The sequence below is a fragment of the Vipera berus genome (genome assembly GCF_964194415.1).
Source record: "Vipera berus genome assembly, chromosome: 8".
Taxonomy (NCBI): Eukaryota; Metazoa; Chordata; class Lepidosauria; order Squamata; family Viperidae; genus Vipera; species Vipera berus.
The window spans coordinates 19,455,670-19,527,758 of NC_138211.1; positions in this window are offsets into that span (position 1 = coordinate 19,455,670).

Genomic DNA, 72,089 nt, shown 5'->3' on the forward strand with positions numbered 1-72,089 from the left:
ACCTGAGGGCCCGGGGGGGGGGGGTTCCTTTCCTTCGGTGATGTTTGAACTAAGCACCCCCATGAGGCTGCTTTGCAAAACACAGACCTGCCCTGCCTCTAAGAGGGAGAAGAAGTGACAATGTTGCTTAGTTCTGCTTCACTTACCTTCTTCTGCACTCAGCAGCTTCCTCCAATATTTGAAACATCCAGCACAGACATCTTACATGCCTAGAAGCCTCGCTTGGCTTTTGCAAGTGGAGAAGAAAATGGTAAGGAGCAGGGATGAAGAAGAAAGTGGTGGGGGGGAGGGGGCAGGAAGCAAAATTCTTTTCTAGAATCTTAGAATTTTAGGCCATCAGATCTAGCCTCATGCTCTGTGTGTGTGTGTTTGTGTGTGCACGCCCACATGTGTGCCTTTGAGTTAGCTTTGATTTCTGACCATTGTTTGGGCAAGTCCCTGCAGTGTTCTTGGCAAGATTATGCAAATGGTCTTCTTTTTCCTATGGCCGAGAGAGAGGAACTTGCCCGAGGTCACCCAGCTCAGAATGGGACAATTTGCCACAGCCAACTCAGTGTGGCCAACTCGCCATGGCCAAGTTGCCACAGCCAACTCATTGCAGTCAACTTGTTGCAGCCAATTCACCATGGCCAACTTGCCATGGCCAACTTGCCATGCGACAACTTGCTGCGGGACAAGAGGGACACTCATATCAAAGAAATGTTGGAATAGAATCATTAAAGAAAGGATGCCAAAGGAGGGACAAAAGGAAATGTGAATGGCAAAAATTAAAATATTCTTAAAATTATTTTAAATAATTAAATTGAATTGCTGAATTGTCCCACAGAGAGATGGCCCATGGCAAGTTGTCCTGTGGTGAATTGGCTGTGGTGAGTTGGCCATGGCAAGTTGGCTGCAGCAAGTTGTTGTAAACTCCACCCAGCTAGCATCATACTTAAGGGAGCGCTAGAAACCCCAATTTCTAGCCTGATGCATTATCATAAGACCAAATTGGTTCCCTGCTCTATGAAAAAATCCAAATTAAAGCATCCTAGATGACTAACCTCAACTTCCAACCTCCAATTTAACTCATCCAGTGAAATTGCTTTCATTGCTGAACCAATGAAGGGTTGGTAGAAGGTAAAAGGGTTTATTTTTCTAACATTCAATTAGAATCTACTCAAACTTAAAGCTAATATTTTTTGTCCTATATTCTGGAACAAAGAAATCAGGTTTTGACTATCTACAGTAGATCCAGGAGCTAATTTTCCATCCGTTGCTTCTTGTCCTGCCTTCAGGTGCTTTTGAGAATAGCTTGACTCCCTCTTCTTTGGGGCAGCCCCTGAGATATTGGAAGACTGCTATCACGTCACCCCTCGTCCTCCTCTTCATTAAACTGGACATACCCAATTCCAGCAATCGTTTCTTATATGTTTTACCCTCCAGTCCTCTAATCATCTTTGTTGCTCTTCTCTGCTCTTTTTATTACTTCTTTATTCCTTTATCCATATACAGTAAGTTAAACTTACACGTGTTCTCAGCAAATCTGGAACTGTATTTTTGATCTGAAAAAACAAATCCAGCCAGAAATTCGACACATTGGTCAACAGTGTCTGAAAGCAAAAATAAAAATGGAGCAGTTTATTCGGGACCTCCAAATGGGACTTTTATGCAACGTTGTTTTTTTTTAAGGTCCATCTTCTAAGTTTTCAGGCATACAAAGACCTACTTCTGCCTTTATTAAAAATACAGGCGCACATTTGCACGAACAGACATCTGCCACACAAAACAGTCAGCATACTTGACTGTACTGAGAATAAACTGCATTCCCTAATGTTTCATCATGTGGAAGGAACAAAGAGATAATCTGCTTTGATTCACTTCCTGATCAAGAGCTCACCAGAAGTATTTGAGTCCCAAAGTGCCCAGAATTCCTGATGATTCGTGTTTCCAAATGCATTTGAAAATGGGGACAGGGGATAGGAGGGGGGGAGGGGAAGGAAAGGTATGTTTTAGAATTTGAAGGGAGCAAACCTTTAGACTAGTTAGAAACTGAGCTTGTGACCAGAGAGAGAGAGAAGGAGAGAGGGGAGGAGGGAGGGTGGGAAGAAGGGAGGAAGGAAGGAAAGGAAGGGAGGAAGGAAGGAAGGAAGGAAGGAAGGAAGGAAGGAAGGAAGGAAGGAAGGAAGGAAGGAAGAGCAAGGTGCTTTACAGTCCTCTAAGTGCTTTACTCAGCCAGCATATTGCCCCAGAAGGCTGGAAGGCTGAGTCAACTTTGAGCCGGTCAGGATTGAACTGCTGGCAGTCGGCAAAGTTAGCCTCCACTACTGCATTCTAACCACTGTGTCACCAGTTCTAGAATCTGGGAGGGAGGGAAGGAAGGAAGGAAGGAAGGAAGGAAGGAAGGAAGGAAGGAAGGAAGGAAGGAAGGAAGGAAGACTCCTGTTTATTCCGCTTCGATTTTTAAACTTAACTTTATTAAGAGTAGTTCTCATTGCCACAAAGGAAAAAATGAAAGGCATATTAAAGTACCCATCATGCCAGTGGCTTATTTCCACCATCTGGAACTAACAGTGTTCTCACACTAGCACCAGTTACACTACAGTGCTTTGATTATGAGCCAGATGAGCATCTGCTCTGACTCACTTTCCCCACAGCCTGCTTCACACAACCACCTCCAAGTTGGTAGCAGCTGTGCAGAGGAGAGTGTCACAAGATGTATCAGAGGGGAACCGACTTTGCAAACAATTGTGCTGAAGTATTTAAGAAGCAGAAGCAGCTTTCATGGCCAACACTGACCCACACTCTTACTTTCTCTTCCTTTCTTTAAGTCTTCCTCAGTTCCCCCCCCTCCACCCCCACCCCCACCCCACCCTGTGCAATCGCAAAAAATTCACCTTGGGATAAAGAGGAGATTGCAAGCAGTGAAAAGCTGCTTTGCTCTTTCTTTTATTTTCTCCTTATTTTCTTTTTTTATTGAAAAGTTTTATAAAAGTTACAATATTATCCCATCCCCAACCCACCCCTAAACCCCCCTCCCCCTCTCCCACTTCCCAAAGCTGATTGGGGCCAGCTGGCAGGCATGTGTGAATTGGGGTAAACCTAACCCATTCTGCTCTTTTCTTACGGTAAGGACTTTCATCCTGCAGACTAATATTAAAAGAGCCAGAAATATATTCATTGGATTATGAGGCATTCGGCCACTTCATACTTTTTCAGCAATGTATATCATCGATCTTCTGCCTTTATTGGAGCGTTTCTCAACTTTTGCAACTTTAAGAAGGGTGGACTTCAACTGCCAGAATTGAATTCCCCATGGCTGGCTGGGGAATCCTGGGAGTTGAAGTTCACCCCTGTTAAAGTTGCCAAGGCTGAGAAGCACTGCTCTATTGTGTAGTGCTTTTTCTAGAATGATCATATATGTCACACCCACGGAAAGGGAGGGACAATGAAACCTTTGTTGTAAAAGGTAAAGGTTCCCCCGCACATGCGTGCTAGTCGTTTCCGACTCTAGGGGCTGGTGCTCATTTCCGTTTCAAAGCCGAAGAGCCAGCGCTTGTCTGAGGACGTCTCCATGGTCATACACTGTTACCCTCCCACTGTAGTGGTCCCTATTTTTCTACTTGCATTTTTACGTGCTTATGAACTGCTAGGTTGGCAGAAGCTGGGACGAGTAATGGGAGCTCACTCTGTTACGCGGCACTTGGGATTCGACCCGCCAAACTGCTGACCTTCTGATCGACAAGCTCAGCGTCCTCACCCACTGAGCCACTGCGTCCCTGACTTTGTTGTAAAACCATGGCACAAACTCTGCCCCTTCTATACAGTTAGTCCTCGACTTAGGACTGCAATGGAACCTGCCCATTAATTGGGACTGTCATGAAGCGGGTCATCAATGACTGACCTGATTTTACAATCTTTTTTTGTTTGTGTGTGTGTGTGTGCTGATCTTTAAATGAATCACCATGATTGTTAAGTCAATCCACAGTCATTAAGTAAGTGTTTGCTATGGGGCATTGTTGCCAGAAACCAGAAGATTGGTTTTCAGCAAAAAAACCATTGTACATTGCACTCATGTGACCACAAGATGCTGCAATAGTCATAAATAGAGGCATGACTGGGGACTGTTGGAAGTTCAGAACTGGATCATGTCCCTTTTGGTGGATCCATCATAACTTCAATCTGTTATAAGTTGAGAACTACCTCTACTTGCATGTGATGTCCCAATGCCAGGACACAAAGGCAAAGTGTGTCTAATGATGTCATGAAGCACATTCCATATATTTTTTTCCATTGTAAGGAAAAGGTCGTCATCAAGGATTCCCTTAACAACCTGACTCTACTTGTTCTGTAATTAGCCAGTAATTTAGTTTTTAGGGAGTTAATCTCTACCAGTTATTTTCCACTAATAGTTTGGGGGAAAAGGAAGAGGAGGGGAAAATACAGGCTTATGTAATGTGTAATTATACATATAGAAGCAACTACTGTAATATAAATAGAAATTTGAAATCTGGAGAAGGCAATAACTATTCATTTCCCTGATCATTTGGGCTCTCTGCCTTTTGACAGCTGAATGGTATTTTCAAAGTTCAGCTCCCCTTTCTGAAGTGTCTTGATTTTTAGACCAAATTGAGACTGTTTAAACAGAGAATGAATTAAAATTGGAAGTTCATCCATCCATCCATCCATCCATCCATCCATCCATCCATCCATCCATGCATACATACATACATACATACATACATACATACATACATACATACATACATTTACTTAACTCATTCATTCAATCTATATGCCTGCCCATTTCTAACACATGATTCAGGGGAAAAACCAAAAAAAAAGCATCGTAGCCAAACAATAAATAACAAATACAGAAGGTGAGATAAAATAAACCACACCACACAAGCAAGATACAGGCTCAGCAGGCTCCAGGCTCAGCAACAAAACCAGTTTTTCAGGCCTTAACAGCCCTGCAGCATCGGGCCAAGTCTAATCTCTAGGGGAGCCACGGTCAAGAGGATGGCTGTCATAACTGAAAAGGTTCTTCTCTAGAATGACACTGCCTAATGGACAGGACCTGGAGCATGCCTCATAGACACAATCAGGTAGATACAATCAGAAAGACAGTCCCACAGGTAACCTGACCCTATGCCATCTTAAAAGCCTTTTTTTTGCTTTTTTTTCTCTTTTTATTTTCAATCCTGCCATTTCTACATGCTGTTCTATCTTTCCCAGTAATGTAGAAATCATCTCCAAAGGTTCTTCTAAAATAAATACCAAATCATCAGCAAAGGCTTGTAATTTATGTTTTGCATTTTATTTCAAGTCCTTTAATTTCTGTATCTTGTCTAATATTTCTATTTAAAACTTCCAGAGTGAAAATAAATAACAATGGAGATAATGGACATCCTTGTGCCTTTTCTTGTCTCAAAGTTCTCAGTATAGTCTCCATTCACGATCACTTTCTCTGTTTGTTTATTGAATATTGTTTTTATCATATTTATAAAGTTCTGTTCAAAAGTCCATTATTTGTAATTGCTGAATCATAAATTGCCAGGAAACATTATCAAATGCCTTTTGGGCATCTAGAAATGTTAGTGCCAGTTGTTTCCCTGGATGTAGTTCATAATATTCTAATACGTCCATTATCACTCTTTTTTTTGTTATTAAAGAGTTTTACAGATACATTTTAAACATAAAACCCATCCAATTTCCCCTCCCTCCCCCTCCCCCCCAACTTCCCAGAGCATAATACAGGGTATTGACCCTAACAATCATAAACTATAATATGCTAACTAACTATAATAACACTTTAAATCCTATCGCACTTTAACTCTCCTTAAAAATAACTAAATAATAATAAATCTTATAAATCTAATACTTATTCAAATGCTAAATGAAACTTTTTAGTCCCATATTTATTCTGAATATAATCAATCCATCTTCTCCATTCCAAGATATAGCTTTGTTGCGAATGGTCTTTCAAATATGCTGAAATTTTTGCCATTTCTGCCAGGTTCGAAACTTTTAAAGTCCATTCTTCTATAGTAGGCAAATCCTCCTTCTTCCAATATTGCGCTACCAAAAGTCTTGCTGCAGTTATTAAATTCAACATCAATTTAGTTTCTATAGCAGTACAGTCTATAGTAATACCCAGCAAGAATAATTGTGGAGAAAACTTTATCTTTTTCTTAAATATCTTCTGCATATTCCACCAAATTTTAATCCAAAAAGCTTTAACGTTTTTACAAGTCCACCATATATGATAATACATTGCATCATCACAACCACACCTCCAGCATTTAGGCTGATAATTTGGATACATACATGCCAATTTCTTAGGATCTAAATGCCATCTATAAAACATCTATAAAGCACCGGACCTTCACTCCTTCCGACGCGGTCTGAAGACCCATTTATTTGAACAAGCTGGCCTGGCCTGATGGGGGATGCTAGGGTTTTTAATGGGTTTTTATATTGTTATTGTTTTATTCGGGCGATTATTTAATTCTTTTTTAATTTTTGTATTTTCTATTTATATGTGCCCTGTTCACCGCCCTGAGTCCCTCGGGAGAAGGGCGGTATACAAATTTAATAAATAATAATAATAATAATCTTATAAAAATTCTCTCTTAAATTTTGTGCCTGTGTAAATTTTACATTTCTGACCCAGATTGTTTCCCAAGTATCCATCATTATTGATTCTTGAATATTCTGGGCCCATTTTATCATACAATCTTTAACAAGTTCCGTTTCTGAATCTATTTCTATCAATGCATTATATATCCTTCTTATATGTGCAGGACTTTGATCTCTAATTTGTTTAACCAAATTTTCATCTCCTATTGTTGTTGTTGTTGTTAGTTGCGAAGTCGTGTCCGACCCATCGCGACCCTATGGACAACGTTCCTCCAGGCTTTCCTGTCCTCTACCATCATCTCCTATGGAAATACCAATTTTCTGATCCTGTTTCCATCTAGCTTGTAACTGCCCATACTGAAACCAAGTTTGTACTATCTTTTCTTCTTTTAAAATGTTAAATGGCTTTAATTGCCATACATTTCTTTCCAATCTAAGAATTTCTTTATATGTAATCACATCATGCTTAAATCCCACATTTATATTTTCTATCGCATGTTTAGGTATTGCCCAAATTGGAATTTTAAAATTCAACTTATAACGATATTTTTTCCAAACTCGCAACAGGGCATATCTTAATATATGTATCTTAAAAACATTATCCACTTTTTTCTCATACAATAAATAAGCATGCCAACCATATAACAAATCATATCCTTCAATATTCAATAATCTCCCTTGTGTTAAGTTAAACCAATTACTAATTGATGATAATGCTGCAGCCTCGTAGTATAATTTAAAATTGGGCATTTTAAGACCACCTCTTTCACGCACATCTTGCATTATCTTAAGTTTAACTCTCGGTCTCTTCCCTGCCCAAATAAATTTATTAATACCTCTCTGCTATTCCTCCACGTCCATTAAGTTGTTTTTAATTTGTCTCTTTGGTAAAAAAAACCCCACATTTTGGTCTGAATGTATAAATTCAATCAAGTATCTTTTCAGTCTCTCTGCCTTTATTGAAGTAAAAATTTTATAATCCACATTCAGTAACGATATCGGTCTATAATTTTTTATCTGTGTCAAATCTGAATCTTCTTTTGGTATTAAAGTTATATTTGCTTCTATCCATGTGTTTGGGAGTTTAGTCTCCAGAAAAGGTTCATTGCAAATATCTTTCAATGGTTCACTTAGTGTATCTTGTAGGGTTTTACATAACTCTGCTGGTAGTCCATCTGGCCCCACCGGGCAGAACGAAATTGGGCTAAGAAGCCGGAGCCCTGGCTTCTTCCACCTGTCTCCTCGAACGCCAAACCGGAAGTCCCCCCCAAAAGCCATATTTTTTTAAGGTGGCTAGCTTTACAGGAGAAATGTTTTACCCATTTGTCCTGCTTTGATCCATACGCACACAGAATCCATTTTCCCTACACTCCTTTCACTCTATTTAAAAAATTCCTCCAAGATTTTTGCTTTATATTGATTTTTGCTATTATATATATTATATATATTAAGTGGTCCTCTTGCAGTCAACAGCTGACACTTCCGCAGTTATTAAATCTGACCTTTTTAGGGACAATCAATTATGACAGCGATATTTGCTTCTTGAATACATCATTTATCCCTATGATAATGAATTTTCTGGGCTCACAAAATTTAAGCATTTGACATAAACCGATGCCCTGGAACACACAAGCTTCTTTTCACTAATTTATGCTAATGCATATTTTATTTGCAACCCCCAGCATGAATATATATCATCAGATGAAGATGGATATAGATCAAATTTCAGAATTCTTCTGGCCTCGGTTACATCTGCTGGATGTTGGACAGCAAGTGCTCTAAATGGTGAAATAATTTACATCTCCGTTTGTTGATTTCTCAGAATGGAAGCCAACATCAAGGCACTGAGATATGTTAACTGAATATTTTCCAGTAATTATCTTGTTTGCACAAAGCCTGACTTAATGCATTATAGATGCATACTTAGCCAGGCCTCCCGTACTTCCAACATGCGTCTGTTCAACACATACACATTAAATATGAGAGTTGAATGTAAATCCATACTAGTATAGTTCTAATATGTTCAGTTTATGGAAAAGAAAAGTTCAGACAAATTGGGCTTACTGATACGTGTACAGAATACCTACATCTTGCAGGGAAATCCTGTTTTTGCATTAGGAAAACTAGAGGCTCCAAATCTGGCATTTCAACTTGGGAAAAAGTCTTTAATCTCCATCTTAGTGTCGCTATAATGCCTGACTGAAACTTTTGTCATTCCCAGAGTTACGCTATGCTGGATGATATTATTCCAGGAAGACTCCAGGCCCAGTAAAGCAATCTAAGACTAAGTTAATGCAATTTAATATTAAGATGCAAATAATATTAACTACATTGAAACATTCCCTTTTCTTCCATTCAGCCATCTGATCTCGGAGCCTGCCTAGACAAGTCCCTGCGGTTTTCTTTGCAAGGTTTTTCAGAAGTGGTTTGCCATTGCCTCCTTCCGAGGGCTGAGAGAAGTGACTGGCACAAGGTCACCCATCTGGCCAATCTGGCCTTGTGTCTAAGGCAGGACTAGAACTCACATCTCTTAGTTTCTAGCCTGATGCCTTAACCACTACACCAGTCTTGCTCTTTGAAACATAAAGGTTTCGAGGTTGTAATTGTTTCAATTTTTGCCCGATCTGCTAGCTTTGACCCATTCCATCTACTTTTTAGAGCAGGGGTCCCCAACCTGTGGGCCGCAGCCCACTACCGGACCATGGCCTCTTGGCCACCGAGCCACATGAATGGCTGGCCAGTGCATGCAGACTCCCTTATGCTAGCACTGCCCTGAGTGTCACATGGGCGCTAGCCCTGCCCCAAGCGATGTGTGGGCAGTAGCCCCACTGAGTGTCATGTGGGCACTTGTGCCACACCCAGTTTTGCATGGGTGCTAGCCCCTACCCCAGTATCACACACTCGTGCTCTCCCTTTTGTGTCACACGCACATGCGCAACCCCATGCCTCCCTCTTCCTTTCCCTCCAGGCCGCCAATCTAGCAAAGTTGGGGACTTCTGTTTTAGAGGACAGCATTAATTATAACAATCAAAGACAGGGCAATCCTGGCCTGAAAATGTGGGTCGTGCCTTAGTCCTAAGTGGGCTAAGTCAGGGGTCCCCTGACTTCTTTATGCTGCAGCATGCCAACAACCAGTCTGCACAATCAAGCATAGCCCTATCTGTGGAATGCAGGTAGCACACAAAACCACACTCCGATCTGTGGAAAACCCTTTCTCCATGGAACCAGTTCCTGGCATCCAAAAGGCCGGGGACCTCTGGGCTAAGTGACCTATCACTTGTCTCATTACCAAGTAAATTGGTTGCTCAGGTTTTCCCTTCTTCAGGATCCCGTCATCCACCGAAGAGCAAAGATTGTGTGAATGACCTGGGCCTGAAGACTAAAACATTCCATTCCATTCCATTCCATTCCATTCCATTCCATTCCATTCCATTCCATTCCATTCCATTCTATTCTATTCTATTCTATTCTATTCTATTCTATTCTATTCTATTCTATTCTATTCTATTCTATTCTATTCTATTCTATAATATCTTTTCCTATTCTATTCTACAATATCTATTCCTATTCTATTCTACAATATCTTTTCCTATTCTATTCTATTCTGTTCTGTTCTGTTCTGTTCTGTTCTGTTCTGTTCTGTTCTGTTCTGTTCTGTTCTGTTCTGTTCCTATTCTATTCTATTCTGTTCTGTTCTATCTTTGTTTATATTCTTCAACCTCTCTGGATTCTCATACATTCCTGAAATCCCATCCAGAGCTTTTGAGTTACGTAAGTAGTCCTCGACTTAGAACCAAAATTGGGACCAGAATTCCCATGGCTAAACTTGGCGGTCTACAAGTCATAAAAGAGCCAAGGTTCCCCATCCCTTCCTTGGAGCAATCTGCAGAAACCATTCCCCCAATTTCTCTACCCTGGCTGGAGAGTCATGAAAGCTTGTTGGTACCCAAATTAGCTAAGGAGGCATTTTTAATTTTTTTTTGTTTTGTAGTCTTTTCAGTGTTTAATTGTTTCAATATTTTTTTAAGATGCTTTTTCCTGCTGAAACGTACGTGTGAATTCATTTAGGCTGCATCATCCCTCAAACCAAACGTTTCCCCGATGATGCATCATAACCCTTTTTCAAACAATTGAAAGCAGGGACCCCAGTGGAACATTTGTAAGGAAGCAATTCCAACTGTCGCTAGATAGCAGGGCTAATAATACCACAGTGTCCATAAATGTAACAATAACAAGTGTGAGACAATAGGCATCTCCGCTTGGCTCCAAAGAAATGAGGCAAAGCTTTGGCTGCAGGATGTTGCCAGAACCCAGGGTCCCTCTGAAAAGGTCCACAATGAGCTTTTCTACTGAGCTTTCCTCTAGTCTTTCTATGACCTCCTCAACCCGACCATCTCTGGATCAACAGAAGTCTGTCAGAGGAAATTGTTTGCCTTCCATGATAATAGTCTTTCAATATTTGAGGAGCTGTCACAGAGAAAAGTGGCTCAACTTATTCTCCAAAGCACCTGTGGGAAGCTCAAGAGGTAATGGGTGTAAGGAACATCATTGAAGAAAGATCCAGCCTAATTTTCCTGACAGTTAGAACAAATTAAGCAGTGGAAAGGCTGATCTCGGGAAGTTGTGAATGCTCCATCACTGGATGCTTTTCCCTTCCAACTCTATTATTGTGTTATAAACCCAACCTCTCCAGTCTGGGGTACTTAGATAGATAGATAACCTTTATTGTCATTTTTTTTACTGTGGGCACATTGCTTGCTCAAAAAATTGCTTGCTCTCAAAAGTGTACACATACATAACACACATTTAAACATGCTATACAGTATACAACATATGTATAAACCTACACCTTTACATATAAATAATATTTATTTTATTTATTTATTTATTTGTTTTTATAAACCGCCCTTCTCCCGAGGGACTCGGGGCGGTGTACAGAGTAAGGTTGGTATACAGATTGAACAATAAAAAACAATAGTAAAGACAAACTGGGACCCCAATTAAAGTTATCACGCCAGGCCGGACTGCTGGAACAGGAAGGTTTTTAAGTCGCGCCGGAAGGTGCGGAGGTCGGGGGCCATCCGGATTTCGGTTGGCAAGCAGTTCCAGAGGGCTGGCGCACCCACTGAGAATGCCCTCCCCCTGGGGGCCACCAGCCGACATTCCTTGAGCGGTGGCACCCTGAGGAGGCCCTCTCTGTGGGAGCGCACAGGACGGTGGGGTGCTGACGTTGGCAGAAGGTGCTCCCGTAGGTAGTCCGGACCCAGTATATAATTATTAATCATCTTGAATACATAACGGAAAGAGGAAGCTTTAGAGTTCACAAGATTAATACTGTCTGGCACAAAACTGTGTCTGAATCTGGATGTTCTGCTTTGGATGCCGTGAAGCCCCCTCCTCCCAGAAGGTAACAAGGCAGGGGTGTCAAACTCTCAACGTCACGTGACGTTTCGCGATGTATGATGACTTTTTCCCCATTGCCGGCAATGGGGTGGGCGCAGTTTTGCTATGATGCATCCGGCCTGGAGGCCGGCAGTTTGACACCCCTGTAACAAGGAAAACAGGTCGTGAAGAGGATGTGTGGTGTCCCAGACAACCTTGCGGACTCTCCTCAAGCAGCGCTTATATGCTATGCCCTGGATGGAAGGGAGGGAACTGCCAATGATCTTTTCAGCCATCCTCACCACTTGTCGTGCCCTTTAGCAGATGGGCTGGAGGAAATGATATAAAAATAGAATAATAGATCAACAATAAAAACTTCTACCTTTCTACACTCATATTTATTGATGCAAGGAAACACCAGTTGGTAGTTCCAAAAGATCTACCAGATCTAAGCTGAAAGCATCCAGACAACTGGTAGATGGTAGAAAAGAGACACAATACATCAGGAATGTCAAACTGCCTGCCCATGGGCCGGAGGTGTCACGCTGAAACTGCACCCACCTCATTGCCAGCAATGAGGAAAAAGTCATGATACGTCATGACACATCACGTGACGTTGCGAGTTTGACACCCCTGCAATACATTATTTCTCCTGCATCAAGTGATCGTCTGGATTTTTGATGCTACACCTGTTAGCCCTACCCTGAAAATTGGCCTGTGGAGAGGAGAACCTCCAGGAAGATTACACGGTTAACAAACTCAAATGCCTTGGAGAAAGTGCCACAGCATTGACAAGCATGTCACACTCCCAAGATTTTGCTAATAACTCCAAGCAGCTAATTGGCTTGATTCAATTGCCTAATTGCCCACTGACTTTGAGCCAGGACTTTTGAAAGAGTTACAAAAACTGACCTGATTGCACAGGGTTTGAAATTAGTAATTATCTCGCATGAATCTATCAAAATATTGTGCTTGGTGCTCATTTACTCTAAATGTATCTGCCTTCTGCTTTGGCATGGCTGCATCTGCTCTTGTTGTTGTTTTGTCCATCTTTGTTCAGTTCGTTGTTCTCAGGTATTGCAAAAACATTCCTAAAGGATAATCCTTGACTTACAACAATTCGTTTAGTGACTCTTTGAAATGACGACGACACTGAAAAAAGTGACTTATGAGCATTTTTCACACAACCATTACAGCATCCCCATGGTTACATGATCAAAATTCAGACGCTTCGCAGCTGACTCATATTTACGATGGTTGCTATGTCCCGGGGTCAAGTGATCCCCTTTTGTGACCTTCTGACAAGCAAAGTCAATGGGGAAACCAGATTCATTTAGCTGCTGTCTTACTGATTTTAATTCACTTAACAACTGTGGCCAGAAATGTCATAAAATTGAGCAAAGCTCACTTAACAAATGTCTCACTTAGTAACAGTTGTGGTCACAAGCTGAGGACTGACTGCATTCGTTTGCAGATCTTCTCCACTTCAACTCAGATGCATGTCTCCTGGACAATGTGTACATGAATTGAAAAATGACTGGTTCAATAAAGCCTCTTCCCTATTGTATGCTGGCACTTATCAAAGACAGCATGCGTTTTGGCTACTTGTGGCATGGCACACATGATTCATGATAGGGAAGCTCTTCAAACCTACATACTGTATGTGTCCCATTCAGAGAAACTTGTATTTGTGAATTGAGACTTCCAGGAAAAGCTCAGAAGAAGCCTCCATGCAAACATCTCCACCCTGCTGTTCAATGCGCGGACCGTTGGAAAGATTACATAAAATGGAAAACTGTTTTTCCTTCCTAAATAAAGAACATCTAATCTGAATAATCGCTGTGGACGTTTTCTATGGAAAAATGAAGATTTGGGTAAAGAGCTACGCTTTCAGATTGTAAGTTGGAGAACGTTACAGCAGTCAGGCAAGCCTGCCCAGCTCCAGGTATAGAGATGTAATAAAATCGTTCTCAACTTTCTGCCCTACATTAATGGCAGTGAAGAGCTGCCCTGGTGAATGGCACATGAAAATTTCCTAAAATTGTTCAGAGCAACCCCAGGAAAAAAGATAGCCAGCTCAGCAGGACCTGGTCAATGCCGGTGGGGGAGGAAATGGCTGCACCAAAAATCACCTAAAGCTGCAGAGTGGAAAAAGTAATAGGTCTTCTCCAACCATTGAGTGTTAGCACAGCAAAGAGGATGAGAATACCAATAAAAGAAAAGAAGGGAATATCTAAATTGGGAAGACTGCCTGGTTTGAGATTTGAGTTCAGCAAATACTGCCGCAGAAGCCTGGACTGAAAAATGAGACATTGGGGTATCATAATACAATGATACTTAATGGCAGGGCTTTTTTTCTCATAGAACGCTCAGAACGGAGTTCCAGCACCTTTTTTGGATGGAACCTTGTAGGGTAGGCAAGGCAGGTTGTATAACGTGTGAGTTCCGGCACCTTTTTCTTTTACAAAAAAAAGCACTGCTTAATGGTATAGAAAATGTGTGTGTTGTAGGGGTGGGGGAATGTAGTTTTAGAAATACGGTAATTATTGAAGTTCAGTTTCAACCGTTTATCATCCTCTCTTCCCTTTCCCAGCCAGAGTGAAACAACCAATTTAAATGGCTGAGTTGTTCTTAAATTAATAAGTGGCATTGTGGAAGTGTTTACACAGAGAAGCATGCAAACATCTGCCTCTGTGTTCATGTGCATCTATTTTCTAGTGTGGACGTTAACCCCATTATGTTGTATGCTATAAATTCATCTCTGTCGATAGCTTTACCTAACGAAGAATGCATTTAATGTATTGAAAGGAATTACTTTTAACTTTTATTGGACACGTGAAACCAAAGATGCTGGCTAGCCCACAACCCCCCACTGATTAGCCCTGGAGAACCCCAGTATCAGGGGAACAATATCTCAAAAGAAGAAGAATTTCCAAGGTCACCAGTTCCAAGTCACTCAAGGCTTTGAGCTGAAAAGAGAGCTGCTTGGCCACCCAAGTTTCCTTTTTGTCTTGTTTTGTTGTAAAAAGGGGGGAACCCAGTGTACGAAAAATGTGACATGGTTGTCCTCGGGAATTGAAAGACAGTAAAAAGAGAGAATAGCAAAAAAAGAAGGGAGGGAGGGAGAAAGAGAGAAAGAGGGAGGGAGGGAGGAAGGCTCAGATCAAACAAAATGTAGAAAAAAATTGCCTTCCTTTACCAAATCATAAACAAGGAATCAACACTTCCTATCAGGAGGTTTACTGAAATCTCCTTTGTATAATTCTACAAAAGATACCTTTGAAGACATTTTATTCCAGAGGGGGGGAAAACCCCTGAATATATATATGTTGTTTAATAATCTGTTGGTATAATTTTAATATAAAATATAAGAACCTCATGTTATTAAGCGTGTTGTTAAGGAATATTTACAAGGACTGATTCCCATTGTCTTCTGCCTTCATTAAAAGATCCACTGGGGTGTGCTTCTCTTATGCTCACTAAATAAAAAACACTGGGAAAATAAGCATTTCCAGACTAGAAATTTCCATATTATAACACCATTGGGGAAATAAACTATGCAGCTGCTCTGCATTCAAAAGATGCATTTGTTGGATTTTGGTTTGTTTTGTGGAGAAAGAAAAAGGTCCTTCAAAACCAGAAACAGAAGAATGCATGAAGCAACCAGGAAAGCTTGAGAGATGATAAGGGATGGTAATAGCACTCCCATGTTCAGAGGTAATCTCTCTCTGGAATCAATCAGATCACCAGGATAAATTATATATTTCTGTTTCTTATGTTTGTGCAGACATTAAGAGATTCAGCAACTGGAATGAATATGCATATAGCCAAATATGATAATATATATTAGATAGATAGATAGATAGATAGATAGATAGATAGATAGATAGATAGATAGATAGATAGATAGATAGACAGACAGACAGACAGACAGACAGACAGACAGACAGACAGACAGACAGACAGACAGACAGTTTTTTTGTAAACAAAAAAAGGTGCTGGAACTCACACACATCATACAACCCACCTTGCCTACCCTACAAAGTTCCATCCAAAAAAGATGCCAGAAAGCCCTGGATAGATAGATAGATAGATAGATAGATAGATAGATAGATAGATAGATAGATAGATAGATAGATAGATAGATAGATAGATAGATAGATAGATAGATAGATAGATAGATAGATAGGTAGGTAGGTAGGTAGGTAGGTAGGTAGGTAGGCAGGCAGGCAGGCAGGCAGGCAGGCAGGCAGGCAGGCAGGCAGACAGACAGACAGACAGACAGACAGATGAGTCGTTGTGGCACAGTGGTTAGAATGCAGCATTGCAGGCTAATTCTGCTGACTGCCGGCTGCCAAAAATTTAATATCAGGCAGAAGAGTCATTGTGTACCTTTCTCCCTGATATGCTAGCTCCCTAGCTGGAAGGAATGTTGGCTTCCATGGATGATGGAATTAGTGGCTTTCTAGCATGAACTGTGAAGTGCCAGCGGAGGAAAGGAGGAAGAAATTACACATAATTTCTGCTGTTAAGTAAGTAACATTTTTCCTGCCTGAAAATAGAAAGTGAGAATTCTGCCTCCACACTTAACATTTTGTGGGTGGATCCTTCAAAATAGGCAAAGCAAGAAGGGTGGTGGAGGTTGTTCTTTTGCCCTTTACACCAGCTGAAATGGCAAACAGACTGAGCCTAAACAGCATCTCAGATACACAATGGGGTTCAACATGCAGTTAAACAACCTGGCTAAGAAACCAGCAAACTAAGCGATTTGCAAAAGCTCAGAGGTGCCCATGTGCTGCACTGGGACAGCAGAACATAGAAGCAATTCCCGGTTTGGCTGGAGAGCAGACTGTTGTTCTGCGGCTTGGCTGAGGAATTATCATCAGCTCCCACCTGTCTACCCATCCTTTAGCCACAGATTTCCAAGGCCTGGTTTCACATTGGACCAGTTTAGAGGAAACGCCTCAGAGCATCGTTAAATGCCAAGCCAGTTTGCTGAAACAATTTATCCTGCCAAGCAAGCAGAACTCCCTCGATCTTGGAATTACCTCCTGCAGTAAATTAAACTAATGATATTTATGCAATAACTCAGCTGCTTGAGAGAAAGAGAGTGAGTGAGAGAGAGACCATTATCCAGTAATTCTGGAAAAGGTTATATAGGAGATCCGGAAGAAGAAAAAACAATAAAAACCATCTCTGAAAATCTGGATGATGGATCTTTGGGTAATTAAGGCTGCAACTCTGAAAAGAAAGGAGTCCGTTTCATTGAAATTAGCTGAATCAACTCCTGTACTGATGGGTATGCTGGCAAAGATGATGTTATCTCATTCTCTAGCTAGAAGAAACAGTGGATCTTATACCTCTAAATATCCTTCTCAGAGGAATGGGGAGTCCCTTGTTTTAAATCTGGATTAAACACAGATACATCAGCTGGCTCGCAATTGAAGAGTAGGGGTTGACACAGACTTAGGATGTCCTACGTCTGAGCGCCAAAGAATTGAGGCCTTTGAACTATGGTGCTGGAGAAGACTCCTGCGAGTCCCTTGGACTGCAAGGCGATCAAACCGGTCAGTCCTAGAGGAGATCAACCCTGACTGCTGGTATAGGGTCTCCTGCTTGGGAAGGGGGTTGGACTAGAAGACCTCTAAGGTCTCTTCCTACCCTGTTATTCTACATTCTAAGTGAATGGACAGTAGGAATAGTAAAAGTGAAGCTTTCCTCTGGACTTGTCCTCTTGGTGCTAAAGCAAAACACTATTAGCAGACCAAATTAAAGTAGAAATAAGGAGTTACTGTATAATGAAAAATGAAGCCCAAATCCAGCTATCAAAGGCTTTTTCCAAAACACTCTGGCTTTTACAAACATTGCCCTTACTGTCATTGTAACTGAGTAAACATAAATCAACTGTTTTAGGAATTCTTTGTCAATTTGCTCCAGTCTCGGGGTGATACCTGAAAAGTGCATCTCCTTCATTTTTTCGTTCATGAGAATTTTTTTCTCCTTTATGGAGTTAGCACAAGGACAAGGAGGTAAAACTCAGAAAGAGCAACTTGGTTTATGAAAATTATTAGGGGTTACCACCTTTCCAGCCAAGGACAGCCCCAAAAGAAATTGTCCATCTTCTCAGGAAGAAAGTAGAAAAACAGAAGCATTTGCCTGGCAAGAAAATTTGACGTTAGTACAAAGCTATTGAAACAAGTAGAAGGGACGTGGTGGCTCAGTGGGTTAGGATGCTGAGCTTGTCAATCAGAAGGTCGGCAGTTTGGCGGGTCGAATCCCGAGTGCCGCGTAGCAGAGCGCCTGTTACTCGTCCCAGCTTCTGCCAACCTAGCAGTTCGAAAGCACGTAAAAATGCAAGTAAAAAAAGAAGGAACCACTACAGTGGGAGGGTAATGGCGTTCCGTGCGCCTTTGGCGTCTAGTCATGCCGGCCACATGACCACGGAGACATCCTCGGACAAGCGCTGGCTCTTCGGCTTTGAAACGGAGATGAGCACTGGCCCCTAGAGTTGGAAACGACTAGCACACATGTGCGGGGGAACCTTTACCTTTACCTATTGAAACAAGTAAGCAGAATCACTCTTGAATCAAGCTGAGGACTTGATGAATAGGTCCGTCTTGTTTTCTTGGCAACAATGTGAGAGTCCTTTGCCTCTTTCAAGGATGGTTTTCTAACTTCTTAAGCTTGTCCACAGGCCATCCAAGTCCTACTATAAGTAGGTCCATTCTTATTTAGCCTTCTCAAAAATAATCCAGGTTGTCTACTCTATGCCTGGCTACCTGCCATTATGACCTACTTGTTGTTGTTAGCTGTCAAGTCGTGTCCGACCCATCGCGACCCTATGGACAATGTTCCTCCAGGCCTTCCTGTCCTCTACCATCTTCTGGAGTCCATTTAAGCTCATACCTACTGCTTCAGTGACTCCATCCAGCCACCTGATTCTCTGTCGTCCCCTTCTTCTCTTGCCCTCAACCTTTCCCAGCATTAGGCTCTTCTCCAGTGAGTCCTTCCTTCTCATTAGGTGCCAAAAGGATTTGAGTTTCAACTTCAGGATCTGGCCTTCTAAAGAGCAGTCAGGGTTGATCTCTTTCACTGCCATACATTGCAACTGGGAAGACCATAGCCTTGACTATACGCACTTTTGTTGACATGGTGATGTCTCTGCTTTTTAGTGTGCTGTCTAGATTTGCCATGGCTTTCCTCCCAAGGAGCAAGCATCTTTTAATTTCTTGGCTACAGTCCCCATCTGCAGTGATCTTGGAGCCCAGGAAAATAAAATCTGTCACTACCTCCATTTCTTCCCCATCTATTTGCCAGGAATTGAGAGGGCTGGATGCCATGATCTTGGTTTTCTTAATGTTTAGTTTCAACCCAAGTTTTGCACTCTCCTTCTTCACCCGCAACAAGAGGCTCTTTAGTTCTTCTTCACTTTCTGCCATTAGAGTGGTATCATCTGCATATCTTAGGTTGTTGATGTTTCTTCCGGCAATCTTAATCCCAACTTTTGATTCATCTAGCCCTGCCTTTCTCATGATGTGCTCTGCATATAAGTTAAATAGGCAGGGCGACAGTATACAGCCTTGCCGGACTCCTTTCCCAATTTTGAACCAATCAGTGGTTCCGTGTCCAGTTCTCACTGTTGCTTCTTGGCCCGCATATAGGTTTCTCAAGAGACAAATAAGATGGTCTGGTATGCCCATCTCTTTAAGAACTTGCCACAGTTTGTTATGATCCACACAATCAAAGGCTTTAGCATAGTCAATGAAGCAGAAGTAGATGTTTTTCTGGAACTCCCTAGCTTTCTCCATGATCCAGCGTATGTTGGCAATTTGATCTCTAGTTCCTCTGCCTCTTCGAAATCCTGGCTGTACTTCTGGTAGTTCTCGATCCACATACTGCTGGAGTCTAGCTTGTAGGATTTTAAGCATAACTTTACTAGCATGAGAAATGAGTGCAATGGTGCGATAGTTTGAACATTCTTTGGCACTGCCTTTCTTTGAAATTGGAATCTAAACTGATCTTTTCCAATCCTGTGGCCACTGTTGAGTTTTCCAAATTTGCTGGCAAATTGAGTGTAGCACTTTTACTGCATCGTCTTTTAAGATTTTGAATATCTCAGCTGGAATACGGTCACCTCCACTAGCTTTGTTGTTGCTCAGCTTTTCTAAGGCCCACTTCACTTCACATTCTAGGATGTCTGGCTCGAGGTCAGTGACCACCTCATTGTGATTATCAGGGACATTAAACTCATTCTTGTATAGTTCTTCTGTGTAATTTTGCCAACTCTTCTTAATCTCTTCTGCCTCTGTTAGGTCCCTGCCATTTTGGTCCTTTATCATGCCCATTTTTGCATTAAACGTTCCTTTCATCTCTCCAATTTTCTTGAAAAGATCTCTGGTCCTCCCTATTTTATTGTTTTCTTCTATTTCTTTGCACTGTTCATTTAAGAAGGCATTCTTATCTCTTCTAGCTATTCTTTGGAATTCTGCATTCAATTGGGCGTATCTTTCTTTTTCTCCCTTGCCTTTCACTTCCCTCCTGAAGTAGCATGAGCCCAAAAAAAATAGGGAATCACAAAACCAACTTTCAGGGAATCTAGAGGCCAAATCCTGAACTGTGTACCTACTTATTCAAAAGTAGATGTCATTGACTGAAGTCTAGAATGCACGTTGTTGAAAAGCTAATTTCCCATTGGACAATAGAGATTTATGCACCCAGATTTTGCATCCATTTTCTTCTTTAATGTAAGATTTGAGTGGTTGAGGTGCACATTTTATTGGGCATGTGCATGTGGATTCGTCTGCATAAGGGATCAAAACTGATATATTCATGAACATATTCTGCTATAATAAACATTCTTAGCTGGATCAAGGTTATTTTTTCAAATAAGCTGCCATTTGCTTCCTTTCATCCCCCCCCCCCACCCTAAGATTCACAACTATAATGGATTCAAACTAAGACTTCAGGCCAAGGTGAAACATTTAAAAATATTACAAGGCAATTTCACAGAATCAGCAATATAATTGCATTTGGCCTCTTTGCCTCCAATTAAATAGAAGATAGAAAACAGCACATTTAGAGGTGGAAAACAGGATCAGGATTTTTTTGCTGTACTTTTTGCAGAGAATGGCTGGAGGAAAATAAAGCCTCAAAAGCTTGCAGCCTTTATGTTTCAGCTGAACGTATGATCAAGGTAAACTTAACATTTGCTCACATATTCATGGAAAAATACAGGGTTCCCCCCCCTGTCATCCTTTAAATTAACGAGTTCAAAGAATGATATATACTCATGACAGGAGTGCAATTTCCCATTTGCAAAATGAAAGAGTAGAGATATTTTTTCTATAAATATGCTCATAACCCTGCAGGAAATGTTAAATATTGTAACTGATGTGATAAACAAAGTTACTCCTACTTTTCTAAGATTCTGGAAGAGTCTAGAGATGTCAAGGCAATGTTATCTCGGCTTCTATTAACATTAAAAGCAGTCTTCAATTTACAACAACTTCCTTAATGGCCACTCAAAGTTTACAATGACACTGGAAAAAAGCTGCTTACAACTGGTCCTCACTCTTCTGACCATCTCAGCATCCCCATGTCACATGATCAAAATTCAGGTGCTTGACAACCAGCGTGTATTTGTGTTTGTGAGGCCTATCTTTGCCTCTGGTGCTGTCAATAAACCAATCTCTGCTTGGTTGTGTGTTGTGTGTCCCGTTCTCCAATTTAAACGAACCCCTTTTAGTGAAGAAAAAAAAGCATTCTGATCCCATTCCAGTCATCTCCTGAGTTCTGATGGTTGAGTAGATCCACTTTTATTATTTCAATTGACTCGGAAAATCAATGTTTCAGTTCAGAAAGTCAAATCAGGTCATTCCATCTGATTTCCTGATTCAGTTATAAATGCCGTGTGAATTGATGCATCTCTTTGGAAACATCCGGTTTGGATTGATGAGAGACTCTGAATTGTCAATCTGATTCTGAAGATTTCAGTCAGAGATTCAGTCAGATACTTTTAATCCCATTTATATCCCGCCCTTCTCCGAAGACTCAGGGCGGCTTACAATTTAAGCACAAACCAATGTGCTTAGCAATAGCCTTCATTCTATGTTTATGCCTGCTTATTAGGGCTTTCCCCCCCCCCAAGCGGCATTATTACAAAGTCAGCATATTGCCCCCAACAATCTGGGTCCTCATTTTACCTACCTCGGAAGGATGGAAGGCTGAGTCAACCTTGAGCCTGGTGGGATGCGAACCTGCACTAATTGCAGGCAGCTGGTGTTACTTAAGGAGGCATTAGCCCACTGCTCCACCAAGGCTCCTTTACTTTTGAACTAAATCTCTCTCAAAGATTTCCATATTTATTTAATATATTCATAGAACTAGCTAATTTTGGTTAATCAGTGATTTTCCACTGAGAAAAAGTTTGATTGGATGCAAATCAGTTAGAGATTCCTACTGATTTTAATCTTCCTTCCTTCCTTCCTTCCTTCCTTCCTTCCTTCCTTCCTTCCTTCCTTCCTTCCTTCCTTCCTTCCTTCCTTCCTTCCTTTCCTTTCCTTTCCTTTCCTTTTCTAGCAAATATAACTGTTCCAGGCTAAAATATGTAAATAAGAGTATGTTGCAGAAATTGAGTGATCACTCATCAATATGAGTGATCAAGTCGACACTTATTTAGAGGGAAATCTTCAGTGCCCTTTCTGGTTTTCTGCCTGGATTCTGTGAAAAATTAGAATACAAAATTTAGAATTGAAGTAGTAATTATGCAGCGTGAAAGAAATCACGCACATTTAAACTGTTTAATTACTTAGAAAGCATACATTTTCCAAGCCATATTTTCTTTTCCAAAGGGCACATTCTTTTGCTAATCTGACGATGCAAAATGTAATCCAATTATTAACCAGCAATAAATACAAAAAAATTACAACACGCCAAAGCCAAACATGGCAGAAAAACAATCCAGGAAATGCAATGTAATCAACATAACATACCCAAACAGCTACGAATTCAAAACCATATTGAAAAGAAATAGCTTCACAATGGAGACAAGAAAGAATAGTTTATGACCTAGCGGTGGGGGCACAGTGATCAGCCTGGCAGAAAATTGCAGGCTAATTCTGCTCACTGCCAGGAGTTCCATCCTGACTGGCTCAAGACTGACTCAGCCTTTTATGTCAAACTAGTTAGTAAAGCTGTACTACTATTATCCTCCTCATCTTTTCTATTACCTATCCTCACCTTCTTACGTATGATTATAATAAACACACGGCGTGTATTTACAATAATTTACAGATTCTCAGGATCATCTGACTGCCGTTTGCAGCCTTCCCAGCCAGCTTCCCACAACAAAGTCAATGGGGGAAGCTGATTTGTTTAATGACCACGTGGTTCACTTAACTCAGGGGTGTCAAACTCAATTTCGTTGAGGGCCGCATCAGCATTGCGGTTGCCCTCAGGGGTCCGGGTGGGTGTGGCCAGGGTGGGTGTGGCCTACTGGGTGGGCATGGCTAGAGTGCGTATGGCCTACTGGGTGGGCGTGGCCAGCTCTACATCGTTCGCATCAAGGGTGTCTATGGGGGCCTGGGCAGGAGTGGGACAGATCTGAGGGTCTCTGGCAGAAGGAGGGTCTCTGGGCCAGGGCCAAGGCAGTGGGGGCCGTTCCAGGATGGCTTCACAGGCCACATGAAACCACTTCGCGGGCCGGATCCGGCCCCCAGGCCTTGTGTTTGACATGTCTGACTTAACTGCTTAACAACCATGGCAAAAAAAAAAGCTTGTAAAATTGGGCATGGCTCATTTAAAAACCTCTTGGAAATTCCGATACTAATTGTGGTCATAAATTGAGGACCACCTGTATCCAAAATAAAGATAGGTTTGATTACAAACACCTTTTTTATTACAGTTTTAACAGTTGGAGAATATTTAATGTAATAAACCATTCAGGCAGCTTTTTTTTAGAGAGAGAGAATTATACATAGAAACATCTAATTTCATAAGAAAGCCAAGGGAAAAAAAAGGTATGAGTCCCCATCCTGGTAACCATAAATAAAACATTCTCATCCAGTTCCAGACTGAGTGGGGGAAACATGGAAACATTGATCTCATAAATATGGAACTATCTATTTAATCATATAGATAACCTTTATATTTTGAGTGGTGAGAGGATTTTTTTTATTGCCCAAAATAAGTTGCCATCTCTAGGCAGAGGCCAGGTGTCATGACATAATTGCCTCTTGGGAATTCAATCCTGGGGCTGTATTTCATTCTGTCGTGAGCAAGGCTTCTAGAATAGTCACTCTTTAAAGAGATTAAAGAACTTGCTAGCTGAAATTTATTTAGGGATGCGGTACCAGGATCATCATCATGCAAAAAGCAGGAATTGGTAGTATCCATCTATAACTTAGGGGATGAACCCACACTTGTGCATTTACTGAATCCCAGGAATATAGATCTTAAGAGTACAGAGAGTAACACAAAGGAAAGATACTGTCTACTAGCTACAGTATATACCTAGATCAGGGGTAGGCAACCTTGGCTCTTTTATGATTCATGGAGTTGAAGTCCATGAGTCATAAAAGAGCCAAGGTTGCCTACCCCTGACCTAGATAGTAAGTAGCTTTTTCTGGTTAGTCAACCTCTTTTTTTTCTTTTCTTTTTTTTACAATCATGTGGTCCCTTTTAATTAGAGATGAGGTTGGAATGATTGGGTGGAGCTGAGCATTTACTGGCCAGATGCCCTGCCTGATGCCTACACAGAGTTCACAATAGATATTTTCTCTTGGCACTCTGAGAGGAAACAACTGCTAGGATCAAACTCTCAACCTTCTGAGTGGGAGATGAGTATCTTCACTACTAGCCCACCATGCAGCTCTTCTGGTTAATCAATCTCTATCCTGCTGAATCTGGGAATGTCTCTTGGCTGGAGCATAAAGGTGAGTTTTATGGGAATAATGTTTGGTTTTAGCCTAGCTACCCCAACAAATGAATTCCACCATTCCATTCCCAACCAGGATTTCTTTATGTATTGTTTACCTGAATTTTAGTATTGGTCTACAGCAGGGGTAGGCAACCTTGGCTCTTTTATGACTCGTGGAGTCCACGAGTCATGAAAGAGCCAAGGTTGCCTATCCCTGGACTACAGTAAGCCTTTGTCTCCTCAGTTATATGACTTGTGACAGAGAGTGGGAAACCAACAGAGCTTCCTAAAGCCATCCTAATGAAACCAAGTAGCCATTTCCCAAATAACAGCAGCACAATTTTCTATCAGTTTTCAGCGGGAAATGAAAGGAAATGAATGTATTAAATATCTACCAATGCCATTTTACAGGAGTTTATGCTGTCTGGGAACACAAGGAAAAAGTTCAGTATACCTGGAGAGAGTTAGATTGAGGAGCATCTTAATTAAGCATTTGAACAGATTTAGAGCTTTAGACAAGGAGCTCTCCCAGGTTCTGAAACACCTCTTCCACTATAATATTTTAGGAATGGGTAACTAGGTATTTAGCAAGATGCACTGGCAAATTCCCTTTGTTGCACGGTGACCCTGGATCCTTATCCAGTTTCTGCATATCAAGCATGAAAATTTCTCTAAAGAGCTCCCTTCCTCCTCCTCCTCCTCCTCCCCCTTGTCCTTCCCCTTCCTCTTCTCCCCGTACTTCTCCTTCTCCCTCCTTCTCCATCTCCTTTTCTTTTTGTCTTTCCTTCTCCTCCTCCTCTGTTGGTCTCACCAATGCCTTACAACATGCAATGGTCTGTTCCTAACAAAGAAAAAAAATTGGACAAAGCTTCATACTTGGTTAGAAAAAATGTTAAGAAAGCATGTAGATTTTAAACCATAATTATTTTTATTAGGTATAATTTCAGGAAAATATGAGAAAGAAAAAGGTATATTTAATGGTACATGTATTAAAAGCAGCAAGAATTGTTTTTGCACAGAATTGGAAAAATGAAGAAATTCCTTCTGAAGATGACATAATCAAGAAAATACTGGAATGTGCAGAAATGGACAGACTCACATTGAAGATTAAAGAAACAGAAGATACAGAGTTTTTTTCAAATATGGGATGTATTTTACCAATGGCTGGAAAAATGAGGTAGAGATTAGGATTTTATTACATGTTATTAAGATAAGACCCAGACAACACATTGTTTATCAAGCATTTGTGAAATGTAAACTTATAAAACTAAATAAATAAAATATATTTTTTAAAAAAGAACAAGTTAGAATATGTTGCATAGTCCAACACATTTGGGAGTGTCTAAATCAACACAAAGAAGAGGGAGTGAAGCTATTCTCCAAAGCGCCTGAAGGCAGGACAAGAAGCAACGGATGAAAACTAGTCAAGGAGAGAAGCAACCTAGAACTAAGGAGAAACTTCCTGACAGTTAGAACAATTAACCAGTGGAACAACCTGCCTCCAGAATCTGTGGATGCTCCAACAGTGGACGTTTTTAAGAAGAGACTGGACAGCCATTTGTCTGAAATGGTATAGGGTTTCCTGCCTGAGCAGGGGGTTGGACTAGATGACCTCCAAGGTCCCTTCCAACTTCTTCTTCTTCTTCTTCTTCTTCTTCTTCTTCTTCTTATTATTATTATTATTATTATTATTATTATTATTATTATTATTATTATTATTATTATTATTATTATTATTATTATTGCTTTTCATGCTGTTAAAAAAAACAACCTTTTGTTTGATATCTGCTCCCTGATGTGGTTACACAGAATATCCAGCACCCTCCCACTATATTTTTCCTTTCATTCTGATGAACTACACTTCTCCAGATGGGTAAAGGAGATATTCTGGTTAGGATATGGAATTTATTTATTTTAATAGGCTTCAAGCAACCTATGATAATTCAGCAGCCTTTGTTCAATCACAGGTAAATTGTTCTTGTTTTCAGTGGAACATTCATTTTAAACGTGAAAAATAGGATTTTTATTCTCAAGGCAGCATTTTATTTTCTATTGACCTCCAACTAACCTTCTTTCAAAGTTTGTTCTCCCAACTTCCTACACCAGAGATTTGAATAGTTTGCACTATAGTTTATTGACTTGCCCCCATGGTCACCATTTTCCTACCTGCTTCCCAGCTAATCCTCAGGGATCTGCTCTACTTTCTGATTTGTATTTCTTTCTCTCAGCCATTATTGAATTTTTTTTCTTTGCATTTCAAGATTCTCATCTCCTCTTCAGAAAGTCATTCTCCATCCCCTCCTGACTCATTCTAACTACAATTTTTCATAACCAAAATGATAAATGGTTCACAACTAAAATAATAAATTGAACCATCTTCCATCTGAATTTGCAGGAAGATAGAGAAACACGTTACAGAGGGATGTATGGGTTTTGTTTTTGGATAAAATTTACCAGTAAATTTATGCTGGAACCAAACAAGTACATAATCTGATTGATTTCATCATGAATTTGGTAGGCTTTCCTAGTGTGGAGTTTTTGTTTTGTTTAGCAGTGTAAATGTAGTTTCCCCACCTGTGAGGTTTCTGAAGTATTTCAGGGATATGAAAAATTAAGAATATAAAAGTTATATCTTGATACCTTGTAGGCCAACAGTGATTAAATTGCTTAAGGAGGATGAAAGGGAAATCATATCTCTTACATAAGAAGCTCTCACTAGGCTTCATAAAATCTAACTTCTTAATATTTCAATATTTGTTCTGACAATATATATGTCCCATATTGGCATCATATGCTTCCCTACACACAAATACACACACACACACACACACACACACACTAGACTAGAAGGAACTTGTGGTGCCAAAAAGGCTGAAAAAGTTGTTAAATACACTCCTTGCCATTATGATACCTGTGTTTAAATGCAAATGTAAATGAAAAGTAAGTTAAATCCAATTTAATTTTTGTCCATTTCTTTTCACTATGTTTATCCCAACATTGTGATGTGGAAGCTCAGTGACTTAATGAGCTGTCAGTTTGAGTCCTAGCACTGCCTGGCAGCGTAGGTCCCTGTCATTCACCTCAGCTTCTGTCCACCTAGCAGTTTGAAAGCATGTTCTATGCCAGGGGTTCCCAATCAGAGGTGCTCGCACCCCTTGGGGATACAAGACGATATTCCAGGGGGCGCGAAAACTTGGGTTTAGAAATTTCAAAATTGTACTGGATGTGCATAATTCACTGCCATTATTTTGAAATCTTGTATGGGGTGCGAGAATATATCAGAGGCATTCTAGGGGTGCAGGGTATAGAAAAGGTAGGTAGGTATCACTTCAGTGCGGGAGATGAGCTGGTGCTCTGTGCAGGCAGTCAGATTCATGCTAGCTCTGAACCTTCCTGCTTGTGGTGCCCATTTGTGAGGCAGCTCTGGGAAGGGAGGGGACTTTGAATGCTGCTGCAGGAAGAGCTGCTTGTCCTTCTTTCTGATGCGAAGCCAGCTCACCCTCCTGTGGTGCACCTTGGGAAACATGCCAGCATGTACCATGACAGAGCTAGTGCCTTGGCAAGCCAAACTACTACTACGCAATAGCATTGTGGTCTCATGTTTACTGTAATAACACCATGTACTACTACTACTACTACTACTACTACTACTACTACTACTACTACTATCTCAGGGGCTACCACAAAGTAGAGGGAGTCAAGCTATTCTCCAAAGCACCTGAAAGCAGGACAAGAAGCAACGGATGGAAACTAGTCAAGGAGAGAAGCAACCTAGAACTAAGGAGAAACTTCCTGACAGTTAGAACAATTAACCAGTGGAACAACCTGCCTCCAGAAGTGGTGAATGCTCCAACACTGGAAGTTTTAAAGAAGAGACTGGACAGCCATTTGCCTGAAATGGTATAGGGTTTCCTGCCTGAGCAGGGGGTTGGACTAGATGACCTCCAAGGTCCCTTCCAACTTTATATTATTATTATTATTATTACTAATAATAAAAATCCAAATATTCAAAACTGCATCCTTTTTATCATGCAGCATGTTGTCTTAGCTCCTTGGAACCAGATTGTGAAGCAGGAATAAATGGGAGTGAAAGTAGAAAACAGACTGGAAGAGTGAAATGGTATAAATGGTAAACTGTCTTTTAAAGGAAATTGTGAAACTGGAGCCCTGAAAGCTGAGCTGAATTCAAGAGCTGACCTACTTAAAGGAGCAAGCTTACCTATTAGATTGTAGTGAAAGAGGTGGCATTCTTGGCTGCTTATGCCCCCTACAATTCATCCTTCTTTCAGTATGAAAATAACTGACTGTTAGCAGGGGGATTTTTACACCATAAGGGTGGAATAGGAGTAGGAGGTTTTAGAAGTATGTTCATTTCCACATTCCCCCAGGCCCTAAATGCTTAATCTCCTATTCCCTCTTTCACCCCTCAAACCACTCCATCTCCTCTTCCCTGGAAAAAAAATAATAAAATCCCAGACTGAAGTCAGGATGAAAAAATAATATTTTGTATTTAATGAGTCAGCTCCCTAAGGTCTCCGGCCACCATCTCGACTTTAATATTAACCAATATTCAGAGAAACAGACCAGAACATTTCAGCCATGCTTCTTCCTTCTTTGGAGGATCCAACATATGACAGAAATAGATTCCAGAAAATCTGGAGATGGCATTAGAGACTCCACTTTCTTCAAAATAACTCCAAAAGTGTCCAGCCATGGGTAAAGCTGCTGGATTTATTCTGGTCTCTGTGAAGTTTTTCCTGTCTTCTAAATTTCAAATCCAGAGACATCCATCGGGAAGGTCAAACAAGTTAGGATGGTGATCTTAACCATCCAGAAGCTCCAACCCTTTTAAATGTGTGTTGTACACAAGCACAAATAAAAGGGTGGAGGTTTTCTCCCATGCTGACACAGTTGTGATTGCTACCTTGACTTTCCTGACACCCATCTCCTTTGTGGGTGATCCTGTTCTAATCTGTTAGATCTTCCTAGAGGCAAAAGTACCAACCTGACTAGATAAATCTATTCAACCTCAACTTACTCTTACAAAGAATCTTGAGATTCCAAGATCAAAGCTTTGGGGTTATGAGCAAAGTTACTTCTGTTACATTTTATTGTACAAGAAAGGATTTTGCTTATTATCTGCAGGCTTCTCTGAAGGTGCCTGCAATTGGAGCAGCAAAGGAGGTGAGACTAAATCAGGGGCGGCAGATATTTTTAGCTGTTGAACTTACGTGCTTGGAGACTGTGCAGGTCTTGATGGGGAGAAAGTGACTCCAGCTCAATCCTACCAAGACTGAGTGGTTGTGGTTATTGGGACCATCTAGAACAGGGGTATCAAACTCGCAATGTCACATGACATGTCCCCAACGTATCACGACTTTTTTGCCACTGCCGGCAATGGGGTGGGCGCGGTTTTGCTATGATGCATCCAACCTGTGGGCTGGCAGTTTGACACCCCTGATCTAGAATGAGTCTTTTCTGTCTTTACTCTTGGATGGGATTGCACTACCCCTTCTTTGTGAGTTGCTCTGGTTGCCAGTGTACTCCGGGGTGTGATCCAAGGCGCTGATTATTATCTGTAAAACCCTCCAAAGCATAGGGCCAGGTTATTTGAGAGATCTCCTATCTCCCATGGTGTAAGAGATGGCCTGGCTGACCCCAAGGAGGGGAGGGGGTCAAACGCATCATAAGTCACAAGTCCCTGGAGGCCCGCAAGAGTTTTAAATCCAGCCCACCTTGAATGCCTTTCTTATCTCCCACTTATTTCCTTTGGTGGTTAGTTGGTAATATTCTTATAGATAGATAGATAACCTTTATTGTCATTTTTACTGTGGGGACAATGGCACACATTAAAAATGAAATTTAGTTGCTTGCTCTCAAAGTGTACGTATACATAACACATTTAAAACATACTATATATAACATATGTATAGACCTACACCCTTACATATAAGTAACATATAAATATTATTCACTGTCCATCTTGAATACATAACAGAAGGAGGAAGATTTAGAGTTCACAAGGTTAATACTGTATGGAACAAAGCTGTGACTGAATCTGGATGTTCTGCTTTGGATACCACGGAGCCCCCTCCTCCCAGAAGGGAACAAGGAAAACAGGTCGTGAAGAGGAAGTGTCGTGTCCCAGACAATTTTGCAGACCTTGCTCAAACAACGCTTCCTGGATGGAAGGGAGGGAACTGCCAATGATCTTTTCAGCCATCCTTACCACTCTCTGCACCGCCTTCCTGTCTGAAGCAGGGATGCTTTTAAACCAGACTGTGATGCTGTATGACAGGATATACAGAGCTTGAGCTGGCAATAAATCTTTATATTAATTTGCATGAATCTCCTGATTTCCCCAGGACTTTACATGGTTTCTGCCAGCTGTTACAAGCCAACAGAGTTGGCACACTGTGGTTCTCTTCAATTAAACAGTGTCACCTAGGATGCATGCCTGCTTTATTGCAGTGCCTGATATCTTGAATGAGCTCCCCCTTAAGATCCATATGGTTCCTATCTCAATGCCTTTCTGGAGGGCTTTAAAGCTGTTCTCCTAGTCCTTGAATAGAGTTAGATAGGTTTCACCTTTTGGACCGCATTTCATTTATAGTTTTCCATTTGTTTGACTGGACTTCTTCCCGTTTTGTTCCTTGCTTATTGTGCACTGCCTAAAAAAACTTGTCACATTGTGAGGCACTCAGAGTCAGTCTGGAGTTAGAATAAATAACACATCCCTAATCCAAATAAGCTCCAGATCATTAGATTTGAGTCAGAATAAAGTACATGTAGGAATCCCATATCCCCAGGTAGTTGACTTAGTTCTCCACCAAGCACCTACTGCTTTCTGAGTTTGTTGGATTTTGATTCAAAGTTTTCATTTGAAGAATAAATAGGAAAGTGACTTTGGGGTCATCTCCATCAGTTCTATCACCGTCATCATCCATTCTTCCGTTGCAAGTAAGTCCTTCCACAGCAGCTTCTTTCTCAAGAGAAGAAAACAATGAGAAATTGCAAAAGCAGAGCAGAAGGGGCCGTCAGAAAGGAAGTCCACAAAGATAATCCTTGGGGGCTTTCTTAAGTCAGTCCAAGTAACTTCTGCTTCAAAAATCAGCCTGTTCTTGAAAGATGAATTGGCAGCCAGCGTTTGAAGTTCTCTTCAAGTTCTCCAGTGGGCAACCCAATAAATGCTTATGTGGCTGAGAGTTCTACAAAGTCACGCTAACTTTGACATCAGGGCTGATGATGGCATGGTGGGTTGGCTTAGCAAACATCCTTCTCTTTACCCCTACTTTTTCTCTCTGTAGGGCAGCTGTGCTGTGTCGTACCAGGCTCCATACGGTGATTCTTTTTCAGACCATTTAGCTGTAAAGGACGTGGTGTGTACAGAGCAGCAAAATCACAACGGCAGCAGCTTCCCACTCAGACACAATGCAGGGAATGTGGAAGTGGAAACGGTGGCAAGAAGGAGCATTAGCACTAATGGATTGCAGTGAGGTTGCGCTCTAACCTCATCTTGGCTGGAAGCCTGACTCCTCTTTGAAACTCAGCAGGCTTTCAGCGTGAAAGAGTTGACAGCCGAGAAGAGACAGGACTTCACTTTTGCTTCACGTTGAGCTGGCTTATTAATTATGCAGATTCCCGGGCAGAGTTTACCCTGTGCAGGTAATTTTTAAAGGTACGCTTTTCAACATCAGTAATGAAGAAGGCTGGAGGGAAGAAAACAAAGTGAGACACACACACACACACACACACACACACACACACGGGGGGAGAGAGAGAGAGCAAGTTTAGATTTAGATTTGGATTTGGTCTATTCTTGAAGGTTTTGAACAGAATAAGATCAGAGATGCAGTCCTCGAAGGCGGAGGTATCCAACCAGTGGTGGAATTCAAATACCTGAACAACCGGTTCTCTTATTTGATGCAGGCTTGGGCCTCCTAGGCCTAGAACGGACTTCCAAAAATGGCATCCATGCACTTCTGGTGGGCCGTTCTAGGCCTGGGAGGCCTCTGAGGCCTAGAACGGACTTCCAGAAGTAGCATCCACACACTTCCAGTGGGCCGTTCTAAGTCTGGGAGGCTTCCTCCAGGGCTCTGAGGCCTAGAATAGACTTCTGGAAGTGGCATCCCAGGCCTAGACCAGAGTTCTGAAAGTCAGCCGGTTCTCTGAAGGCAGCAAAATTTAGCTACCGGGTCTACCAAACCAGTGCGAACCAGCTGAATTCCACAATTGTATCCAACCTTGGCAACTTTTAAGACTTGTGGACTTCAACTCCCAGAATTCCCAAGCCAGCCATGAAGTCCACAAGTCTTAAAGTTGCCAAGGTTGGACGCCCATGCTCTGAGGCCTCCTTTGGACAAGATGAGGATGCTGTCCTAGGCAGTGTCTACTAAAACAGTGATGGGGAACCTATGACATGCAGGTCAAAGGTGACACATGGCGACATTTTGGGTGACCCATCAGTATTCACCAGCACCCAAGAACTATTCTTGAAACCCTACTCTGTGATTTTCTGAGACTCTGGAGGCCTCATGAAAGCATGTCCCTCTTATGTGTGACTCTTCTAGTAGACGCTGCCTAAGGCAGCTGAAGGATGAACGAGAATCTGTCCCATTCTTACTCTGCCACTGAAACTCCATAAATATACCAAAACACTTTCTGGCGGACAGTTTCCTTCTTATGTAAAAGAAAAATGTTCGATTGGATTTCGCACATGAACAGAGAACAAGTTCTACCTTGTTCTTTGCCTCAGGCAATCAGATGCCCTAGGCCAGCTTAACAAGTCTTCTTAGGTAATATTTCTATTAAAAAACTCACCCTTGATAGTTACGTATTTTTATTGTAGTTTTTCACTTTTAAAAAAAAGCATTTTCTATGTCTTTTTTTCTTTGGCAGTGTATGTATTTTTGTCATAAATTATCATTGTGTTTTGGGGGTTTTTTGTCATTATTTTAAAAAGGCAATAAAATATATAAATAAATACATAACATCTTCTTAGGTAAAGGTAAAGGTTCCCCCGCACATGCGTGCTAGTCGTTTCTGACTCTAGGGGCCGGTGCTCATCTCTGTTTCAAAGCCAAAGAGCCAGCGCTTGTCCGAGGACGTCTCCGTGGTCAAGTGGCCGGCATGACTAGACGCCAAAGGCGCACGGAACGCTGTTACCTTCCCACCGGAGTGGTCCCTATTTTTCTACTTGCATTTTTACGTGCTTTCGAACTGCTAGGTTGGCAGAAGCTGGGACGAGTAACAGGCGCTCACTCTGTTACGCGGCACACAGGATTCGACCCGCCAAACTGCCAACCTTCTGATCAACAAGCTCAGCGTCCTAACCCACTGAGCCACCACGTCCCTTGGACACACACGTCCCAATGGACATTGTGTGTGGTTTTATCACAGTCCCTGAAACTAGCAAAAAAATGGCCAGATGCTTATGAGTAAGGATCCTGTCAACTACCCAACTCTATATGATTTCATCTATTCCCATGAGCTTGTCAAGTAATATGAATTATTGTGGTGCTTGACTTGCCAGAATGACACAGTGGGGTATGGCTAGATTTGGGATAACTTATTTTATTTAGTGGCAGGGCTTTGGTGTATACTTATAGTAGGATGCTGGGAAAGTTCTGCTAGCCTCCAAATCCAATTCAGGTTTAGAGTTTGGAACAGGTATCTAAGCATGTGGCTCTCCACAGCAACTTTTTTCCCCACCAGCTACTCTGAGGGGCTCCTATAAGATGGTCATCATAGAAGTAGTCAGCATGGCCATTTCAGGAAATATTGTTTTAAAGACCACCTTTTCCTTCTCCTTTGCATTCTCCATTTCTTCCTTCTCCTTCTTCATCTTCTCCTCTTTCTTCTCCTTCTCCTTCTGCATTTTTTCCTTCTCTTTTTCCTTCTCCTTGACAGTGGATTAAAGACAAGATGGAGAAAGAAAGAAAGATACCATAGAAAAATCAATGTCTTCGAGGGTTTTTGCAGAGTGTGGTAAAATAATCAAGATGGCAGCCACAACAGGGCAATTGAAGCCCTGCCCGGTTTTTTATATGTAATACTACTGAGTGGTATTTTCCAGAAGTCCCCTGAGCCCAACTTAAAGGACCCAAAATATATACTTTTCATGAGAAACCCTATTTCTTCGTTGAGAACTATTCTTATTTGACGACATGTTTTGGGATCTTTGAGTCAAACATCCAAAGCCAACATTCTAATATGTGTGTGTGAGAGTTAATTAGAGTTAATGCCTGAAGATTGCATCATGAGGAATATCTGGAAATTGTCTTTATTCAATAAGGACATCATTCGCAATAGCTGGCTAGTAATTATGCCTGTCTCTTCATTTTGATAATTAGAGTTAACACCGCAATGCAGGCTCTGGGATCTGGATGTAATCACCTCATATCTAACCTGGGCATGGCAATTACTCTGAGAAATAGTGAGTCTCTGACAGAGAAAAATGATAATTATTGCAAGACAATTCCTGCTGATTCTTTATATATCCTTATTCTTTTCACAAAGCAAAAATAGATTCCTTGTGGATTCCTTCTGGAAATAAAGCTGAGCGAAATGATCGCCCCAGTTAATTTGGCATCAATCTGGTGGAATTCCCTGGATCAGTCTGAATCTCCCACATTAATTCCAGGTTCAGTACTCAGCTTGACGTACAGGCAGGAGATTTATCTGTATATTAAATCATAGAGCCAAGATAAATACAAAAATTCTTGCAGATTTCTATGAGGAGCTTGCAAAGATTTAGTATGCAGCCAAGACTTAAAGGATGCAAGAGAAGACAGGATTTAATTTTGTGACCCATTTCCTCAATCCAGTTTTGCCATACTTAGGAACGCGAAAACAGTTTTCTGCTTTTACTGTTAATATTTATAGCTCAGGTGGGAAAAAAATGCAATTTTCCAGTCATGATAGACTACATTTCCATCATTTCTGATTAGGCATGCTAGCTAGGCTTTTGGTAATGGAGACCCCCAACAACATTTTGAAGGACATAGGTTCTGCACTTACAAGTGTCATTGACAGGGGTTAGGAGTTGATCTATATCGAGAGAGTTCCAAAATCTAAACCCAAGTGGACTCCTGTGAAATTGTTAGCTAGGCTGCAAGATCTAGAGGGCTCTAGCAAGTCTCAGTTCTAGTTGGACCGTGTCAGTTCTATTTCAAACACTCTGTTTATTTCAACTCACAGCTTTAGGTGTCCCTATTTTGGCCCTAAAGATCCCTTAAAATTTGCAGCTGATTTATATTTTTTTAATGTGAAAAAAGAGAGGTGTGTGAGAAAAGATGGAATTGTGGATTTGCAAATGAGGGCCAATGAAATTTGCTGGATGAATCAAGAAAACCAAATTGATTCGGTGATTTGACTTGTTTCTCCAATTTTATTTGGCAAGGCAGATAGTTTCAATTTCCTAGTAAGATTTAGAAAATGAATCTTTTACACATGCACAGTTGATCTAATTGCTGTGCATCGTGATTGATGGCATCAAATTGTTAAAGCTTTGTCAAATGGGTTTGTGGTAATGAGGTTTTGCACATTTGTAGAATTATTTACCTATCTGGAAGATAATTATGTAAACTTATAGAATTCTGGGAGTTGACATCTACGCAGCTTAAAATGGCCAAGTTAGAAAAACACTGACCTAGACTATGTAGAAACATTTAGAAACATATCTAGCAATTGGTCCAAATTATTAAATTTCTCAGTTTAATAATGTATAGGTCTGGCTGTCCAGCTCAATAGAATTTAATTTCTGCTTCTTATCTTCTCAAGACCAAGGACAATTCCAGCCTAGAAAAGCTAACGCTTCCTTCATTTGTGTGTAAGAGAAGCCCTAAACAAAGTAGGACCTTGAATCTGATCTGAATGTTATGCAGTCACAGGCAAAAAGTTTTTAAGCTGTTTGCTGTGTTGGCAAGTCAAGGCAAATAGCCCCTGGCATTCAGCCCAGGTGCCCCTCTTGGCAGCGGGCCAAACTATCAGGTGGCAAATTCAAGGCACCCACAAGGTTTACATTCTCACCCTTACACCTCCTTCAAAATATGCTGGACTGGCACATGTGTTAATGGTTGGAAGGATTTTATATGTCCTTTATTGGATGGGTCCTTTGATTCCCAGTTTGGAAGAATGGCTAAGAATTGTGAATATGGCTCCATAGGTGAAATAACTCTGTAAATTTTAGATTTACTTAGAACATGGAACAATAAGAGTTGGAAGGGACCGCAGAGGTCTTCTAGTCCAACCCACTGCTTGGGCAGGAGACCCTATACCATTTCAGATAAATGGTTGTCTGGTCTCTTTTAGAAAGCCTCCAGTGATGGAGCATCTAAAGGCAAGCTGTTCCATTATTTGATTTCTCCTAATTCTAGTTTGCTCTTCTCCTTGGTTAGTTTCCACCTGTTGTTTCTCATCTTGCCTTTTGGTGTTTTAGAAAATAGTTTGACCCCCTCGTATTTGTAGGAATCCCTCAAATTAGAGCCTTGGTGGAGCAGTTGGCTAATGCCTCCTTAAGTAACACCAGCTGCCTGCAATTAGTGCAGGTTCGCATCCTACCAGGCTCAAGGTTGACTCAGCCTTCCATCCTTCCGAGGTAGGTAAAATGAGGACCCAGATTGTTGGGGGCAATTAAGCTGACTTTGTAATAATGCCGCTTGGGGTGTGTGTGAAAGCCCTAATAAGCAGGCATATACATAGAATGAAGGCTACTGCTAAGCTTGTAAGCCGCCCTGAGTCTTCGGAGAAGGGCGGGATATAAATGGAATAAAAATAAAAATAAATAAATAAATATTGGAACAACCTAGGCCCTCTTTTCATTAGATTAGACATACCCAATTCCTATAACTGTTCTTCATATGTTTTAGCCTTCGCCTTTTAAATGTTAATTTTTGAATAAAGTTAAAGGTAAAGGTTCCCCCGCACATGTGTGCTAGTCGTTTCCAACTCTAGGGTCCGATGCTCATCTCCGTTTCAAAGCCGAAGAGCCAGTGCTTGTCCGAGGACGTCTCTGTGGTCATGTGGCCACCATGACTAGATGCCAAAGGCGCACGGAACACTGTTACCTTCCCACCGGAGTGGTCCCTATTTTTATACTTGCATTTTTATGTGCTTTCGAACTGCTAGGTTGGCAGAAGCTGGGACGAGTAACAGGTGCTCATTCTGTTATGCAGCACTCGGGATTCGACCCGCCAAACTGCCGACCTTCTGATTGGCAAGCTCAGCATCCTAACCCACTGAGCCACCGCGTCCCTTTCAATTTTTGAGTAGTAACATATAAATCCATTGAAGGGTCCACAATCTTATGCATGGAATTGCACCACACCCAAAATTTTATTTGTAGAGTGCCTATTGTAATTCGTAGCATAATTTATAGTACAGTATTGGTGGTGTGTCCTATTTCCTAATTATCATTTTCTTTCAATGGTGAACAGTATGAACCAAGTAATTTTTTTATCATAAAGGGATGGATGGATTCTGATAAGAAAATTGATAGAAAATATCTCACAATACCATAAGCTTCTTGTGATGTATATTAGATTTACGCTATATCTGATAGTTCTTTACGTACCCATATCTACCCACATTTTACTATTTGAACCTGATTTTCTTATGCATACTAGCACTTCTTATATTCTTTCAAAATGGGTCATAAAAGAAATGGAAACAAATCATTTGAAATAGAGAGGAGGTAGACTTGTTATACTTTCATTCCTTGTGATGGAAGGATTTGCTGTCCTTTTTCTGATTTCCTCGGCCTCAGATTTCTGTTGTTCTGAGTCTCAGTTTAACTGTGATAATATTTTAAAATGAATCCTGCTACTAAACCTATATGCAGACTTAGCTTCACCTTTGTTTCCTTTTTTTTCTCCCCCAGTGTGCAGTTAGAGTTACCCTAATTGGAAATGTTCTTGCAGATGTCTCAAAAGTCTTTTTGTTATTCAAAAGGCAACTGGACTTGAGGAAGAAGAAGAAGAAAACATTTTGCTTCTCATCCAAGATGCTTCATCAGTTCTGATGTGGGGTGGGTGGGTGGAGGGGAATGGAAGGATAGGTTCTGACAGTTGAGACTGGGTGGTAAGGGGGAATGGAAGTATTGTATTTCTTTGCAGTCGTCTGGTTGTTAGCACTCTCCCTGAGACCTGTTGAGGCCACTTGGGAGTTTACCTGTGCCCTCAGAGTCACCTGTATCAGAGTGCAAATGGGAGTGGGATCTTCTGGGAACTGCTGCAAGGGCTGTGTTGTAACTGGAGATAAGTGATATCTTGTTCCTCCCCCTCTCTTGAAGGAGGGCTGTGCAATTCTAACATAAATGGATTCTTTTACTCCTCTTACAAACCAATGGTTCTCTCTATCTGGACTTCCTCCAAGAAAAAAACAGTCAAGCTGCCTTCTGAAGAAAGAAGAAAAGAAAAAATTACTATCACCTGGATGACTGAGAATCTCTCCAGACATTCTTACAAATATTTGTTTTTCCTTTCTCAAATTCTAGTAGCCTGTCCAGTGGTTTTTGTATAAGAAATGACGATCACTTGACTATGAGCCAGCAGTATGCCGCAGCCACCAAAAAAGCTAATACAATCCTGGGTTATATAAACAGAGGCATAGAATCAAGATCACATGAAGTATTAGTGCAGCTTTATAAAACCCTACTGAGACCACACCTGGAATACTGCAGCCAATTTTGCTCACAAAAAGGTTGTCCAGAGTCTGGAAAAAATTCAGAGAAGAGCAACTAAGATGATCAAAGGCCTGGAGACTAAAACATACAAAGAATGGCTGCAGGACTTGGGTTTGCCCAGTCTAAGGAAAAGAAGAAATAGGGGTGACATGATAGCAGTATTCCAGTATTTGAGGGGCTGCCACAAAGAAGAGGGGGATCACATTATTCTCCAAAGCACCAGAGGGCAGGACAAGAAACAATGGTTGGAAACTGATCAAAGAGAGAAGCAACCTGGAATTAAGGAGAAACTTCCTGACAGTGAGGACAATGAAACAGTGGAACAGCTTACCTCCAGAAATCGTGGGCGCTCCATCACTGGAGGTTTTTAAGAAGAGGCTAGACAGTCACCTGTCTGAGATGGTATAGGTCCTCCTGCTTGAGCAGGGGGCTGGACTAGAAGACCTTCAAGGTCCCTCTCAACTTCTATTCTATTCTATTCTATTCTATTCTATTCTATTCTATTCTATTCTATTCTATTCTATTCTATTCTATTCTATTCTATTCTATTCTATTCTATTCTATTCTATTCTATTCTATTCTATTCTATTCTATTCTATTCTATTCTATTGCAACAAATTGAGGCATGAATGCCTGAAGGAAAACTTTTATGATGGAGAGGGGGAGTTTTAGATTTAAATAAATAGCTTTAAGTTACTTTAAATAAATTACCCCAATTTGGGAGCCATTCGGGAACACTGACGGCAACTTCTGAAGTTCTGATCTGGTATGGCCAATGTCCTTTGAGCCCATCAGCTGGAAGCTGTGGCTTTTTAAAATTCCTTGTTTTAAGTAAAAAGCTGGAAAAAACAAATGCATGGATAAATGGATAAGTAGGTAAATAGGAAGGCAGATGCACAGAGAAGTTCCAAAGACATTGTGCTGCAAAGTAATTTATATCAGAAACACATTCAGAGAAGAAGTGAATTTTTTATGAGTGGAATATATTATTGTACTTGGTCGGCTATGAGGGGGCACAGAGGATCTCAATGACAGGTCTTCCGGGAGACTCTAGGGGGGAAGCTTTGTTAGTCAATGGGATTAAAAAAAATCAGAATTCAATAGGACTTTTGCCAACTAACACGTTTTATAAAAGGCATATAGTTTTGTGCCTTGCCTCTTAATTTGTGCTACTAGAATCCCTTTGTCTTCAGCTGGTGCAGAATGCAGCTGTGCGGGTTGTGATGGGGGTTTCCCGATACTCCCATGTAACACCTCTGCTCCGCGAGCTGCATTGGCTTCCGGTTGCCCTCCAGGTGAGATTCAAGGTGCTGGTGATGACCTATAAAGCCCTAAATGGCTTGGGTCCGGGATATCTGAGGGAACACCTGCTGCCAGCATCAAGTTCCCTTCGTCCAGTGCGCTCCCACAGGGAGGGCCTCCTCAGGGTACCGCCGGTCAAGGATTGTCGGCTGGCGATCCCCAGGGGGAGGGCGTTCTCTGTGGGCGCGCCTGCCCTTTGGAACCAGCTGCCCATAAAGCTTAGGACTGCCCCTGACCTTCGCTCATTCCGCCGGGACCTAAAGACTTGGCTCTTTTTGCTTTCTGGCCTGGACTGAGAGTATTAATTGGGGTTTTAATTGGATTTTAATTAGGGTTTTATATTTATTCAAGGTCTAAATGTAATCATTTTAACTGTTCTTAATTTTTGCAATTGTTGTATTGTTATTTTAAAAACCTTGTGAACCGCCCTGAGTTCTACAGGAGAAGGACAGTATATAAGTCTAAAAAAATTTAAAAAAATTAAATTAATTGTCTGTTATCCAATCTTCTTTCCACAGTCTTTCCAGTAAACCTCAGGGGATGACAGGATCCCCAGGATTCCTGTCACTGCTTGGGGAGTGACCTTGAAATATCAGAGAAGGAAATCTCAGCCAATTTCTTTGCCTTTAAGCTTCAAATAAATAGATAAAAGAATAGTGGCCAAGTGTAGTAGATCCTGCAAACCTCCAGCTCCTGGTACTGCCCATTTCAATGATCAGATCAGATCAAATCATAAGAGTAAAATGCAAACAGGGGATTGGAAGCTAAAGCATACGATAAACGGTTGCAGGAACTGGGTATATCTAGTCTAGCAAAGAATAGACTACTAGGGGTTGCATGACAGCAGTCTTCCAATATTTGAAGGACTTCACACAGAAGAAGAGCTTGATCTGTTCTTCAAAGCATCTGACGGCAGGGCAAGAAGTAACGGGTGGAAGATCATTAAAGAGAGACCCAACCTAGAGTTAAGGAGAAATTTTGTGTTAGAGAGAACAATTAATCAGTGGAGTAGCTTGCCTCCAGAAGTTCTGGCTGCCTCATCACTGGAGGTTTCTAAGAAGAGATTGGAAAACCATTTGTTTGGACTAGAAGACCTCTTACAGCTCTGTTATTCTGAACTTGGTAATTAATAATTTTAAAAGCTAAAAAGTATAAAATACACAAAAAGTATATTAAAAAGCAGTGTGTGTGTGTATGTGTATATATGCAAAAAAAACCATGTGAAGGGACAAAAGCATTAACTAAATACAAAAGAATCTAAAAGTTAACATATGGCTAACTAAATCTATCCCAATTACAAATTTCGGGCTGGCCAGCTTGCTGGGTTATGCCTTAAGAATGAAAATGTAGTAAGTAGCTTAATCTGCTCTTCCCTTCATTATGCCAACCGACTGATAATATGCTGTGCTGGGCCTGGTGTCCAGATGGCATGGAGATTGCGTTATTTGTTTAAACACTACACATCTAAGGCTACGATATCTAAGCTTCAAAATTCTGAATGAGGCCATTTTGGCAAAGAAGATTCCTAAGATACCATATCAATTGGACAACATCCAGTGGTAATGCATTTGTGATCATCTTAAATCACACTATAGCAATATCATTTGGAAGAAAGATAACTTTTGGGAAATAATTAATGATAGAACTTTTAAAAATTCTATCAAAGCACACATTTCATTAAAAATATCGATCTCTCTTTGTTTGCATATTTTAGATTATGTTTGTTTGTATTTTTATACCCTGTATTTAGCTCTGGGAAATCGGGGAGGGGGGGAGGGGAGGGGAGAGTTGGGGAGGTTTGGGGAGAGGGGAGGGGGATGGGAGGGGTTTTGTATTTAAAAATGTACTGTAAAACTTTTCAATAAAAAAATATCGATCTCTCCATTCACTTCACCTTTCTAAATAATTTCTATAAATAAATCAAGAAGATTGACCTGGAGGTTAGAACAGTGACCTTGATGAGGGGCCAGCAACAAGATGTGGTGACAACAACTTGGAAAAAGAAAACACAGCCCAAGAAAGAAATGGGTAACATGGGAAAATAAGTTAAGAAAAAGGATGAAATTCGGTAGGAGAATAGATATAACGGTAGATTAAAGGGGCACGTATAGATTATTTTTCTTTGCTAAGGTGATGTGGTGGAATATAGTCTGAATTCCCAGGAGGGAGGGGCTGCATTCCAGAGTACCAAGCAAAGTTTAGATAGTTTGGTTGGGAGGCAGACTCCCTAGACATTTTCAGAGTACATCTGTTATGATGCAAGTAGTTCCTTTAGTTTGGCAAGATTTCTGCTACAGATGAGAAACAATAAAGGAACTTCTTAGAAGTACCTCTACATGTCTTGCTTGGATTATGGACTCTGGTTTGATTCACCTCCTGGAAAGAATTCCCACCCATTCCTGTCCTTCAGGTAACCCTCTTGACATTGGGAAACACAGAGAAGATTGATATTTTGACTCCTGAAAAGGGTAAGAAAGGAGATCAGTATGGAAGAGCTACAAACCCCATCAGCTGATACTAGGTTTGGTAGCCACCAAGATTCCTGCTCCTATGGATTATGCTATTTTTAAAACTATGGGATTGGCTTAAATTGCTTGAATTCAGTGGGAAGCTGGAAAGATACAATGCTGACCTCCAAAAATACAACTGGATGCTTTGAGATTTTGATTTCCTGGTCAATTTGGGAATTATAGTTCCATTTATCTAGAAGACAGCCCTTGATCTCCACTGAATTTCACATGAATGTGACCGAGGACTGTTCTATTAAAAATTACCAGATGAAATTTCTCTCATATCCCTGCTCTGAACAAGCAGTCTCTTTTGTCCATAGTCCCAGCGACCTTTTCCTCATACACTTATGGTCTTTTCAACTGCTTCAAAAGGTTCTGATACAGCTTTAATTTCAAGCATACAACTGGGTCCATAATAATTGCCTCATTGTCAACTCCAGGGATGAATGGCTTCTCCTTAGGAACTTCAATTAATTTTAGCCAGATCTTCCTAAATTCTGTCCTTGAGAGATCCATAAATTGAGAAAGAGGTGGGCCAAATTTCCTTTCTTCTTGTTGTCATGGCACCAAATGTTATTTAAACAAAAGATTGTGGACTCATTTTGTTTTGATCCTATTTTTATGGAAAGAACTGTAGATTTAATGACTAGTATCTATTTATAACTTTTCCTTTCTCCTCTGCCAAGCTTACTTTAATACAAGGGTGTATTATTTTGGCTGAAGGCTGGGTTCTGAAGGACATGCTGTGGGCTGCATGCCAAGAATCAGTAGATGGAGCCGAGGCAAAAACTAAATTTGATTTTATTTACACATAAAATTAAATATGGTTGATTTGATTACTCTCCAGCTTTGTATTTAATAGGTTTTCTCTTCTATCACATCACAAACACCATTTGATTGTATTTCTGAAGGTCTCAGGAACACACCATGGGGTTTTTTGATGCAATGTTTTAAAATGGTTCTGTTATTTATTCCCTCTATGGTTCCAGGACTTGACAGTGAGGTTTTTTTAAATTATATTTTAGTGCTTGTTTTAAATGATACAAATAGTAGCAATTGCAAAGTGCCCTTCAAATTTAATTCTACATGTCACAACAGGAAGGTTGACTATTGTGTTGCGTCCCTTAATTAACAATTGGCCCACCTCCAGATTTGCTGGACTTCAACTTTGATAATTCCCAGTTTACATAACCCAGGTATTGTGCATGGAGAGGATAATGGAAACACCCCTAGAAAAATAAGGTGGCACAAATAAGATGTCCTACAAATTGAGTAACCTGAATGAAATCTTCGGTTAAAATCAGAAATAAACAGAGTTCTAATTCCTACAGTTTACAGTAGCGAACCTAGTGATTCCATGGTTTTGTTTGTCGGCCTTTGAAAGCTACATGTACTAATGTTGCCAAAAGGAGTGAAGCTGAATATTCCAGCCATTCCCCCAGGTTAGGGGTCAGCAACCTGAAACAGTGAAAGAGCCACTCGGAACCGGTTCCCTCACAAAAGGAAAAACTGGGAGCCGCAAAAGATGTGTGCACATGCGCGTACATGCACGCATGCGCAGAAATAGGGTTGACTGAAGAGTGGAGCAAGGCGAGATATGCACCTACCCTGCATATTTGAATTGGTTGGTTGAACCTTTTTAGTCCCACTTTTTTTTTTTTGGACTGCACACGGCAGAGGACTGGGAGCCGCAGGAGACGGCTGAAAGAGCCGCATGCGGCTCTGGAGCCGCGGGTTGCAGACCTGTGCCCCAGGTGAACGAAAGACCAGATAAGAACTAGGGACACAGAAGGAATGTTAGCACACAATGAGGTGCCCTGCTTGTAAAATTCATTTTTAAAAAAATGCACCACCAAAAGTCAGGATGTGCCACAGAAATTCAGCAAGGCGATTGGGAGAGAACTTGAAACTGCCAAAATAGATCTGGGAACTATACGAGGCCCATAGGCTGTGGTTGATTGGCCCTCCCTTAGCACCAAATCTCATTAGTTCTCTCCTAAAATGGACCTGAGAAAGGATTTGTGTATAAAAATTTGAGATGATAGATAGATGAGAGAGAGAGGGAGAGAGAGAGAGAGAGAGAGAGAGAGGAGAGAGAGAGAGAAAATATAGATAAATAATGATGAAGATAGATAGATAGATAGATAGATAGATAGATAGATAGATAGATAGATAGATAGATAGATAGATAGATAGATAGATAATAGATAGATAGATAGATAGATAGATAGATAGATAGATAGATAGATAGATAGATAGATAGATGACAGACAGACAGATGGAAAGACAGATAGATGGATAGATAGATAGACAGACAGACAGATAGATAGACAGATAGATGGATAGGCAGTCAGTCAGACAGACAGACAGAGACAGACAGTAGAAGATGAGAGACAGATAAATATTCATAGTTTGGCAGACTTTTCCTTTTTTCCCCTCTAGTATTCTAATGCAGCTTTAGTGAGAATGAATGGTTTTGCTGATCCAGAAATCCCTCCAAATTGAATCAATTTCCAACCCTCTGTTGAAGACTGTAGAAAGTGGCTGTCAGATTAAGGGCAATCATGCCCTGGAATCAAACCCCCACTTGGCTGTCCTTCCCAATGTTTGGTTTAGTATTTAAATTAGCAGCTGGCTTGATGGAAGGCTTTCCTTCAAGGTAGTAATTTTAACCAGACTGTAATCTCAGTTATTGCAGTGCCTGCACCCCACTTTTCCAAAGGTAACCACAGGGAAGGGGGGGGAAGACCCTCAAGATGGCAACTGTGCCGAGACAATTTAAACCCTGCCCTTTTTCTGGGCTCAATCTTGACTTTTTGACCATGCATTTCCAATTTGTTAAAAAAAAAGAATTTTGTGAATTTTCTTCTCATGTAACAACATTGCCGTGTTTGTCTGGAAATTTCATTACCTTCTGAAAAACAAGTATTGGATATTTTTTTACGTTCCTATGGAAAGAAGCAACACAAAACAAAGCTACAATATTCTATTTGTCATTCGTTCAGCAAACATGAAAAGGAAATTTGATTTCAAAAGGTGAGAAGAAAAGAGGGCAAAGACGTGAGTCATGCTTTTAAAAATCTTACGTAAGCCAAGCACCTTCATCTGTTTTCTGCATTTATGCCCTGGTTCCTGATTGGAGTACAGATTGATAAATGAGTCCTTGATCTCAATTAAAATTTAAAACCTTCCTCATTGTAACAACACTCCTACCTCTCTCTTGATCTTTCAAGATTCAACGTGATATTCTATATCTTCCCTAACCAAGACATTTTCAGACAATTACACAACCCAGGAAGGGGGGGGGGAGCGGGCAACCATTATGAACTGGTTGAATTATTCATTGCAGAAATGTCAGGATGGCTCTAAATGGTTTGCAGGATCCAATCTGGGTTGGTCACCGGGACCAGGGATTTAGTCTTCTGAGCTTTCAGACTCATGTAGGAGCAGATTCCCAGGGAACTTCTATCTAGCAGAGTTTGTGCTTTGGGCTATTCTGTTTGTGATATTTACATGATACCTGTTGTATGTGGATTTTTAGATGTTGATTAGGGTGTTGATGGCTGGCTATTAAACCATTGGCTGTTGTTTCCTTGTGCTGCCAAGTTCTCGCCTCCTAAGTACTTGATAAGCTGGTGGTAAATTAGCATTCTTGTTGACTGATGAAGGGCCCACTTCCCTGGCTGTTTTTGTGCCTGCTTGTCCAACAATCTTAGTAGCTGCAAAATTGAATGTATGTTCTTGTTTATTGTGAGTTCTTGTTTACTACTAGTGAGTTCAGGTATGGGTTGCCTGGGAATAAATCCCATGAGTTGTGATGTGTTCCTAAATAAAGAGAGCTGAATATGTTAATGTTCATTTGCCTCAGAAGTTCTTGTTGTCTTTTTTATTTTTGCAAATCAAGCACATTTCATTGTAATATGACAGTTTCGGTTCATCAAACTTGTGCATCTTTAAAATGTTACTAAAGTTTGCATTTATTTTGATCCTACTTCTTTGCAAAATATACATGCTATATATGCTTTTCCATATATGCATGACCAAATATATATTGTATACTTTATCTAGCACACTGGTTTTTTTTTTGCCTAAGGCAATGCATGTTTGTATATTATGCATGCAAATAGATATTTTTCTGTTTTAGAATGTAATGTACTTATTTTTCAAACTGCATTGCAATATTCAGAGTGCACTAATTGTTGATTGATAGTTAAAATTGGGTTTATGCGCAGATAAATTCACATTGAAAAGATCATTTAGTAAATTTCTTCCATTTCTACTCCTAGAGTTGCCACCTCATTGTTCTTAAATATTTAAGGCCAATTATTTTGAAGGGAAATGGCATGTGAACTCACATTATCCTGCATTTTCCTTTCATAACATAATCCTGGAAAGTTCATGGAGAATATAAACTAAATTCTTGAACTTTGCCTACTGTGTAAAGTTCTTAATTAGCGCAGGCAGGGCAGTATTAAACAATCATCATGCATTTTTGTTCTAGGCTTCATCTTTAGTTTGATGAAGATGCTTGCGAGAAATGTTTCTTTCAAAGGTGAAGAGAAGCATAGAGATCCATGTTGGGACATGGGTCTCTGTGCAGTGGTGGGATTCAGCCAGTTCACACCAGTTTGGCAGAACCAGTAGCTAATTTTTTTGTTGCCCAGGCCCAGAATGGACTTCTGGAAGCGGCATCCAACACAGAGAACCAGTTGTTCCCATATTTGAATCCTACCACTGTCTCTGTAGGACAATTTGTTGCAGCCAACTCACCACAGCCATCTTTCCATGGTCAACTCTCCACGGGACAATGTCAAAGAAATGATGGTGGATAATGTTTATCATGCTGAGTTACCCCATGTGGATTTTTCTGTGGCGAGGTGTCCCGCGGAGAGTTGGCCATGGCAAGATGGCTGTGGTGAGATTCTTTCATTCTTGCAAAATGAAAGACCAAGCTTCAGCATTTGAAAGCACAAGAAGCAATCTTTATGCCTCATACAAAAGTCTTCCATATTATATAGCAGGAGGCATTAAAGTAATGTCCAAAGGATTGGAATTAGACAGCAAAAGTGCTAGGAAATTTCTTTTAGCAGCTTTTTTTAAAAAAATGTGCAAAAATATCTCCCATGCTTCCTTTCAATATACCCTTAATTCAGCCAGAAATGATCCCTGCTGGTCATTTTCAAAGATTTTAATAATAATTCCATATTTTGCATTCAGTCAGCTTCAGTCTCGGGAAAAAAGCAAATGGAATGCCTTTTATTTGTGTGAGACTTTGAAAAGACACAAATGATCTTTCAAAATTCTCCACCGAAGAAAGAGAACAAATGGCTTTTCTGAATGCTTCCCAAGAGAAGGAAATATTCTTCCCTACAGGTAGTCCTCGACTTACGACCACAATGGAGCCCAATATTTCTGTTACTATGTGAGATAGTTGTTAAGTGAATTTTGCCCCAATTTACCGCTTTTCTTGCCATAGTTGTTAAGTGAATTGCTGCAATTGCTAAGTGAATCTGGATTTCCCCCACTGATTTTGCTTGTCAGAAGGTCACAAAAGGGGATCACATGACCCCTGGGACTCTGTGACCGTCATAAATATGAGTCAGTTGCGAAAGCATCTGAATTTTTAGCACGTGACCATGGGGCTGCTGCAATGGTCGTAAATGTGAAAAAAGGTCATACCTCACTTTTTTCAATGCCAATGGTCAGTAAATGAACTAAGTCGAGGACTATCTGTAATTTCCCGAAAGCAGGATTCTTCCATAGAATTCCCTCCTAGCAGGAACAGAAGCACCGCTATAAGAAAAAAAAATCTCAGTGAAAGAAGTTTATTTATTTTTAATTTATTTATTTGCTAGATTTATTTGCCATCTATCCCACTGTGGGGCTACTTTAGGCGGCAAAAAAAGTGCCTGTCAACATCCAACTTGAGAATCCACATAAAACTCCAGGTTCGTTCCGTTTCTGAAAATCTTACTGTCTGTCGAATACATGTCGAAGCAAAACTAACTCTGAGGTTCCAACACCAATTCATAGACGGAAACAATAATTTTCACAGCCAAACCCCCAATGTCTTATGTAATCCATGTCGATAAGTTCACTTTGTTATGGGAACTGTCTGCTTCAAAACCACACCTGTTCTGGTGTCCTTGACAAGGCTTCAAGCTGTCATGGTCTTCAGCTGAATTGAAGATGTTTCGTTTCTCCATCTAATCCACTTGAAAGTAACACCTCCCCACCTTTAATCTAAAGGCAAGTTGGAACACAGAGGCACGTAGCTGCCAAAGTTTCATCCTTGACAGCTTGACATGTAAGAAACTCCTTTTTGATTTGGATTTAACAGACACACAGTGATCAGAAGGCTGCAGGAAGAGAAAGACATCACAATGAAAGAAAAATTGAGGGTGGTATTTTTGAGGTCACTTTATGCTTAAGGGAGATGGAGGCTGTTAGTTGCTGGTGTTGTCTTTCCATCACATCTGCAGCCTGCTCATACTTGTCCGTCTGTGAAAACCCAGGGCAAGGAATTCTCCTTTGATATCTTCTATTAATGAAAGGAGGCAAAACCAGGAAGGTTTCATGCCACTAGAGAGGTGAACATTATGCAGTGAAAAAGAAAAAATGTGCATGTTCCTTGACCACCTTATCAGTCCATATGTACAAAAAAAAAAATCAGAATGTGAATCCTAAACATTTTTGAAGCATCGGGTTTTGAAACTGTGCTTAAGCCAAAGTATTTGTCACTTATTTGCACGAATGTCTTTAGGGATGTTCCATTATCAACCCTGCTTGTTCATCATTTCCTGAATGAGGCATTGCCAAAGCTCTAGTCAATACTCCAGAAAAGCATCTTTGCAGAACATATGAATGTTCTAAACATGTATGTCTAGTTCAGGGCTTTTCAACTTGTGGTACGGGTACCACCTGTGGTATATTAGCACTTAGCAGGTGGTACGCGACCATCCTAGAAAAGTGGTAGAGGGGGAGGGGAATGAGCTGAACTGGTGGCAGCACCGCACAAACCTGAGCGAGAGACGGGTGGAGCTGCAGGGCTGTCAGGGCTCAGCGGAAGCGCCAAGATCAGCGCCAGGCTCCAGCTGGAGCTCGGCACTGATTCCAGTGCATCTGCTGAGCCCAGAAGAAGCACCGATAAGCTGGAATGTTGCAGCATCTGCAGGTTCTTGTGATTTACATTCAGATGCTTGGCAACTGATTCATATTTATGACGGTCACAGTGTCCCAGGGTCATGTGAAATGACCAAAACCTGCTGCAACCACCCAGCAGATGGGGGGAATAAAAACCAAACACCCCCCACCCTACCGCTGCTGCCAATCCTCAACAGAAATGCTCACAACAATGAAAACCTCGGACAGGAGGAAGAGCGCCGCCAGGTGGGCAGGCAGGTGTCTTGCTCGGCTGTGGCTTGGGGGGCACTTTTTTCAGTGTAGCTGTAACTTCGAACAGTCACTAAGCAAACTGTTGTAAGTCGAGGACTACCTGTATTTCATCACTTTTTTCCTTTTTCCTTTTTTTTTTTGGTCATCAAGTTTTTGACACCTTGCTAGGTGACTGGTAGTACTCAGATTATGCCTTTTCCTAAAAGTGGTACAATGGGTGAAAAGGTTGAAAAGCCCTGGTCTAGTTTAATGAAGAGAAGGACTGGGGTGACATGGTAGAAGTGTTCCAATATCTCAGGGGTTGCCACAAAGAAGAGGGAGTCAAGCTATTCTCCAAAGCGCCTGAAAGCAGGTCAAGAAGCAACAGATGGAAACTAATCAAGGAGAGAAGCAACCTGGAACTAAAGAGAAATTTCCTGACAGTGAGAACAATTAACCAGTGGAACAACTTGCCTCCAGAAGTTGTAAATGCTCCCACACTGGAAGTTTTTAAGAAGAGATTGGGCAATTCCTTGTCTGAAATGGTACAGGATTTCCTGCCTGAGCAGGGGGAGGTGGACTAGATGACCTCCAAGGTCCCTTAGAACTGTTTTATTCTGTTAACAAAGGCCTTGCTTTTCTGAAATTCTTGCATTGCTGGCTGCTTTATCATTTGCAGGATGGATACCAACGCAGGAGGATATAAAAGGAGATACCAAGACCGAAACAAATAGCATCATTTTTATTTAAATTGTCCCCTTTAATTATTTACAGCATCAGGGGTCCTCCCCAATTGCCACAGCGAGCCCAATTGGCAAGGACAGTCTCTGGAATTCAACTTATCAAGGGGTTGCTTTCGTTGGGCAGGTTTAATAGCCCTGCAACCTCTCTTTCCTCTCTCCACTTGGAGACTTTCTTCGTTTAGGCATCAGGAAAAGAAAATTAGATATTAAGGAGGACTAAGTGTCTTGCAGGCATTGACACCGGCTAGGAGAAAAGAGGGTAATAACTAGGAGAGAGCTGAAAGTTTGTTACCTCACAACTTAGAAGAGAAAATAGGAAGAGCTAGCTTGTCTAAACAGCTTTTCTTTCCGGCACTAATTAAACAATGCAGGTCAATCACACTACAGAGCCAATATAGTCAGGCTGCATCAACTTGGAAAATTGTCAATAAAATCCAGTGATCTGCTTCCAGATTAAGCCAGTAGGACATGAAGGATGTGAGCGAAGATGTTCATTTATGTAGCAATCTTTCCTTCCTTAGGGAGTCAAAATTAGATTGCCAGCATCTTGATGACAACCAAACCACTACACAGAACAGCACAAATATTTGCAAACATCACATCTTGTGGTTATATATAGTTCTGTAGAAGTTCAGAAAACATCTCTGCTCACTCCTACAAAAAGCTTTTACGTAGGCGGAAAATAAATTAGATCACAAATGCTGCAACTTGTGGACAAAAACTCTCCTGGTAAGGGTGCAAAGTGATTTCTTGGGGATCTTTGCAGTGGGTAATCAGATCTTGGGGTGCAAAGGACTTGGTCACAATAAGATGCTTCATCTTTTAAAGACATCAACCACAATTGCTTTTCACACTGTCAAAACCTGGAGAGATGAAATTCAAAAGATTTGGGGTCTGGCAAAGGATATTTCGCAAGGGCATAACACGGAGAAAATTTAAAACATTCCACGAGGGTTGAAATAAAACTACAAACGATGTTCTTTAATGACATACTATCTCCTGGAGTGATGTTTAAAAATCACCCTCCTGTAACTCTCTTACTGACAGCCTGACAAGCAGGTTTCAAGCCATCAGCAAACTGCCTGACTGGGTTCACCTGAGTTCCTTTTTCATAGCTGAGCCAATAAACCACCGCTCTATAGTATGTAGGCAGATATGGATGATATTCTAAGCCAAAACTAAACCAAGAGCATTATGTTTGAAAATATTTGTTAATTCTGGTCTGTAATTATTTCAGTAAATTTCCAGTTGGGAGTTCCTTCATCCTCCAAAGACAAAGGGCTTGTGATGAATTCCATACTGGAATGAGCAAAACCCAATGGTTTCAGATCAAGGTTTGGTCCTGGGTATCCATTTGAATTGAGGCTGGCCTAAATTGTAGAAAGAGTCAGAGGAAGAACATTTCAGAGAACCCGTGCTAATTCAACAGTGGGGGCTTTTAGAGGGCTGCAATGAATGTGGTACCAGTAGTTACGGGGCAGGGGAAGGAGCAGTAAAAATCTGCAGATGAAATCTGGCAGCATAATCCCTTTTGTACCTGGGGCCTTGCCCAGGACAAACAAGTTGGTCTGAGTCAGGTCTGGTCTGGTCTGGTCACCACATTAAACCTTCAGCTATTAGATCTGGTCCCCCAAAATGTAGACAACTACATAGCAGCAGGAGCTCTCTTTTGCGATCTAGTGGTCATCCAGATGTCTGCAGCCCAGATCTAATAACTTCAGTTTGAAGACTCTATGGAGATTCTCAGTCATCCAGATCATAGTTATCCCAAAGACGGGTTTTTTCACGAGGTAACTGGACTTTCTTGTTTTTTCTTTGAAGACGTTTCGCTTCTCATCCAAGAAGCTTCTTCAGCTCTGACTGGATGTTGGGGTCAAAGAGGCCATCTATGTCAAAACTGAATATCCCTCTCTCAACAGAGGGGGAGGGATACAACATCATCTATCTCCAGTCTACAACACAGTCCTTTCAGCAGTTCCAAGAAGGCTCCACACACATTTGCACTACTCAGGTGAACCTTAGGACACAGATAAACCTCCAAGTAGCACTAACGACTTTCTAAAAGAATGCAAATGGACAGCTGTCTGTAAGGAGTATAAATCTTTCCATTCTCCACCATCCAGTCAAAGCTGAAGAAGCTTCTTGGATAAGAAGCAAAATGTCTTCAAAGAAACACAAGAAAGTCGAGTTGCTTTGTGAAAAAAAGCATCTTTGGGATAACTTCAGTTCGAAGAGACATCACAGAGAAGCTGCCAGCTTCACATTTGCTATATGGGGCATCTCCCCAGAGATCCAAAATGTCCTGAGCTAACTTTAAGAATTGGGCTTAGGAGATACATCTTTTTTACCCCTTCTCAGTTGCCCAATAATCCATTCTGTGATATAAAATGTCACATTTCATCTCTCAGCCAGGAATGAAAACTTTGGTACATTCTGGAAAAATCAAAGAACAATGAGCCAATGAAGTGAACCAGAAATATATCAGAAACATAAATATAGAAAGCATGTTCAACACACACCCATATTTCATTTTCCCCCTGCCCTTCTTAATGGACTACACTGCCCCCTCCTTTTGGTGGGCTGGCTTATCTCCATCTGTCCTTTGTTTTTATAACCATCAGATTTGCTGTCATGTTGTTTTTCCCCAACTGTGGGAGAACTAATGCTCGGAAAACATATGCTATACCAAATAAAACCAAGTATAAAACAAACATCATAAAATAGTCAGAGTTTTGAGCCATGCTCAGGATGCGTTCTAAAATCCTTAGGAAAATAAAGTATTTTCACCTGGTTGTGAGAAGAGTAGAATGAGACTCTTACCAGTTATAGCGTTCTACAAGTAAGGTGCTAGCATTATCATTTCTGCCTCACCTTATTGACAGAAGAAGGTGAAACCCTTAAGAGCCAAAGAGACAAGTACAGAAGACATGTCATTAAATAACTTGGTTCTTTTCCTGAAACTGGAAAATTGCTGGGTATATCTAAGCTAGTTTTCCCATTGTGAACCAGCTTTTCTGTTACAGTCTCATTATTTACAACAGGGGTGTCAAACTGCTGGCCCGTGGGCCAGACATGTCACGACAAAACCGTGCCCACCCCATTGCCGGCAGTGGGGGAAAATCTCCGATACGTCACGCGACGTCATGTGACGTAGCAAGTTTGACATGTCTGATTTAGAGGATCCAGATGTCCTGTAACTTCTTTATCTAATGTGGGAAGAAATTATAAATGTTACAACTGTGTTAGAAATATAGTAGGGAATCATATGTTAAGTGACTCAGGTCTTCACAGAGTTACTGATTTACAAACACCCACCCACCCCCAAATCCTTTAAACCTATTCATACCTAAGAATTAATTAAACCCTTATTTCAAATTGTAAACGCACACAAGCAAACACACCAAACTCAATTAATACAATATAAACACAATTATACTGCTTTCAGTTCAGACGAAGGGACCCAATCCACAACATTTGATTTAATCAACCCCTTCTCTGGGGTCACCACCTACACTTGCCCACCCCCTTCAAGTGTCACCCTAAGAATATTTCTCCTTTCCTCACAGCTATCTGGATTTCATTTTTTTATTATTATTCTTGCGCAACCCCAGCTTGAGTTGGAACCCCCAATTATTTTTCGGACAGTAGTTTCCAAGAAGATGTTTAGTATGATCATGACACCTTTTAATCCTAAGCAACTCTGAATCATGTGATTTCCAAAGAACTGGATAGGCCATGATATTTTGTTGGAGAACATGAGGGATTCTGGGAGACATGATGCTCAATGGCTGAGCACTTCAACAGCATCCGTAGCTGAAAGGAGAAAGTGAATAGAAGATGCTATCAATTCACCTTAACCAAGGCTTGGAATGGTAGAAGACTCCAACCTCTGTAACACTTTTTGCTTTCCCACCATCTCATTTACAAGCCTCATTTGCAAATGAGTAACCATTCCCACCACCCATTCCAGATTTCAGTGAACTTGCAGGATGAACATAAACATTCGCTGTCCACTTGTCAGCTGAATGCAGAAGCACGGCCTTGTTGCAGATTTGATTATCGCTATGTCCCTACAAAATATAATTGAGGACATGCCATTTGTCTTATATTGTATGCTGCATTTATTTCACTGGTGAACATATTTATTTAACTTACAGAGAAAGTAAATCCAATTAATGTGAATGCTCAACAACTTGCCGCTAGAAAGTCGTATGAAGTAGATGCATCAAGCTGAAGAATTATGGGGAGAAAGGGAAATTGACATGCAAATTCTCCTAATTTAAATAATATTGCAGAGAAATATATCTCCATTATTTGCATGGGCAATACATTTTCATCTCTGCTGCTCTCTTTTCTTTTGGACACGCTCATTTCTGAATGAGATTAAATACTGCAAATATTAAATGGCATTGTACTGTATATCATCAAACGTATTCTAAAATCTGTTGCACATCAATTCTCAAATGCAGCCCAGTATATGTTGTAGTGTGGCAGTTATCCAATGCTGGTTGCACCATTATTTATCAACTCCATTTATTCCTTTTATGCCATTGGGACCTTCCTGACTCTTGAAAACTATGTGGACAAATCTATACACTTTTTTTGCAACATTGTCTTCTTCCTAGGACTGGGACAGAATGACTGGCCAGAGTCACCCACTTGACTTCATGCTAAGGCAGAACTAGAACCCAATTTCCCAGTTTCTAGTCCAGTGCTTTTAACTATTACATAAAACTAGTTTTTATATACGTATCACCTATCATATCTCAACTATGCAAGATCAGTTTGTTGATTACATTTATCTCCTGAGGAGTTCACACAGTATTTGACGAATTGCCCGATCAAGCCTCTTCATAGCCTGGCTAATCTGAAAGCATTTGGTGATGCCAAGAAGCCTACCAATACTCTCCTGCACTGGGATTAACAATAGACCATACACACTTTGTAAAATATGAGCAGGGATTTGTAACCTCCAAATAGTGTTCTTGGATCCATTCTCTGTAAATTGTCTTGTGGTAAAATCAGGACCAGGTGCGTTGACTAGGTGAAACCTAGGGGGATTAGATCTGTACTGCAAAGATCAGGATGGGTCAAAGAGATACAGTATAGAAAAAGGGTAAACTTCTTGAACTGCCTAGTAGTCAATCAGACTTTTGCAGCTCAAATATGTAGCCTTTACGTGGCAGGAATAGGTGTTGGAGATGACCAGCATGAGCCCAAGGCAGAGGTCTTAACACACTGTCAGTCTTGAATCCCTTCATGCCCAGAAGAGATCTAAGTCCATCCCACCAAACTGAACTACCACCAATTTGTTTTGACTGCTAATAGTTCAGATCTTTGTAGAGCACTCAAGCTTGAAATAAACCATTAAGTTCATTTGAACTGCCTGGACACCTGATTTCTTGATAATAGGGCTGATTGGTCTCGTCTCTGCTTGGCTCTAGGCCTGGAAATACTAAGAAGGAAATATAGTATTTGGTTTTACATATCTTAACGGCGGCAAGGATGGGGTATGCTCAATTTTGGAAGGCAAATCATACCCCGCCGGATGAAGTTATAATTAGGAGAATACTTGATTGTGCAGAAGCAGACACATTGACCAAGAAGTTGAAGGGTAAAGAAGAGACACCAGCATTCCTATCATGGAATAAATGGTATATTTGGATGGATAAAAGATTAAAGAAATGAGGGTGGCTTGGAGGTTGGTCAAAAATGAAGTGATATAGTCTTTGTTAATGAATAAGCTTTTGAATAGTTGAATAGTTATAAGAGACTTAATGAGTGGAATATAATTGTTAGTTTAGAAGTAGATATAATGTGAAATTTTTGAAATGGTTTTCAATTTTTTGATTTCTTCATTTTTTGTATATTGTAAATGTTTTTTTGTCTTTGTTGGTGTATGGTGTGTTTTTAACACAAAATGTAAATAAAGATTCATTTATAAAAAAAATAGGGCTGATTGCCCAGGTTATGCACTGAGCTTCTATTGTTGAGTATCCATTTGTTTAGTCATTCTTCCACCATCACATCAGAAATTACAGTTAAGTGAGGAACTTTAGAAGCATTCCAAGGACTACGTTCACTCAGCCTGTGAGACCCAGGTGTGATCTTGGGGCTATGGCTCATATTTTGATTGACCCTCTCCCTCTCTTTCCTTCCACCTTTTCCAGCATTACAGGTTTCTCAAGTCTTCACATAAAGTTCCAAAATATGATAACTTGAGCCTGATCATTTGAGTCTCAAAATTCTGGGTTGATTTGTTTAATGATCCATTCGTTTGTTTCTTAGCTGTCTTTTGGATTCTCAAGAGTCTTTTTCAACGCCAATGTTCAAAAACAGGAACACACTTTCTGTCTTGCTTCTACAAAGCCCCGTGGAATGTAAACCCAATGCCAATCACATTTTCAAGTCTTATCCTTCTTGCCAACCACCAATATTTATGTTAACAATGTAATTTTTGCCCCCACCCACACACTACACTGTTTACGTGTCCCATCCTCCTTTCTTTCATTAACATCTTTGGCATGCTACCAAGACATTGCCACCATGTGTTAAAATAACTTGTGTAGTTGGCTGTTAACAAACTGTTCATCCTGGTATAATAGATTCAACTAATGGCAATAAATAGAATCAGGAAGACCTGGCGATGTTGCTTAATTACTTTTGGGATCTTCTGCATTTGCAGGAGAAATATCTGTAATGCTGACAGATTAATACAAAGGAAGCCATTAAAAAGACATTTCAGTGGAGAATAACCACACAATGGCTGCAGAGAATGGACAGCCCCTCGCCCAAACTTCAAAGATAAAGTTCAGATGCTGTGGTTATGTACAATTAAAGAAAGGAAGACTTTAAATTGTATTTTTGCAGCCTTAATTTAACTTCCACTAAAGATAGCCAGGGGATTAAATCACTTATTGGTGACTAAAAGCACTGTGATATTGGGAAGGATACTTCAACACTATGATGAGCCAAAAGACAACCCTCCCCGCCCCGGGAGAAAATCAGTTGGCTAGTGTGGATTTGCACACTTATCAATTCACTGTCCGTGTCACTTTGCTCTGGACTGGAGATAAGTCCCTCTCTCCTGAAATTGAGGATGACCTTGGCACATCTAGGCATGGCATATAATTTGAGTTTGGTCAAACATTTCTTTTTACTGACTTTGACTACTGTTTAAAGCTATATATGCACATTCAGGAAATCCCCTCCCTGTGAAAGAGGAAGGAAAGGGAGGGGAGGGGAGGGGAGGGGAGGGGAGGGAAGGGAAGGGAAGGGAAGGGAAGGGAGGGGAGGGGAGGGGAGAGAGGAGAGGAGAGGAGAGGAGAGGAGAGGAGAGGAGAGGAGAGGAGAGGAGAGGAGAGGAGAGGAGAGGAAAGGAGTCTTCATTTCTTTTGCAGGCATTTCTTCATGTCTACAGCATTTTAGGCAATGGCTAGCTTGCTGTGGACAGCTTCATTGGGAAATGCTTCTCTGTATAAACAAAGAAAACAGCATTGAGTGTTCTGTGTGAAACTTTTGTTCCCTTTTGATACTGTAGATATAGTAGATTCTCCTTCCACATTTACTACTGAAGAAATGTGTCAAGCCAGGCAGATTTAGACACCCCATTCTTTTTCTTACTAGTAATTACAGCTGACACAGCTTTGTTCAGCTCCTAAAATGTCGTGCCTATGGCTCATGAGCTATTTTTAGTGCTTAATAAATACTTCCATTGTTTTAAATTCTGCTTCATCCTATTCTGAAACTAGGTCTTCTCTTCTCTTCTCTTCTCTTCTCTTCTCTTCTCTTCTCTTCTCTTCTCTTCTCTTCTCTTCTCTTCTCTTCTCTTCTCTTCTCTTCTCTTCTCTTCTCTTCTCTTCTCCCTTTCTCCTCTCTCCTCCCCTTCTCTCTGAGAACAAGGTCTAAGGCCGGATGGTTAGATGTTTCTGCTGGGAAAACAAGTCTCTCCAAACATTATGTTAATAGTTTAAGAAATATCTTAATATTCATTCAATTGGAAAGGCCTCCAGTGATCAGTACAGCTATGTGATGGGTGGAGACCAATTGATGACCCCTGAAGCAACAGAGTGACCTGGAAACATGGTGGCTCCAGACATCACAAGGCATTGGGCCACCTAAGGCAAAAGAGAGATAGTTTCTACTTGCAGGCACTCATGGAATCATCACGCTTGAGATGGCATTTCCATAATATCAAGAGGTCAGTTTTAGTGAACCAAAACAAGTTGCAAGGCCTATGGAGATCTGTCCTGCAAGGAAAGGGAATGGCGGATCTGCTTAGAAGGAAGAGTTTGAGGAGATGCTATTGTCAAGGAAGCATCTGGAATAGTTGCTTCATCTGCCTGACAATAGGGCTGGCTTCCATGATATGGCTTTTTACTGCTTGTACTGAAAACCAAATTGCATATTATGATGAAACATTATTGACTTCAAATGGCAGTTTTGACATAAGAGTTAGGCATAAAAGACCAGCTCCACCTGTGAAGGTCCAATTAAACTGATTTTTGCTAAAAGCCTATGCACAGGAATCTTCTCAACTAATGATTAGCACCTGCCTGGAATTAGATACATGTCAACAGAATTCGGAGGGGCAGGGACTTAGCTTGCTTGTGATTAAATAGGGATTCTAGGCTGATTAATCTTTTGATTCCTCCATCAGGTTCTGCACTCCTTCTCCTACAATTCTATTGGGGCATAACTTTGGAGAAGCCAAAGCTTAATTCAGGAGATCTGTTATCCTAGTTCATGTTATACTTGTTCCCCACATACATTCCTTCTCCGAATCTCTGCTCTCTTTCTTCCTCTCTCCTTCTTCTGTTTTGAAACCAATTTCCATTTAGCTAAATTCCAGAATGAAGCAGACTCAGATAATGAGGTGAGTCAAAAGTGGGACATGCTAAGAGGTTAAGCTTCCATCTAAAAACTGGAACAGGCCCAGTGAATAGGTAATAAGATGTGTCACAGAGTTTCATTCTTCTTTCCTTTTTGTTGACTGCTGCCTACAGCTGGTGGGAAAATGCAGAACATTTATTATCCTCTGAGACCAAGGGTAGAGGACAGTCTACTTTAGGGTGATGGACTGTCCAAATGTCAAGATGGTGGCTGTGACCATCTGATCCCACTCTTTTTACTATGCAGTGAATACACATTTAAAAAGCAGAGTTTCAACTCCAGAGTTAGGGTGGTCACCTGAACTTCTTTTTAACTCCTGCTTAGATTGTCTCTGACCAGCAGTGTCTGCAAAATCCTCCTGCTTTCCTCAAAATGATATCATGCTGGAGCTCCACCCCTTTGTGGGTATATGTGCAATGTCCCACTGGATGTGAGAAAGGAAGGAGTTTGCATCGCATTGACACTCCCTTGTCCCACCAGTGGATGTTGCTACTTATAACAGGACTGGGAAGATGGTGATTTAAATGGGTTAGAGTTACATTGGGTGGATGCGGATTATCAATGATTCTTTGGTTTGTTTTTTGCACAGATGTTCAGATAATTACTTTGGGAGGGGTTCAACTGAGTTTGTTGCATCTCTTGATGCCCACAATGGCTGAATGACTGCAAAAGTTGATGGAGTTAGCAGAGATGGCTATATTGACAGCTTTGATTAAAGGGGAAAAAAAACCCCACACAATTACTTTTGTTTCTACTTGGAAACCGCTTCTGGACTTTGTGCTTGAGGTGGAAAAAAAATTAAACTTTGATTTGGGGTTTTACCGATTAGACAGGTTTCTTGTTATAGAAATGGCTAGCTTATACCACTATGTAAAAGTAAAAAGGTTGGAGGCTTGATGCTATTATCTTATTCTATTGCACCAAAAGGAGTCAGAAGTCAGTGTCTCTTTCTTTCTTTTTCCCCTTTGTCCTACCCCTTCCCCTTCCCTTCTCCCTCCCTCATTTTCCCACTATTTTCTTTTGTATTTTTTGCATTTCATATTATAAACTGATAAAATTTTAAACAGCTTGTGCACCTCTTCTAAGCTGAATTCCACTTAAACAAAAACATTGTACTTTCAGCTATTGGGTGCTTAGTTCTTGAGATCTGGAAGGTTTGCAAACAGCCAGCTTGAAGGCCAAATCCCTTTCTTGAGCATGGCAGGTAGTTGTCAGCCCTGACTTTATTGCAAGGTTAGATTAAGAGAACCTTGCGGGTCTGAAAGTACATCTCTCCCCCTCCCCGCTCACCTTTACTGCCTAAGTAACTAGGGAGGGTCCTGTCATGCCTCCCTCCAAGCCTGAATCCGAGGAAGACATGGAGTTCTCTGTTGAGGCCCAGGAGGGGGTGTCTGTGGCTTCGAAGGACTGCGTGGAAGAGCAGGCTGAAGCAGGCCAGGGCCCTTCAGGTGTGGAACAGGAAAGGCAGAGTGCAGGTGAGGAGCAAGCCCCCCCCCACCTGATCCCAGAGCAAGGAGAGGAGAGAGGAGAAGGGAACAATGGAGGCAGACTCAATTGCTCCGGAGGAGAGCATCCCGCCCCACTTCACAAGGCACACCTGGGGACTAAGATATAAGGAGACGCTGTGGGGTGGGGCATTTGCCGGGAACAAACGTGTTATCTTGAGATAGTGAATTGTGCTCTTGTCTAACCTGGACACTTTCAATTCTGGACCAGTTGGTTTCCTGCTTCACAGCCACAGAAGACATTTCTAAGTCTCTCTTTGCAAACTGCAAGCAAGCTGAGATTTAAAAGGACTCTTTGCGTTTTTGTTTTGTTTGGGTGTTGTTTGTCTTGCCTGCGTGTGCGTTGGCTGAACTCTTGCCAGCATATGTGGGAGCTTTTGGGGAACATGGGCAGTGATTAAAGGACTGTTTCTTTTGCCAGCCGACTGCTTTGCCTCCTTTCGAGGCCCTGGATCATCACAGGTCCCTTCTGTGATGTCTGCCATTTCCCCCAGTCCTTCTGTGGATACAGCTGCCCCTTGTCTGGCCATTGTCTGGCCTGCAGCTCTTCCTCCTGTCTCCCAAGGTCATTCCCACATTCCATTAGAGTAATTAAGATGGTAGGAGAGCCAGAATAAAGGTCAATGATGCTGAATCTTTCCAAGGTGCTGGTACCCAAAAGATTGCCTGAAAGTGTCGGTAACAAAACTATAAATTATTTCTGGATCTACTTGGCACAGAACTTTCTAACTTAAAAAGAAAAGGGACATGCCAAGCACTTTTGCTGATAGAAAATTAGACACATATTTATTTGACATTCTGCACTACTCCGAGCACTTTAATAACTACATTAATCTAAAGGCTACATCAATAAAAATGCTCCAGCATGTTTCACTTTGAATGCCCTTTGGGCAGGAGATATTGAAGCCTAGTATGTGTATGTGGCGGGGGGGGGGAGGTACTTTTTATTAGTGTTTCGCAAAAGTTTCAGGTCACCTTGCCATAATAGTGGCAAATCCCTCCACTTTAAAGGCGGTTTCATTAGATTTTCCACAGGGAGGGTGCCACGTGACAATGTCTTATTGCCCACTTCAGAGATCTTGAGGAAGGCATCCTAAATAAAAACAAAATTAATTATAGCTCTGGGAAATCAAGATCTGCATACCTCTCTTCCATCAACTTCGTCTTTTCCTCCGAATCATATAAGCTATATTTGCAAGTAGCGCTCAAGGTTAGGGTCCAACAAGCTGGGAAGAGGGAAAAGGAAAGGACGCATGTCAAGTTACCTAAAATGATACTATAGAGCCTTTGGGGCTTGCAAGGTCCCAGACTGGATCCTTTATTGGAAGATTCCAGGATTTACTTTGTAACTTCCTGTGAATAAGAACATAAAATGCTGTCGTTCATTTACTGAACATTCAAATGACAACAGCACAGAAAAAGGTGACTTGTGACCATTTTTCACACTTACAACCATTGCAGCGTCCTTGTGATGTTGTGATCCACATTCAGACGCTAGGCAACTGCTGTATACTTATGACGGTTGCAGTGTCCTGGGGTCATGTGATCCCCTTTTGAAACCTTCTGACAAGCAAAGTCAATGGAGAAGCCAGATTCGCTTAACAACCATGTTATTAACAACTGGCAAGAAAATGGGGCAAAACTCACTTAACAACCATCTTGCTTAGCAACAGAAATTTTGGGCTCAGTTGTGGTTGTAAGTCAAGGACTGTCTGACAGGCAATCCATGTTACTTCAGAAGATCAAGAACATGAACTGACATAAGGAGGACCTCCCTTTATGGAGCTGGTTCTTCAGATCTTCTGCCTTGATTTACGGAGGAGTAACCAGCCAGCAAGAGTCTGTTTTGTGAGTTTGTCTTCTACATTTTAAAGACCACCTAATTGGTGATAATTTGCTCTTCCAAGGGCCTTGAATCCATTGATGAATAGAGATGGGTGTCAAAGGTTAAAGAATTGATGATGGGGGAAGCTTTGATTTTAAAAAAGTGATTTGCAAATGGATAAATCAAATCATCTCTTCAGACTGGATCTTCAGATGGAATTACTTCATTGATTTGATGTAACAGATTGAATTATTTGTTTATTAAACTTCTGCAAACATTCGCTGTTATCAAACAAAATCTTCAAACTGATTTTTTCCCCCACCTCTACCAATTGAAAATGGGATGTGGATCACAAATTGCAATTTAATCAAACTGATTCTTCAAATTTAAACTGAAGCAAAACTCAAATCAGAACTTGACTCATGCATATGTCCCTCTGGGAAAACAATTATTGGATAAAACAATGGTAACAGAAAAATGTTCACCATATGGAAGGTGTGATTTTCTTATGGGCTATGGGCTGTGTAACCACCAAACCAGATTTGGTAAACCATTATCCTAAGATCACATTACTTAAAGTCAGCAGCAAAGTGTTGAAGAGGTAGCCATTTTAGCATTTCAGAGCAATCTTTAGGAAAGAGCCATAGAGCAGGAAAAATGAAATAGGGGGAGCAGCATTCATGGATCCCCATTTTGAGCCATTTCTGGGTCAAGCTCTTTTTGTTGCAGTCTGTCTAGAAATAGGACTGTTCCCACATCTTCACTGACACCTAGTCTTCCATATCTGTAATTTATCTCCAGAATCCCCTTTCCAATTTTTATCTGTCTATCTGTCTACCTATCTACCTATTCATCTATCTACCTATTCATCTCTATCTATCTATCTATCTACCTACCTATCTATCTATCTATCTATCTATCTATCTATCTATCTATCTATTTATCTACCATATATCATATATCATATATTATCTTTCTCTCTCTCTCCGTCATCTACTATCTATCTATCTATCTATCTATCTATCTATCTATCTATCTATCTATCATCTATCTATCTATCATCTATCTATCTATTTATCTATCTATCCATCCATCCATCCCTCTAGTTCTCTCAATTTGTCTATTCATCCCATGACTTACCACTAAACAGTAAGCCTGTCTATGCCTCCATCCATCCATCCATTCCAGAAGACTGAGCTCCAGACTTTTTGTTCCATTTTATTCTCTCTGTCTATATAGACAAAGTTTAGATTTTGTGTTGATATATTTGTTGTTTGTTCTTACATTGCTTTTTTTAATTGTGTGTCCACATTCCGCATTATGTAAAGTCAGAAAGTCTGAGTTGTGTAGCCTTATGAATCTTTAAATAAATAAATGTCAGGACCTTCAGATTCTTTAACCTTATCCCAATCTAATAGATCTGTCCTTTTATATTATTCAGTGAAATATATCTGCCTCCTTCCTTTCTTCTCTCCCGTGACTTTCAGAAAAATCAATGCATGCATGTAAAGGTAAGATGACAGCTGATGGTAAGAATTTTAGAGAGCTGTGGAGGATAAGAGGGAAAGTGGTGTTTTAAACCCAGCCCCTAATCTGGCCTAATACACCACATGGATGACATCACTGGTTCCTCTGTAAATGACCATTTCAAGAATGGATCTGCCCTTCAGTGAGAACAATTAACCAGTGTAGAACGGCTTTCCTTCAGAAGTTGTGGGTGCTCCATCACTGGAGGCTTTCAAAAAGAGTGTCACATTTCTGACGGATGAGCTCTTCCAAAAGACTCTGAGGCATTGTTTACCTTAATTAGAGCCCTATAACATTGGCAAATCTTGCTAAGAGAAGCTGGAATCTGAATTCCCCTCCCCTTAGCACAATACAGTAAACACAATTCTCCTCCTTTTCATTGCTGTCATTAATCACATTCTCCAATTAGTTTGAAGGGTCAGTTTTCCCACTGTAAACTGCACCCCTCTGTCTGAAATTATTCGCTTAGGGGCGCCATGTAGCCGGTACATATGTTTTAGGAACAACTTAATCAGGTGTTGGGCCGATGGGAGTCCTTTGCAGGCAATAACATGAGCTTGTTTTAAAAACAGGTCTATCACAGTTCAAATGACAGTATTTCCTCTACCGTCAGGTAGGTCTACTATAAGGAAAAGGTAAAGGGTTTGGGTTTTAACATGGCTTTTAACTATTGTATTATATCGGGCATAATTATTTTATGTTTTTTTAACTTTTGTACTTTGTATTTTGATTTTTATTGCCCTGTACACCGCCCTGAGTCCTTTGGGAGAAGGGCTGTATAAAAATTTAATAAATATAAATATAAATATAAAGGTTCCCCCGCACATGCGTGCTAGTCGTTTCCAACTCTAGGGGCCAGTGCTCATCTCCGTTTCAAAGCCGAAGAGCCAGCGCTTGTCCGAGGACGTCTCTGTGGTCATGTGGCCGGCATGACTAAAGGGGCACGGAACACTGTTTGTGTACCTTCCCACCGTAGTGGTCCCTATTTTTCTACTTGCATTTTTACGTGCTTTCAAACTGCTAGGTTGGCAGAAGCTGGGACGAGTAACAGGCGCTCACTCTGTTACGCGGCACTCGGGATTCGACCCGCCAAACTGCCGACCTTCTGCTCGACAAGCTCAGCGTCCTAACCCACTGAGCCACCGCGTCCCTAATAGGTCTACTATAAAGTCCATAGCTATTTCTTCCCATGGTTGAGAAGGGTCGGCCACTGTTTGCAGTAACCCAGGGGGTTTCCCTGGGATTCTTTTCATTGCTGTCATTAATCACATTCTCCAATTAATTTGAAGGGTCAGTTTTCCCTTCTGTTAGACAACCGGCCAAATTTTTATCTTCTCTTATTTCAAAACAGCCTTGAAAGACATTCTTCCTCCCCCCCCCAGCAAGAACTGATTCCAGCTCTAAAGCAACACACAAGTTTTAAATATGAAATAGCTGCTTCTTCATCTTTTGTCAAAGCAAGGACATTTGATGTTAGCAGCATTGACAAAGAGACTGGACAACCATTTGTCTGAAATGGTATAGGGTCTCCTGATCAAGCAGGGGGTTGGACTAGAAGACCTCCAAGGTCCCTTCCAACTGTATTATCCTATGTTTATGTTCCTGTAACAGCCGTTTCTTTCGGGCATATACACATGCTATTAATGTCAAAAGTGCTCAATGGCCCTTAGATTTTGCAGAATTTTAAATTAGTTTTAAGGGAGGAGGAAGAGGAGGGGAGAGAGGTAATTATTAATAAACATGGAAGATATTGTTTTGTTCCCCGGGAAGAAGGAACAATTATTTTCAATCACACATTCTTTTGTATTTCTCCCTGTTTTCTCTCCCAATTGTCTCATTAATATTTTTTTTACCTTATTTTTCCCCTTCGAATAAAACACTGCTACACTTGACAGTGAAAGAAGCAATTCTCCCTTAATAATTCATTCAAAAGACACTCTCCCTCCCCCCAAAGAGTTAATTATTTCTAAAATAAAACAATTGAATCAAATCAGCTCAACTGCATAATTGATCCACTTTTCTTTCCCTATTGACTGCAGGATAGAATTACATTGTTTTTCAGCACCATCAATAAAACCTCTACTTATTGCCACTGAGTTGGTGTCTTTCATTTCTTTAAAAACAAAAAGAAAAGGGGGAAAAAATAGAAAATTGAGCCGGTGAGCAAAACCAAGCCATAAATCTGGAGGGTTTTGGACACCTATTTGCCTGATCTTCCCACAACCTCTGCATTCCTCGGATTGCATTTGATTCAATGGTTCCTTCACCCAAAGAGACAGCCCCATCTTCCCTTCATGGCATATGATTAAGCCCCTGTTCCTGCAGCTGTTTCTGTTTGATTTATTTATTTAAAGAGAGAGGAAGGAAACAACACATACAGAGACCTGATTATTACTTTGCTCGTTTCTAACAAAGACTAGGGACGCGGTGGCTCAGTGGGTTAGGACGCTGAGCTTGTCGATCAGAAGGTCGGCAGTTTGGCGGGTCGAATCCCGAGTGCCGTGTAACAGAGTGAGCGCCTGTTACTTGTCCCAGCTTCTGCCCACCTAGCAGTTTGAAAGCACGTAAAAATGCAAGTAGAAAAATAGGGACCACTATGGTGGGAAGGTAACAGCGTTCCATGCGCCTTTGGCATCTAGTCATGCCGGCCACATGACCACGGAGACGTCCTCGGACAAACGCTGGCTCTTCGGCTATGAAACGGAGATGAGCCCCTAGAGTCGGAAACGACTAGCACGCATGTGCGGGGGAACCTTTACCTTTACCTTTACCTAACAAAGACTAGATGAATGCTTCTTAATCAGCTTTGCAAGAGACAGGTGACATAGCGCTGAAGGTATTGGACTGGCAGTGGAGAGAGCAGGTCCCAGTCCCTTCTCAGCCATAAAATGGTCCTCGATTTACAACAGTTCATTTAGTGACTGTCCGAAGTTGTTACAGCACCGAAAAAAGTGACTTACGACCTTTTTCACACTTACGACCGTTGCAACATCCCAATAGTCAAATGATCAAAATTCGGACACTTGCCCACTGACTCACGTTGATGACGGTTGCAGCGTCCCGGTTTCATGTGATCATCTTTTGCAAAATCAATGGGGGAAGCCAGATTCACTTAACACCTGTCGCAAGAAAGGTCACAAAATGGGGCAAAATTCACTTAGCAACTGTCTCGCTTAGCAACAGAAATTTTGGACTCAATTGTGGTGGTAAGTCAAGGAAGGGAGGAAGGGAAGATAGTTATACTATTGTGATACACATTCTATGCCTTCTGTGTGAGCTCTGAGATATGCATTTCCAAAGGTGTGAACCAGCATTTCAGGGGCACAAAGCTGCTTTTGTAAATTTTGACGGGAGACTTTGAACTTGAGATGTCCCTGTTACATCTTTTCCTCATCATTAAATGACTGCAAGAGTACCATTCTTCATCAATGAGACTCTCACCAACATCCATTTTCGTTCTCTCTCTCGGAACAAAATTCAAAACCATTTTTCCTTTCATCAAATTTCATCAGAGCTTGTAGGGAAGGAAAGTACAGGAGTACTATAAGGCAATCTGTCACCACTGAGTTTTATGGGGATTTGATTCTCTGAGTCATCCCAACTTCAATATGCACAAAAGCCTTCCAGATCATCAGGGTCCACATGTATCCCGTTGATTAGTCAGTTCAGTGCAAATCATCCTCCCAACTAGATAAGTCATTCCAATTTAGAGATTCAGTTGGACCCCCTTTGAATCAAGGGTCTGCCTTGAACCTTTGCAGAGTCCTTATTAAACAAGATCAGGCCTGCTCTATTCTGCCCTGTAGATTTCACCAAAATCCTTTTCCTTTTGAAATAAATTTTGAGTGTGTACAATAATTGCATAGAATCAAAGCAGCAGTCATATTCTCCTCTTGATGCCAAGTCATGAAAGATTGCTCATATGACAATTTTTAATACAAGGGCCAAGAGATTTACAACCCTTTATATAGTTAGGTATCTAACAATAGCTCTACGTCTTAGAGCAATGTGACATAGATTTGGTCTTAATTATTGTTCCCTCATTGCACTTCTATTCTTTCATGATAGACTCTTGTAATGTTGTTTTTTTTTAAAAAAAAACGTGCTTTAAATTTAAAAATGTACCTTGTATTCTCTTAGGGGGTCACTTCATTTGGAAAAGTCAATACATCGTATCCAATAAAATATTGCTCTATTTTATTCTACTAGAAGAACAGAAATTCGGGATTATTTCTCCAAATGGCATTAATTGCAACATGAAAAGTGGAAGAATTTCACTGGGCAGCAACATTAGGGTCAAAGAGGATGATCCTTGGCTTCCTCACTTGCTTGAAGTCAATGATTCAGACATTAAATTATCAAATGGAAGACTTGGATCACATTCTAGTTTAGCTGTTAGAGGTGCTAGATCAGGTCTAGGACAACTCACCACGGCCGAGTTGCCATGGCCAATTCACTGTGGCCATCTCGCCGTGGCCAAAACTCTCTGTGGGACAACTTGCTAAGGCCAACTCGCTGAGGGACAACTCACGAACTCCTTGTGGGACTACTTGCCATGGAAGAAGAGTTACACTAATATTGAAGAAAAGGCGGAATAGAATCATTAAAGAAAGGATGCAAAATGAGGGACAAAGTGAAAAGTGAATGACCAATTAAAAAAAATTTAAAAATTATTTTAAATAATTTAATTGAATTGTGGAACTGTCTCGCAACGAGTTGTTCCATGCTGAGGTGGCCACGGTGAACTGGCCTCAGCGTGTTGGCCACAGTAAGTTGTCCCATTCTAGATCAACCCTGGTCCTCCTACAATGACCCATCCAGAGGATGAGAAGCCTTCTGTTCTTCTTTCTCAACAGCATGTGGCTCATCCATACTTTATGGAAGCCCATCAATTATAGATGTGGAGTGACAGATCAGCTAAATATTCAGCTCTTGAAAGATCCTTGGGGAATGAATTGGGGATGATAGACTGGCTTCTTTCCACACTGGCAGCTTTTTCATAGCACAAAATACTATTGTTTAGGCATCTGCGTGAAAAGCTGGGGGGGAAATAGGGCATAGCTGACTTAGACATACAATTACAAGACTTTTCTGGATTCACTACAGTAGGAACAAGAGGGAAATGGAAGGAGAACATGGAAAACAATATACTTTTGTAGGGTAGGTAAAATGAACATCTGTAGTTCCATACTAGGTTGAAACATTATACAGGTTGAAGCAATGTTAGAGTTAGAGTTATGTTAGAGTTAGGATTAGTCATGTTCCCTTCCCACAGATTATTTTGAGACACACAAAATAGTTGATATGATTGACCTAACCAGGTACAAACCAGGAATGTTGCCTGCAGATTTGGGTGCATATCACATAGTGACAGTTCTTCAAGATAGACCAGACTAGGAAACCAAAGTTATCAATGCTAGTACTACTTTTATAAAATTATAGTAACAAAATCTTGCAAGTCTGAAAGTACCTCCGCCCTCCCTCCCTTTATTTACATTGGTGTTTCTCAACCTTGGCAACTTTAAAATATGTGGACTTCAATTCCCAGAATTCCCTAGCCAGCTATGCAAAGTCGGCATAGCCTAAAGTTTCTGAGGTTAAAAAACACTCATCTATATGATAACTAGGGAGGATCATGCCTAGGATGCTTTTTCAAATTACTCTTCTGCCTTGGACTCAGATTTCTCTTATCTGATTATTGTCTTCATTGTCTCTTCCTCCTGCTCCTCAAGGTTATTTTTAATAGCCCATTACATACAGGGACATTTTTCCAGGTTTCAGCAACATTAGTGTGGGAGCTCAAAAAATGTTTTGCAGTATTGAATGCTTGTGGATTTCAGCAACTCCAGTTCATTTTCTCTGGTGCTCTTCCAAAAAGGTCATCGAAGATCACCGTGGTCTTGCATAAGGCCAGGGGCCCTATTTTTATAGCTTTTCAAATCTTCCCCCAAATCACTCCATTAAAGGTCTTATGATGAACTGTACAATAAGGGCTAAAATATACATGGGAATGTCCTTCCCAAGTATTCCAAGCTCCTTATTCAATCTGTGGGTACAGGTAGTCCTCAACGTACAGCAGTTAGTTTAGCGGCCATTCAAAGTTACAACAGCACTCAAAAAAGTGGCTTATGACTGCTTTTCACACTTAAGACCATTGCAACATCCCCATGGTCATGTGCTGAAAATTCATATACTTAGCAAATAACTCATATTTATGATGGTCACAGTGTCCCGGGATCACATGATCCCCTTTTGTGACCTTCTGAGAAGCAAAGACTTTGGGGAAGCCAGATTCACTTATCAACCATGTTACTAACTTAATAACTACAGTGATTCACTTAACAACTGTGGCAAGAAAAGATGTAAAAATGGACCAAAACTCACTTAACAACTGTTTCACTTAGCAACAGAAATGTTAGGCTCTATTGTGATCATAAGTCGAGGACTTCCTGTATTCAGTTGGAGGAGAACTTTGTATGTATATAGCACTTGGTTCATAATGCACCATAAGGCGAGCAAAAATATAAATCAGACCATAGTAGACTTTCAGAATTTATTTATAGGTTTTATTTATATATCAAATTTAGAGACTGCCCATGTCACTCACAAAGCAAATCCCCTTTTACACTTTGCAACCAATGAAAAACCAATGGGAGAAATACCTATCTAGGCCAGGGGTCCTCAACCTTGGCAACTTTAAGACTTGTGGACTTATTCTGGGAGTTAATCTAGGCTACATAATCATCATCATCATCATCATCATCATCATCATCATCATCATCATTGTAGAATAGACGAGAAAGAACTGG